General features: G+C 40.4%; 1 protein-coding gene across 1 annotated transcript; it reads left to right on the forward strand.

Moving 5' to 3' along the window:
- Positions 1-30,839: 30,839 nt before the first annotated feature.
- LOC124798177 (NPC intracellular cholesterol transporter 1-like) lies at positions 30,840-38,553 on the forward strand. Its single transcript, XM_047261463.1, has one exon. It carries the CDS (start codon positions 31,070-31,072, stop codon positions 35,015-35,017), a length of 3,948 nt encoding a protein of 1,315 aa, XP_047117419.1. The 5' UTR covers positions 30,840-31,069; the 3' UTR covers positions 35,018-38,553.
- Positions 38,554-72,089: the final 33,536 nt, after the last annotated feature.

Consider the following 72,089-nt stretch of genomic DNA (forward strand, 5'->3'; position numbering starts at 1 on the left):
TGGACCACCCAGTTTTTCTGCAGACTCCTTGTGAAACTATGTCAGATGGGTTCCACATCTGTGTCAGACACTAGGCGATGACCCAGCAATTTGCCTTTACAAAAAGAACCTGTTTGTCGGAATTGTTCATGCCATCATCTAATGCTCTGTGCTGTAGGAGGATCCACACCACAACTATAGTTCAATTCTTGTATCTTGGCGGCTCGCTCATGCCCGCCCAGACGCGGGAGATTGCTGTGTTGCCAGTTGCACGTGCCAAGAGAAGCAGTGCCATAGTATAGTATAGTTCGCAAACTTATGTTTAGGCTGGAGCGCGCAGTTTATGGAGTAAAGGCCACCACGACCGCATTAACCCTTTCGCTGCTTCAGAGACGTGCTCCCCGCATTCCACGCTGTGCACGATTTTGTCATCACTGCACTGCTTGCCTGTGCAGACACATGGTGTTCCAACTGCTTTGACACACTTATCATTCGATTTCACAAAAACTATTTGGCCAAAAATTTGATTTTTACACATCTTCTTGATTGATACCTTTCCACCCATAAATGACTTTATTTTGTTTTGATGTTCAACGCAGTTATTGTGCAGCATTAAATGTAGTAAACCATTGCACGAAATTTTGAAGAGTTTGCAGAGGTAAAAGTCCACAGCGTATACTTTCCGTATGGTCGATTTTAGTTGCCACTAGAAATTTCAAAAAATTACAGTCAAACGAATAAAATAAAATAAAATAAAATAAAAAAATAATAAGACACTTCGATATTGTTTTTAAATAAAGAAAGTATTAAGTATCGGACAAGATTTGAGCTCGGAATCTTTTGCTTAACAGCCAAACACCTTAACCATTACGCTAACGCAGCTCGTCGTTCAGCGGCATTCCTGGAGTACTTTAAACAATCAAGCAAAATACCGACAAACACTGCTGGTATGACTATGAATTACTCACGTTTCATCGAAGTACAATAGGAAATAAACAATTACCGCTGTTCTTTATAGCAAAAAAGCGGTTAGTGAGAATGAATTTCCTTGCTATCACCTGAATTAGGAGGCTTATTGCTTGTTTGGCTCAATTAATTAATAGAATATGAAACAGTTGGTATAAAGAATGCATTTTCCAAACTTTCTTTTATAGAAAGTCTGCTATCAAGACATTGCTTTTGTTCAATTACTTTATTTATGACTGAACTTTTCTAAAACTGAAGACACTCGTCTGTCCTCTGCACTGCAGTCGAGCTCTGGCAACGTCGTTCTCTGTTCATTGGCTGGCTGTGTTTTGTGACATCAGATGCTCAGAATGAACCTAAACTTGGCCGCCATCATAAATGATGTGCACTTTAGTACAAAAGTCACGCTAAACAGTTACTACTGAACAGCAGTGTGCAAAATGTAGAACACAAAATGCTTTCTGTTGTCCCAACACCATTTTTACTAGAACTGAAGTGGGTGCACACTGCTGCTACCTATTGGGAAGCATGTAAAACTCGAGAGTTTGCTCTTTCCAACAGTATGTTGTTCATGCACATATCTCAAATAACATAACAGTTATGATTTTTTAAATCAGATGATTCTTTTTGATACACCCTGTATTCTCCACTGTTCCACAGCCATATCGGTTATGGCTTGTTCCTGTGGGATCACTTTACAGACTGCAAGACAATACTGCTACTACAGAAAAAGCAATAAGTATCATAACATCAAGCTGAAAACTGAACCACTGAAAACCCATCTTTACATGTCAAAGTGAGATGACAATTTTCAGTCCATATGTCTTCACTTGTCTCATGTTGTTGTTGTTGTGGTCTTCAGTCCTGAGACTGGTTTGATGCAGCGCTCCATGCTACTCTATCCTGTGCAAGCTTCTTCATCTCCCAGTACCTACTGCAACCTACATCCTTCTGAATCTGCTTAGTGTATTGGTCTCTTGGTCTCCCTCTACGATTTTTACCCTCCACACTGCCCTCCAATGCTAAATTTGTGATCCCTTGATGCCTCAAAACATGTCCTACCAACCGATCCCTTCTTCTAGTCAAGTTGTGCCACAAACGTCTCTTCTCCCCAATCCTATTCAATACCTCCTCATTAGTTACGTGATCTACCCACCTTATCTTCAGCATTCTTCTGTAGCACCACATTTCGAAAGCTTCTATTCTCTTCTTGTCCAAACTAGTTATCGTCCATGTTTCACTTCCATACATGGCTACACTCCATACAAATACTTTCAGAAACGACTTCCTGAGACTTAAATCTATAGGCCTACTCAATTTTAACAAATTTCTCTTCTTCAGAAACGCTTTCCTTGCCATTGCCACTTGCTGTAGAGATAGGAAGATATTGGAACAGGAGGAGAAGAGTGCTGCCCTTCAGGTTGAACTAGATAAGGCAAATCAAGATCTGGAAAGATTGGGGGGGGGGGGGGGGGGGAGAGTTGGGAAGTGATAACAGGTTATAGAAGAAATAGGAATAGGACTTTCACTGACAGTGTTGTTGTTTATGTGGAAAATAGGTTTCATCTGTTGTCACAGATGGAAACTGAGGAGCCACAAGTAATTTTAGGAGTAGACAGGACACAACAAACTAAAAGTCGTTTGAAAGTAAGAAGTCAGAAAAAGTTGAGAAGGAAAAGAAAGTTTTATTGTTAGGTAATTCACATAGTAGAGGTGTTGGCCAATTGTTGCAGGATGAGCTAGTGTCAGGTATCAGGTCAGAATTTTTTTTAAAACCTAGTGCAAGTCTGGGTCAGGTGATAAAAGATGTAGGTTCACTTTTCAAAGACTTCACAAAGGAAGACACTATGGTAATAGAGGGCAGGGCAGGCAATAGCATAGACAGGGACTCTAATTATTCAATTGAGGGTGACCTGGTAAAGATAGCTGCAGCAACAAGACATCTTGATGTTGGGCTTGTATCTGTTTTGAGGCACCATGACTAGCCACAGTTAAACTCCTCTGTTAGGAGAGTTAATTTAGAGGTGGAATGGCAGGCTGGATAGCCATCGGGTCTCTTATTGATGTGGTTCCTGTTGACTCTATCAGTAGGTGGGACTATACTAGGCATGACCTTCATCTCAATAGGAAAGGGAATGGAAACCTGTCTGGGGTAATTGCAAATAATTTGGGGGGGGGGGGCACTATTAAAGTGGTAATGTACCAGTGGTTACAAGTGACTGAAAAGCAGATTTTTAGTCAGGAAGCTCTGTTGTTCCATCTCACAGTAAAAAAGAAGGAAATAGTGATTCCTGGTGATTTCAATGTGGATTTATTGAAAAACTCTGGCAGAAACACAAGATGTTCAGAGAAAGGTTGAAAATGACATTTACATTGATAAAGCAAATTGAGAAAGCAAATTTTAATGTACACAATTCATGAAAACAGTCCCTGATTGAAATTTGAGATATTCAAAAACTGACAGAAAAATATGATTCATCCAATTGTAATTCAACCATTGAACAAAATCAGCTATCATTATTGCATGAAAATACCTGAGTACTAGGGGGTAAGCTTAATGGGTTGCTTATTTGTGTTGAAGAAATAGAGCTGAGCAAACCAGTTGATATAATCTGCCTCTCTGAACATCATGCGACAATTGGTATAGATATGTTACATGTTACAGGATTCACGTTAGCTTCTTACCTCTGTAGAAGAAATATGGAGGAAGGAAGAGTTGCCACATTTGTCAGAAACTGTTTTGATTTCAAGAATACTGATATTAAAAAATTTTGCGAGGAGCAGAAATTTGAAGCTTGTACAACAGAAGTAGTATTTCATAAGTTCTTTATTATAGTAAGTATATACAGAGCACCTTCATGAAACTTTAACCTCTTCATAAAACGATCTGGAAGCTCTGTTGTTCAACCTCACAGTAAAATACAAGGAAATAGTGGTTCCTGGTGATTTTAATGTGGATTTATTGAAAACCTCTGTCAGTGAATTATCATTGCAATCAGTACATAACACTTTCATTCAGTTTAATTCCTATATGAATCTTGCAACTAGGACATGTAAATACTCTAAGGCTGCTACTGATAATATCTTTGTAGACAAATCTACGGGTAAAGGTCACCGCACAAAACCAATAGTAAATGGGCTATCTGATCACGACATACAGCAACTTGTGTTAAATGCTGAAACTTGTCAGGATAAAAAAAAAAAAAATCTGTAAAACCTGAGTACAGGAGGGTAATAACTCAGTCAAAAATTGAAAATTTTATGAGATAGCTCAAAGACATGTCCTGGATAGATGCTTACAGTACTTCTGACTCAAATAGAAAATACATAGCATTAATTAATAAAGATACTTTGTCTTTAGAAAATTGTTTCCCCTAAAGATAACTCAAATCTAACATGTCTAAAAATAAACCATGGAGTACACAAGGAATAAAGATATCTTGTGGGACAAGAAGGAGACTGTAATAATAAGTAGTGTAACAATAGGAGATTAATGTTGTTAAAATAGTAGAAACAATATCGTATTTGTTAAAGTAAATTCTTTTTATTAACGCATTTAAAAAGAAGTTTTGTGTTAAATTATTAATCAACATCATGTATGAGCATAATGTTTTGTTTATCTCTGTTTTTTATTTTGAGTCACAATGCTCACACTTTTACTCTTAGGTGTTTTAGAAGCTCCTTGGTCAAGTGACTTCTTGTCTAAACAGTGCCTCCAGATTCAGAAATAAATCTAAGTATTTTATAACCAAACTTAAGACTTTTTGTGAGCACCTGATCTTGACTGAGAATAAATAAGTTTTTTTTCCTCAACAAATGGGTCCCAGTTATGTGTGTAAAAACGTGTGCAAAAAGTGACAAAAAATGAGAGTGTGTTTTTGGTTTTAGAGTTGATATGGATCTGGTAAAACATGTCATCTGTTGAATAGTGAAACTGATTGGCAAATGTGGAAGAGAAAAATACAAGACCTAATTGACTATCTTGAAGGAGCTTTAGACGTAATTGATGACAAGCCAGTAAAACCTGAGCCACCAAAAGATCATGGACAGAGAAATGGCTCCTGAAGCATGGGTGGCATTGAAGCAGAATTTCAAAGCATCATCAAAGGAGAAGCTGTTCAAGATTTGTTCAGATTTCTTCACATTTAATTGGACACAGGGAGAAGACACCTCTATGCACATAGGAAGTTAACAAATGTGTGTAAAGAACTGAACAACGGGCTTAAAGCAAAGGGAGAAACTGTGCTACCTGATCTGATCTTAGTATATAAAGTTTTACATATTCTACCCGCAAGCTTTAATTCCTTTAAATCTAGTTGGAAGTTATTAATGAAAGGTGATAAGAAAACATTTGATGAATTAGAGGAACAATTGTGCATGTTTGAGAGAAATTTCACAAAGAGTAGTGACAAAATCGAACAAGAGGCATTAGTTGTAAAATCAGGTGTACAAAACAAAATAAAAACAAAAAAATTCAAAGTTAAAGGAAAATGTAAATATTGCAAAGAACCGGGCCACTGGATCAAATATTGTAAGAAGTGGATCGCTGATGGAAGACAAGCTAAAAATAGAACCGCACAGAAAAATATGGACAAAACTGTAGTAACGAATGTAGCATTCTTTACTATTTGTGATGAGGGTTGTTCATTAGAAGTGGATGTATACAATTGGTGGATTGACAATGGTGCAACAAAACAAATGACAAATAGTCCTGATTGCATTGTCAGCTTTGAAGCATTCAACAATTTATTTATTTTTATTTTATTTATTTATTTCATTTGTGTTCTGTAGACCCATTAGCGATAAACGCTTGGGTGTAGAACGTGTCATTTACATAGATTTGAGACATTTGTTTATAATAATAGGTTGTACAATGAATAATATATTACACAGAAAAAATGTTTACAAGAATTGTTTTTTGCAAAAAGTTACAAATTACATTGAACAGACTTACAATAGATCAAAATCAATTCACATATTCTCATATATAAATTCGTCCAGTGAGTAAATGGTTTTACTTATAAGATACTGTTTAAGTTGATCTTTAAAAGTAGTTGGATCAGTAACTGACATTTTTATTGCCTGAGGGAGAGCATTAAATATTTTTATGCAAGAGTAGTGTACTCCTTTTTGCACCATACTTAGATTCTTTTGCTAGATTAGATTAGATTAGATTAATACTTGTTCCATAGATCATGAATACGACACTTCGTAATGATGTGGAACGTGTCAGGTTAATAAAAGATGCCTCTACAAGATATTACATTACACAAAATATTGCATGACACTAATGATGTTTAAGCTGTTTTTTTTCCCATCTTTTTTTTATTTTTTTCCCTCCCTTAATTTATATCCAAAAATTTAGCCAATGAGTAGAAGGAGTTGTCATCTAGAAATTCTTTTAATTTATTTTTAAATGTTGGTTGGCTATCTGTCAGGCTTTTGAAGCTGTTTGGTAGGTGACCAAAGACTTCTGTGGCAGCATAATTTACCCCTTTCTGTGCCATAGTCAGATTTATCCCTGCATAGTGAAGATCATCCTTTCTCCTGGTGTTATAGCTATGCACACTGCTATTACTTTTGAACTGGGTTGGATTATTAACAACAAATTTCATAAGTGAATATATATACTGTGAGGATCCCTAGATCCTTAAACAGATGTCTGCAGGATGACTGTGGGTGGGCTCCAGCAATTATTCTGATTACACGTTTTTGAGCAATGAATACTTTTCTACTCAGTGATGAATTACCCCAGAATATGATGCCATACAAAAGCAGTGAATGAAAGTAGGCATAGTAAGCTAATTTACTGAGATTCTTATCACTAAAATTTGCAATAACCCTAATAGCATACGTAGCTGAACTCAGACGTTTCAGCAGACCATCAATGTGTTGCTTCCAGTTTAACCTCTCATCAATGAACACACCTAAAAACTCTGAAAATTCTACCTTAGCTACAGACTTCTGTTCAAAGTTTATATTTATTACTGGAGTTCTGCCATTTACTGTACGGAACTGTATATACTGTGTTCTATCAAAATTTAAAGAGAGTCCGTTTGCTGAAAACCACTTAATAATTTTCTGAAAAACATCATTTACAATTACATCACTTAGTTCTTGGTTTTTGGATGTTATTACTATACTTGTACCATCAGCAAAAAGAACTAACTTTGCATCTTCATCAATGTGGAATGGTAAGTCATTAATGCTTATCAAGAACAGTAAAGGACCTAAGATCGAACCCTGTGGGACCCCATACTTGATAGCCCCCCCAGTTTGAGGAATGAGCTGTTGTTTTAACATTACATGAACCACTTATTTCAACTTTCTGCATTCTTCCAGTTAAGTTTGAATTAAACCATTTGTGCACTGCCCCCCTCAAACCATAATGATTTAGCTTATTTAAAAGAATTCCATGATTTACACAGTCAAAGGCCTTTGAGAGATCACAAAAAATACCAATGGGTGGTGTCCGGTTATTCAGAGCATTTAATATTTGATCAGTGAAAGCGTATATAGCATTTTCTGTTGAGAAGCCTTTCTGAAAACCAAACTGACATTTTGTTAGTACTTTATTTTTACAAATATGGGAGGCTACTCTTGAATACATTACTTTCCCAAAAATTTTTGATAGAGCTGTCAGAAGAGAGATTGGGTGATAGTTGTTGACATCTGACGTATCCCCCTTTTTATGCAATGGTTTTACAATGGCATATTTCAATCTATTGGGGAAAACGCCCTGCTCCAAAGAGCTATTACATACATGGCTGAGAATCCTACTTATCTGTGGGGAACAAGCTTTAAGTACCTTGCTGGAAATGCCATCAATTCCGTAAGAGCTTTTACTTTTCAGTGAGTTTATTATTTTACTGATTTCAGAGGGAGAGGTTGGTGGAAATACAGTTGTTTCAAACTGCACAGGTATGGCCTCTTCTATTAGTAGCCTTGCCTCTTCTAGTGAAGATCTAGATCCTATTTTCTCCACAACATTTAAAAAATGATAATTGAAAATATTTTTAATTTCTAATTGTTTGTTAGTACACTTGTCATTCAGTTTTATGGCACTAAAGTCTTCCTGTTCTCTTGGTTGCCCTGTTTCCCTTTCAATAATATTCCAAATTGCTTTTATTTTATTATGAGAGTTACTGATCTCAGATATGATACACATGCTTCTGGATTTTCTAATAACTTTTCTTAGTACTGCGCAATAGTTTTTATAATAATGAACAATTTCGGGGTCAGTACTCCCTCTTGCTGTTAGATACAGTTCTCTTTTACGGTTGCAACATATTCTTATTCCTTAAGTTAGCCAAGGTTTATTATATGTTTTCTTGGAATTATGTTTGACTATTTTCTTTGGAAAACAATTTTCAAATACCCTTAAAAATGTATCGTGAAATGAGTTATATTTCAAGTTTGCATCCGGTTCCTTAAGCACTTCAACCCAGTCTAGCTGCTGTAGGCTTTCCCTAAGGTTTGCAATATTTATATTGTTAATTGAACGCACTGCTTTGAAATTCTGATTTGATATACTGCATGGAGCTATGTCATGTACTGTAACTAGCTGTGCACCATGATCTGAAAGACCATTCTCAACAGGATAAGCATTTATGTCCTTAAACTTATCTTGGTCTATAAAAAAGTTATTTATCAATGTCCTGCAGTTCTTTGTTATCCGAGTAGGAAAATCAATGATGGAGCTCAAACTGAAAGAACTGAGTAATATTACAAGCTCATTCTTCCTGTTATACTCTTTCAGGGAATCAACATTGAAATCCCCACAAATGATAATTTGCTTCCCCCTGTCTGACAGATAGCACAACAAAGCATCCAAGTTTTCTAGAAATAGCTGGAAATTCCCTGAGGGGTACCTATACACTGTTACAATTATGAAAGTGCCATCATTTAGTTTTAGTTCAGTGGCACATGCTTCCATATGTTGCTCTACACAAAATTTTTTAGTTTCTAAATTTTTTACACTGTGGAATCTTTTGACATATATGGCAACTCCTCCTCTCATCATATTATCTCTACTTACATGTGCAGCTAATTTGTACCCATTGACGCTAACCTTTTGCATATCAGTGACAATGTGATGCTCAGACAGGCATAGTACATCTATTGCATTCTCAGTTTCTGTATCTTCTAAACAAAGCAGAAGCTCATCAATTTTATTCTTCAATCCCCCAATATTTTGATGAAATATACTAACATAATTTTTCACTTTACTTTTGTGAGTATCTTGAACTTTTTTAACATCTTTAGTACTTGCCTGGCTGAGTTTCACACTGGACACTGATCTTACACTAAAAAAGAGTTTCCACCATGAGATGTAGTTCCTCCCCCCTTTAAATTTTCTGCTATCAGCCCAGCCAGTTTACCCTTCCCTCAAGATGTAGATCATTTTTACCCTAGTGTCATAGTTATGATATATGCTGTTCATTTCAAAAAGGGAATGGTTTTTACACAAGCAACACATGAGAGAGAAAAAGTAGAGATACTGTTGTGAGTATTCTCAGTTCTTGGAAGAGTTTCCTGAAGGAATGTCTGTAATTGACACCACACAGAATCCTAATGACTCTTTTCTGGGCTATGAAGATTTTGTTTGCCTGTGGCTGGTTTCCCCAGAATATTATTCCATAGGCCATCAAGGCATGAAAATAACCAAAATAGGCAGCTTTCAAAGTATTTAAGCCACTGAAGGAAGCAATCGCACGAATAGCGTAAATTGCTGAGCTTAGGAAACTTTGTTGACTCCACTCTTGCTTAATTCCCATAATTGTATTTAACATTAATCTCACCTTCAATATTTTAGCATGTAAGGAATTGAATCAATTGAGTATTTCAAAATTTAGTGATAATCCATTATAGGTAAACCAGTTAAAGGTCTCCTGAAAAATTGCATTTACAGTGATTTCAAGATTAGTATTTGTTGAATTGTCTACCAGAATCGTCGTATCATCAACAAACAAAGTAAATTTTATCTTAGCCCTTGTACACATTGGAAGGTCATTTATGAAAATAAGGAAAAGTAGAGAACCCATAATAGAGCCCTGTAGGACTCCACAGTTTATTGTGCCCCAAGAAGAGGACACTGGTTCCCCATTAGTGTCGTTTACCATGAATTTCTGTTTCTGGTCCTTTAAATAAGAGGCAAGCCACATCCCTGCTTCTCCAGTTAACCCATAAAATTCTGCCTTTCTCAGAAAAATCTCATGGTTCACGCAATCAAATGCCTTAGAAAGGTCACAAAAAATTACACTTGGAGATATTTTATTATTGATTGATTCAAGAAATGCATTGGTGAAAGAATATATTGCCTATTCTGTTGAGATGTTTTTCTGGAAACCAAATTGACTTTTATTGAGAATATTGTGTTTACTAAGATGTTCAAGAATCCTTCTGTGTACAAGTATCTCGAGAATCTTGGAGAAACAAGTTAAGAGTGAAATAGGATGATAATTGGTTACTTCGTTTCTGTCACCCTTCTTGTACAATGGTTTCACCACTGCATATTTAAGTCTATCAGGGACAATTCCTAGTCTCAGTGATTCATTAAAGATATGGCACAGGACTTCACAAATGAAAATGTGTGTGTGTTTCAACACTTTGATGGAAATACCATCAATACCAGTTGAGTTTTTGTTTTTCATGGTCCTTATTATCTTCTTAATTTCCTCAACAGTGACAGGAGGCATGCTAATCTGGGGTGTTGCACTAAGTCCACTTCTTTGTAAAAGATTCAGAGCTTCATTTATAGAACCATTACACCCTATTTTATCCGCTGCAGTCAAAAAATGCTTGTTGAAAATTTTTGCAACAGTTTCACCTTTATCAATGATATTCCTATTATGCCTGACTTCAATATTTTCTGCATCATTTGAGTAACTAGCAGTTTCTCTTTTAATAATACCCCAGATGGTTTTTATTTTGTTGTCAGAATTATCTATTTCTGATTCGATGGACATACTTTTTGCCTTTATCCGAACTTCATTTAAGATCTTGCAGTACCTTTTATAATGAGCTCTTATTTCAGAATGATTTGTATTTCTGAGAGAAACATAAAGCACTCTTTTAGTCCTACATGATGCTTTTATTCCTTTTGTGAGCCACTGTTTGCTGGTATGGCTCTGGTACTTGTTCTTTGCAGTTCTTAGAGGGAAGACAGCTTCAAAGTGGCACATAAATTCATTTATAAATAGGTTAAATTTGTCATTGACTTTCAGTGCTCTATAAATTGGACTCCAGTCACTGAGTTGAAGATAACTGGTGAAGATCATGAGATTTTCATTATTAATTACCCTAAATGACCTTTTACAGACTTTGTCCTTTTTGTGTGGGCATATACCATTAGCAATTGGCCATCATGGTCTGAAAGACCATTTAGGACTTGTTTTACTGTTGAATTGGTGTTTCTATTCTCATCAATGAAAATATTATCTATAAGACTTGAACAGTAGTTCGTAACCCTTGTGGGGAAGTTTGCTGTATAAAAGCCGCTGGACAGGAGTCTCTAGAAGCAACAGGAAGAAAATCAATTTGGATTCTATCAACAGTTGGCAGCGTATCTTAAGAGCTGACCCTGACTAATGTCTGATATGTACAAAAAAAAAAAAAAAAAAAAAAAAAAAAAAAAAAAAAAATTCCAAAAACCTTATTTCTGTTTTAGCTGCCCAAGATCATAACAAAAATAGTATATTTCAGTCAAGTACTACATATTGCTCTTTGACAATGGGTGGTGGAGTGAGACTGTGTGGAAATCGTAAAGGTGGTGGCACTTTATACAAAGCAGAAATTAAGCCCTTAGTGCCAGAGAAGGGTGCGATTGTGAATATTTCAGTGGAAGATACATTTAATGTTCTTCAACTGTATCACGAGAGATGGGGCCATCAAGACAAGCGTGATGTTAAAACAAAACTCAAAAAGGAATTTAATATTGACGTTAAGGAAGGGGCAGAGATTTGTGAACCATGCAAATTTGGGAAAGTGCATCGTCTACCATTTGGAAGTAGAGAAAGTTAACAAGGCCTGTTGAGTTGATATCAGCTGATTTGTATGGACCTTTTCATGAGTCATTCCAGAAGAAACATTATCTCGTTTTGCTCAAATACAATTTCACCAAGTTTTGCTATGGTTATTTTGCTGCAGAAAAATCAGAGTTGAGTAAATTCTCAAAGATTTCTCTCACGTAGAAAGGCATTTGGGTCCTCAGTTAAAGAGATGCTGAGTGACAATGACAAGGGGTTTGATAACAAAGAGGTTAGATCCATCTTAATTTCAAATGGTATAACACAGCGATTGACTGCTCCCTATCCTCCTGAGCAAAATGGTATTTGTGAGCAGGATAATAGGACAGTTGTTGAGATGGCCAGGAAACTTAAGTATTCAAATCCAGATGTCACTTATCCAAAACAGATATGGACTGAACTGGTTAACACAGCAATTTACATCTTGAATAGGACAGGAAGTCATCTGCAGAAGGTGTCAGTCCTTGCGATTTGTGGGAATGGAAAAAGGCTCGAACTAAAAATCTTAGGATTATTGGCTCAACATGTTATGCACACATTCCAAGTGAAAAACGAAGGAAAATGGACAAGATAGCTGTGAAAGGACATCTCACTGGTTATGATGGTGATGAATGCTTCAGGATTTGGATAAAAGAAAGGAATTCAATTGTGCTGTCCAGAGATGTGCACTCTGAAGAAAAACTGCGGTGCTGTGCTGAACAAGTTACACTACCATTTCAAGATGTTGAAAAGCCCATTGCAGGTCCAGATTATATTAAAAATCAATCAGAGAGTGAGGAAAATACACACTCAGAAGATAGTTTGGAGCATGAAACTAGTTCAGACACAGAATCTGATGATGACATTCAGTTCTGGAAACTTGCAAAGAGGAAATAGGAGTGAAGTTAAGAGATCGTTCATCATTAAAGAGACCAAAATACCTCAATGATTATGCAATGATAACAGACAATTTCTTTGTCACAACTGAGGTGCCTGAAACCTATGAGGATGCACTTAAGACATGAAGACAGCATCAAATGGACAGAGAATTCAAATCTCTGATCCAAAATGAAACCTGGGAGCTTGAAGACTTACCGAAGGGTGCCAAGGCAATACCATGTAAGTGTTTTGACTGAAAACAAATGAAGAGGGTCAGATTGAAAAATTTAAGGTTCAACTGGTTGCCAAGGGTTTCAGTCAATGAAAAGGTGTAATTTACAGCAAACTTTTAGTCCAGTTGCAAAAATGACAACGATTCAGTCTATTCTGAGTGTTGCTGCAACTAAAAGAATGTATCTTGGACAATTTGATGTGTCCGGCCTCCCTGTTTGCGAAAACCTGATGAAGATGGTACCAACAGGATTTGAGGTTGAAGAAAGGCCGGTATCGTTTAAAACAAGCACCAAGTCTAGATTTCAGAGTAAGCCAAGCAAATCCATGAATGTACATTCAAAATAAAAATAGCAAAGAAGTTCTTGGAATTTTGTATGTTGATGACAGGTTGGTAGCTGCCACTGATTCAAATTTATTTTTTTATTTTTCATTTATTTATTTAGCAGCTTATGATGTACATCTATGGAGTAAGTCCAAGTACATATTTGCTTTGAAATGATTTGAGCATTGCTTTGTCATGATTTGAGCATTTTCTTTCAACAACTGCAAAGGGAGTTCAAGATCAGGAATGACACCTGCAAACTATTATTTAAGTTTGCAAATTCAACATGGCAACGATGGCTGCATTAAGATACACCAGAAGGCTTATGCACAACGAATTTTAAAATGTTTCAACTTTTCAGAGTGTAAAGCAGTTTCTACCCCAAAGTTGAAAGTTACTGATGTTTCACAGTCAGGGAAAGATGACATGGTAGAACAGTCTTTTCCATATAGAGATGCAATTGGAGCATTAATGTATCCGATGGTTGGCAAAAGACCAGACCTAGCCTTCAGTGTAAGTGTTCTGTCAAGATCTCTCGAGAATCCCGCCAAAGAAGTCATATTAAGAATAAAAAGGGTTTTTGTTATGTATCAAGAACGACTGAATATGGAATCACATACAAATCAAGAAGGAAGAGCACAACTCTGTAATGCTACAGTGATGCAGATTTTGGAGACTGCTCAAAAACAGGCAGATCAACATCTGGAGTTGTCATCAACTACGCAGGAGGGGCGATATCATGGCTAAGTCAGCGACAAACCATGGTAGCAACATCTACAACTGAAGCTGAACTAGTTGCCGCAAATGAAGCTGTCAAAGAGATTATCTGGTTAACTCGTTTATTCGGAGAAACAACAAGACTATCTAAAATGCCAGTTCTCCAAATTGACAATTCAGCAGTAGTGAAGTTGGCAGAGAATCCAGAATTTCATCGCCGAACCAAACATATAGCCTTCAAGAATTTCTTTATTCATGAAAAAGTTTATGAAGGAAGAATTAGAGTTCATCAGATCTCATCTGAAGAGCGGGTAGCGGACATCATGACCAAAGCTCTGCAGCAGACACGTATGAAGATATTGTGTAATCAAATATGGCTGTTGTAAAACTCAGTTTTGTTTCGTTTTGTGGGTTTGCCTGTTTGTTGATTTCTATGTAACAAGGGAACATGTTAAAGTAAATTCTTTTTATTAACGTACCATATTTAAAAAGAAATTTTGTGTTCATTTATTAATCAACATCATCTATGAGCATAATGTTATGGTGATGACTGGGTGTTGTGTGATGTCCTTAGGTTAGTTAAGTTTAAGTATTTCTACATTCTAGGGGACTGATGACCATAGATGTTAAGTCCCATAGCGCTCAGAGCCATTTGAACCATTTTTGAACCATAATGTTTTGTTTACCTCTGTTTTTTATTTTGAGTCACAACACTCGTATTTTTACTCTTAGGTGTTTTAGAAGCTCCTTGGTCAAGTGAATTCTTATGTAAACAGTGCCTCCAGATTCAGAAATAAATCCAAGTATTTGAAAACCAAACTCACCACTTTTTGTCAGCACTTGACCTTTATTGAGAATAAATAAGTTTTTTTTCTCAACAAAATACAATAGTATTGAATGATGTCTAACATTATATGTACATTCTATGTACTGACAAAGTCTCATAGACAAATAAATAAATATCTACTATCTAGGGACAGCTCTGATGTTAGCATTGTAATGCACTACAAAGAATGCTGCAAAATATTGAAGCAAGTAATCCAGAGATCTAAGCAGCTTTATCATGGGGAAAAGCTAATTACATCAGGCAACAAAATAAAAACTTTATTGGATATATTGAAGACAGAGACAGGTGGGGCCAAAAAGGAAGAGTAAGAGATAGCTCTAAAAATAAATGGGACATTTATAACAAGTGCATGTAGAGTTACAAGTACTGCCTGGGTTTATCAGGCTCAGGAAACAGTGTACTGGAATATCTGAGACCAGGGATTACAAATAACATCAATAAAGTAGAAATGACACTCATATCTCCCAAAGAAGTAGCATCAATCATAAAATCCTTAAAATCTAAGTATCCTAGGGGCTATGATAATACATCATGTGAGTTGAGTTCTACCTTATGTTATTTGTGTAATCAGTCTCTTATCAGTGTAACTTTTTCACATTGGCTAAAATATGCTGAAGCTAAGCCTCTTTACAAGAAGAGGAATAAAGAGATGCCATCAAACTATCAACCAATTTCGCTTTGCTGGCTTTTTCAAAAGCATTTGCAACGATTGTATTCAAGTGCCTCCTTATGTATCTGATTAAAAGTAATATATTATCCAAGTCACAGTTTGGGTTCATTAAAGGTTCTGATATACAAAAAGTACAGTGGGAATGTGCTTAATTCATTAGGTAACAAATTGAAGGCTAGTGGCGTTTCCTGTGAACTATCAGAAGCCTTTGTGTAAATCACAGCATTCTCTTAAGTAAATTAGAATATTATGGTGTCATTGGCTGTGCTGCAAAATGGTTCAAGTCTTACCTAACCAACAGGAAACAAAGGATGTCATTGCAAAATAGATGTGGAGTAAGCCATCAGTCTTCATCTGGTTGGGAATTAATTACATGTGGTTTTCCTCAAGGTCCCATCTTGGGTCCATTGCTTTTTCTTGTGCACATTAATGATCTCTCGTCTGTTACATTTCCAGATGCTAAGTTTGTTTGCAGATGACACTAACATTGCAATAAGTAGCAAGTTAAGTACAGGTTTAGAAATGCCTGCTAATCAAATTTTCACTGACATTCATAAATGGTTTAAAGCTGATTCAATGTCATTAAACTTTGAAAAGACACACTATATGCAGTTCAAAACGTGAAAGAGATTTCCATCCAGCAAGTGTTTAACATATGAAGACATGCAGATCAAAGGGGTGACAGTGTTAAAAATTCTGCGACTTTACCTCGATAACAAATTCAGTTGGGTCGGGAATACCAAAAAATTGCTGAAGCACCTAAACAAGTCTATTTTCAGTGAGAATTATGTCAGATACAGGTGATATAAATATTTAAAAAAAACGTGTGTACTTTACTTACTTTCATTCAATTATGTTATATGGGATCAGATTCTGGGGTCTCGTCCAACTGAGCAAATGATTTTAGCATGCAAAAGCGTGTAATAAGACTCATTTTTGATGTTAATTCAAGAACATCATGTAGAAACCTATTCAAGGGACTTTGTATTCTAACCATCACTTCTCAGTATATTTATTCCTTAATGAAATTTGTTGCAAGTAATATATCTCTGTTCCAACCAATAGATCAATACATAGTGTCACTACTAGGAATAAGAACAATTTACATAAAGACATAAAATCACTTACCTTGGTCCAAAAAGGGGTCCAATACTCAGGAACACACATTTCCATAAGTTGTCAGCAACCATTAAAAACTTGGTTTCAGATAAAGCACCGTTTAAACAGAGTTTGAAAGACTTCTTGGTAGGTAACTCCTTCCACTCTATAGATGAATATCTTAACAGGGGCTGTTCGAACAGGATTATTAAAAATGTTTTCAGTGTTGATGGCACTTGGTCACAACAGTCAAGGTAAGGTATTTTGTGCATGATAAATTTATTAAAAGTGCATAACTACACTCCTGGAAATGGAAAAAAGAACACATTGACACCGGTGTGTCAGACCCACCATACTTGCTCCGGACACTGTGAGAGGGCTGTACAAGCAATGATCACACGCACGGCACAGCGGACACACCAGGCACCGCGGTGTTGGCCGTCGAATGGCGCTAGCTGCCCAGCATTTCTGCACCGCCGCCGTCAGTGTCAGCTAGTTTGCCGTGGCACACGGAGCTCCATCGCAGTCTTTAACACTGGTAGCATGCCGCGACAGCGTGGACGTGAACCGTATGTGCAGTTGACGGACTTTGAGCGAGGGCGTATAGTGGGCATGCGGGAGGCCGGGTGGACATACCGCCGAATTGCTCAACACGTGGGGCGTGAGGTCTCCACGGTACATCGATGTTGTCGCCAGTGGTCGGCGGAAGGTGCACATGCCCGTCGACCTGGGACCGGACCGCAGCGACGCACGGATGCACGCCAAGACCGTAGGATCCTACGCAGTGCCGTAGGGGACCGCACCGCCACTTCCCAGCAAATTAGGGACACTGTTGCTCCTGGGGCATCGGCGAGGACCATTCGCAACCGTCTCCATGAAGCTGGGCTACGGTCCCGCACACCGTTAGGCCGTCTTCCGCTCACGCCCCAACATCGTGCAGCCCACCTCCAGTGGTGTCGTGACAGGCGTGAATGGAGGGACGAATGGAGACGTGTCGTCTTCAGCGATGAGAGTCGCTTCTGCCTTGGTGCCAATGATGGTCGTATGCGTGTTTGGCGCCGTGCAGGTGAGCGCCACAATCAGGACTGCATACGACCGAGGCACACAGGGCCAACACCCGGCATCATGGTGTGGGGAGCGATCTCCTACATTGGCCGTACACCACTGGTGATCGTCGAGGGGACACTGAATAGTGCACGGTACATCCAAACCGTCATCGACCCATCGTTCTAGCATTCCTAGATCGGCAAGGGAACTTGCTGTTCCAACAGGACAATGCACATCCGCATGTATCCCGTGCCACCCAACGTGCTCTAGAAGGTGTAAGTCAACTACCCTGGCCAGCAAGATCTCCGGATCTGTCCCCCATTGAGCATGTTTGGGACTGGATGAAGCGTCGTCTCACGCGGTCTGCAGGTCCAGCACGAACGCTGGTCCAACTGAGGCGCCAGGTGGAAATGGCATGGCAAGCCGTTCCACAGGACTACATCCAGCATCTCTACGATCGTCTCCATGGGAGAATAGCAGCCTGCATTGCTGCGAAAGGAGGATATACACTGTACTAGTGCCGACATTGTGCATGCTCTGTTGCCTGTGTCTATGTGCCTGTGGTTCTGTCAGTGTGATCATGTGATGTATCTGACCCCAGGAATGTGTCAATAAAGTTTCCCCTTCCTGGGACAACGAATTCACGGTGTTCTTATTTCAATTTCCAGGAGTGTATGTTTCAATCTGACAGTGTATTAATTCTGTAAGTATTGGCACTTCCAGTCTACTGTAATGTATTCAACTATTTTGTCAATATTCTGACAAATGGTGAGGGTAGTGAGTATTATATTTAAGGGTTATATGTTTTTTATGCTATACTTTCTGAGTTGTTCCACACCCATGAAAAACATCTCATTATTGGGTCTATGGAGTGAAATCTGAATCAAATCTAATCTAACATAAAAGATGATTCTCCAACAAATATAAATGTCTATACAGTAATAGTGGGAGGAGCCAATGATTTTTGCAAAAATGAATTATCGAGTGCTGTCCAAAACTTGAAAATCATACTAAATTCTAATAATAGTAAAGCAATGATCATCATGGGAATTCTACTTACACATGACCGTGTATATGAACGCGCATAAACAAAGAAATAACGTAACCTACTAAACAGTTTGAAAACATATGCAAACTCTAACCAAATACTCAGTTTCTGTCTGTCGACTTCCTACAATGAGACAGCCTCTCAAGACGTGGGCTGCACCTTAACAGAAGGCCAAGAAACGTCTCTGCAGCAACATTACAGACATACTGTATGCAATTACCAAAAAAAGAAGTAACTCACCTAGAACAGTTCAACATTCAGTATGTCAGCAACCACCATCATATGCAGCAGCTCAACTTTCCAAAATTACTGCAACAACTCAACTCCCAACAGTGGACCCACTATTACTAGTATTAGCAAATTCACCACTATCAGCAGAGCCAACACGTGTGGCAGCAATACCAGGTTTGATTGCTGATACAACAGAGTCTTCACCAAGGGTAGCTAAACCTGAAGGAAAACCACTCTCATCAGAAGCAGCTGCAACAGTAGTACAAGCATCAACAACTGATGCTGCTGCAATGGCCATTGAAGAAATTACTTTAGTATCCAGAGTAGATCTACCAACAATTTCAAAAGAAGATCAGGGGATATCATCACTCCCACAAGCTGAAGAGGCTTCCCCAGCATCACCTCAGAAAGATATATTGGCATCTGGAATAGTTCCAGAGCCAAAAGAGGAAGCATCATTAGCACCCAGAGTATCAGTGGCAGCTATAGCAGAACAATCAGAGCAGCTAACAGTCAAGAATTCTTCACCCTCACAAGAAGAAGAGCCACCTACAGGAAGCAGGAGCCAGAGGCCCAAAAAATCCGCAGTAAGCAGAGAGAATTTTTTATATCGTCCCAAGGAAAGGAAAATTATGTCATAACTACATCTTCAAGTAAGCTTAATGTTAATACTTTAAGAGAGACTAAGCCAATCATCCACCTCAAATCTCCTGTCAGTGCTAGTAAATTCACTGTTTTCCATCAGAACATTCAAACCTTATTAAGTAAACTAGATGAGCTATCCATTAACGCTTTAGACAAGGACTTTATTAATAATGCTGATGTAATGTGTTTTAGTGAACACTTTATGAAACTAGGTTCTGACATGCTGCAACTGAATAACTATAACTTAGCAGCTCTTTATTGTAGACAGTCTTTAGATAAAGGTGGATAGGCAATTTATATTAAGAACAAAATAGCTTACAGATCTTTAGAGTTGAGTGAATACTGTATTGATCAACATTCTCTGGTCTACAGAGTTGTAATCTGTACTGATTTTTCTGAAATTACTGTCCTCTCATTTCATCAGGCTCCTATAGGCAAAATTTATATTTTCCTAAAACAGTTAGAATCATTGTTCACTCTTTTTTTTGCAAAAACAAAAGATACTATAATTTTAGGTTATTTTAATGTTGGCTTTCTTACTGATAACATGGGAAGAATGGACATATCATATTTAAAGAACTCTTTTAACTTAATAGCAATGGTGTATTTTCCCACTAGAGTCACAACTAATTCCATGCGTTGAACTGACATCTTCTTATACAGAAGCAGAAATCCAAACATAACTGTAAAATATATATTAAATGGCATCTCATGCTGTGATGGTCAGCTATTTTAAATTGAAGATGTTAGCCCTCTTAGTGAGAACAATTCTAGCAGTAAAGCTTTCACAGTAATGAACATACGATCTATCAATATGTTCTGTAATACTCTACAAGAAGCTTACTGGAACCAGTTTGAGGTCTTTGACAATGTTAATGACAAGCATAAAGCTTTTCTAAATGAATTTATATGCTTATGTATTCTAAAAAAAACTGGTTAACTTTGGGCATCAAAACCTCCTGCAGAAGGAAAAGGAATATGTCTACCTTACTCAAGCCCAGTTATAGTATAGAAAAGGAAAAACATTACAAACTATACTGCTCTATCCGTTAAAAAGTTCTAAGAAGGGCAAAGAGTGTTTCTATAAAAACAGAAATGATGTCTCTTATAATAAAATTGAAACCATATGGGACATAATAAAAATGGAAACAGGTAAAATCCCTACTGCAGAAAACACCATAGAGATTAAAACAAATCATAACACTCATGAAAATGGTGGAATAATTACTGACATGTTTAACAACCACTTTTTGGCATTAGCAGCCCAAACTGGAAAAACATGTTCTGTTAATGAACTCACATTATCCATTCAAGAAGCTGTTAATAAAAAAAAAAAAAACAAGCAGATTAAAATGTCTCCTGTCACCGTACATGAAATTGAGAATATCATTAGAGACAAAAAAAAAAGCAAGAATTCTGTTGGCATTGATGGTATCTCTTCAAGATTACTGAAGGAATGCTATAAGCCAATAAGCAAAATTCTGTGCCATATATTTACTGAATCCATCCGGCATGGGATTGTTCATGAAAGACTAAAGTATGCTATTGTCAAACCTCTATTTAAAAAAGGTGATAAAATTGAGATAACCAACTATCATCCTATCTCCCTTTTAACAACCTTATCTACAATTCTTGAGAAATTGTTTACAAAAGGCTTATTGACTACCTCCTTCATTATGAAATTTTAAACAGTAGCCAGTTTGGATTTCAACAGGGTCTATCAACAGAACAAGCTATTTTCTCCTTCACCCATCAAATCTCTGAGACTTTTAATAATAAATTATCTCCTGTTGTTATCTCCTGTGACCTTTCTAAGGCCTTTGATACTGCTGACCATGAAATCCTCTTAGCAAAGACTGAATATTATGGTATAAGTGAATCAGCTGGCTCATGGGTTAAATCCTATGTAACTGGAACAAAGATGAAGTTCATGTTGGCCCACTCTGAGGGGCACTCTGTGTCATCTAGCTGGGGCTGTATTGGCTGTTGTGTTTCTCAGGGCTCTGCACTTGGCCCCCATCTCTTCCTCATCTTCATCAATGACCTTCCCTTGTGTACTAGCTTTAAAACTCATTTTACTCTTTTTGCCGATGACACCTCCATCCTCTTCAACAAAACTTCCAACCACAATCTTGAGGAATTGGCCAATACTGTTTTTAATGAAGTACTTAATTAGTTTGAAAATACTGAGTTATCACTAAATATCAACAAGACCCAGCTTGTCCATTTCCAAGTAAGTAAAAATGTGGAGAATCACATAAGTATCAAATGTATTGGTAGTGAGTTACTACAAGTTGAGTCATCCAAGTTCCTGGGTGTACACATTGACAGCAGTCTTAAATGGACTGAACATATTTTACGACTTCTCAAAAAACTCGGCTCAGCAACCTATGCTATTCATATTATTTCCACTGTCTATGGCGAAGATGCCAAAAAACTACTTATTTCAGTTATTTCCATGCACTATTTTTGTATGGTATAGTTTTCTGTGGTAATCAGCCACTTTCCAAAAACATATTCATTGCCCAAAAGAGTTATTACAATAACGAGTGTAGTGCAGCTTAGACATGCTTGTAGAAACCTTTTTAGAAAATTCGGAATACAGACTACTGCATGTCAGTACATGTTATGTTTCATTGGTAAAAATGAGCAACTATACAAAACCAATGATTCATACCATACCCACAACACCAGGAGGAAGATGGACCTTCATTATGAATTTAAAAATCTGAGTATTGTACAAAGAAAGAGTACACTATATGAGGTGCAAGGTGTTCAGTGCTCTCCCGCCATCGATGAGATCACTTGTCCACGAGCTTCCCAAATTTAAACAACAGCTCAGACACTATCTAATAGATAATTCCTTTTATTTGGTTGAAGAATATTTCAATTGTGTTAATTCTAATTGATTTTTTCTTTCAATTAAATCTGATGTACTCTTATGCCTTACGATATTTGGACTCATTGACACCTTAACTATTTCTTTTATGTAGCTATTAAGGTCTACCTTTATTTTATCTTTTTTGAGTGTACATTTGTCTATATCTAATTAATGTGTATTTTGTCTTATACCTATATCTCCTCTTCCAAGAGGGTTTTTTATGTGTTCCTTTTGTATAATTTGTAGTAATCTGACATGTCCTACATCAATGTGAATGAGCTGCTGCATTGAGTTTATGGGATCTAAATAAATAAAAATAAATAATCATGACACTCAACAGTTTTCCAACAGTAGCTGTTAAAATGTTCAACCATCTAAATAATACAATGTAGGCCTTGGAACGAGTGAAATTTCGAGGGAAGAAGTCGCCAACACTGTGGCAAAAACCAATGTACATTAAATGAGTTTGTAGTGACTGCTACCAGCAGCTCTGTACATCGTACTGCGCGATTGTTTGAAGCTAGGTGTCGTGCTGTGAGTGTTCAAGCCCCCAGGGGCTGGGCATTCATTTGCTGAGTACGGGCTTGGCGAATCCAGGGTTCATGAGCTGGGGACTGGTATGCACCACCACCTCCCTGTCACCGTAAGCTCTGGGCATGCTTAAGCAACCAGCTCATGTCGGCACCAATGATGTGTGTCGCTATGGATCGGAGGAAATCCTCTCTGGCTTCCGGCGGCTATCTGATTTGGTGAAGACTGCCAGTCTCGCTAGCGGGATGAAAGCAGGGCTCACCATCTGCAGCATCGTCGACAGGACTGACTGCGGACCTTTGGTACAGAGCCGAGTGGAGGGTCTGAATCAGAGGCTGATATGGTTCTGCGACCGTGTGGGCTGCAGATTCCTCGACTTGCGCCATAGGGTGGTGGGGTTTCGGGTTCCGCTGGATAGGTCAGCAGTCCACTACACGCAACAAGTGGCTACACGGGTAGCAGGGGTTGTGTGGCGTGGGCTGGGCGGTTTTTTAGGTTAGATGGCCTTGGGCAAGTACAGAAAGGGCAACAGCCTCAACGGGTGCGGGGCAAAGTCAGGACATGCGGGGACCAAGCAGCAATCGGTATTGTAATTGTCAACTGTCGAAGCTGCGTTGGTAAAGTACCGGAACTTCAAGCGCTGATAGAAAGCACCGAAGCTGAAATCATTATAGGTACAGAAAGCTGGCTTAAGCCAGAGATAAATTCTGCCGAAATTTTTACAAAGGTACAGACGGTGTTTAGAAAGGATAGATTGCATGCAACCGGTGGTGGAGAGTTCGTCGCTGTTAGTAGTAGTTTATCCTGTAGTGAAGTAGAAGTGGATAGTTCCTGTGAATTATTATGGGTGGAGGTTACACTAAACAACCGAACTAGGTTAATTATTGGCTCCTTTTACCAACCTCCCGACTCAGCAGCATTAGTGGCAGAACAACTGAGAGAAAATTTGGAATACATTTCACATAAATTTTCTCAGCATGTTATAGTCTTAGGTGGAGATTTCAATTTACCAGATATAGACTGGGACACTCAGATGTTTAGGACGGGTGGTAGGGACAGAGCATCGAGTGACATTATACTGAGTGCACTATCCGAAAATTACCTCGAGCAATTAAACAGAGAACCGACTCGTGGAGATAACATCTTGGACCTACTGATAACAAACAGACCCGAACTTTTCGACTCTGTATGTACAGAACAGGGAATCAGTGATCATAAGGCCGTTGCAGCATCCCTGAATATGGAAGTTAATAGGAATATAAAAAAAGGGAGGAAGGTTCATCTGTTTAGCAAGAGTAATAGAAGGCAGATTTCAGACTACCTAACAGATCAAAACGAAAATTTCTGTTCCGACACTGACAATGTTGAGTGTTTATGGAAAAAGTTCAAGGCAATCGTAAAATGCGTTTTAGACAGGTACGTGCCGAGTAAAACTGTGAGGGACGGGAAAAACCCACCGTGGTACAACAACAAAGTTAGGAAACTACTGTGAAAGCAAAGAGAGTTCCACTCCAAGTTTAAACGCAGCCAAAACCTCTCAGACAAACAGAAGCTAAACGATGTCAAAGTTAGCGTAAGGAGGGCTATGCGTGAAGCATTCATTGAATTTGAAAGTAAAATTCTATGTACCGACTTGACAGAAAATCCTAGGAAGTTCTGGTCTTACGTTAAATCAGTAAGTGGCTCGAAACAGCATATCCAGACACTACGGGATGATGATGGCATTGAAACAGAGGATGTCACGCGTAAAGCTGAAATACTAAACACCTTTTTCCAAAGCTGTTTCACAGAGGAAGACCGCACTGCAGTTCCTTCTCTAAATCCTCGCACAAACGAAAAAATGGCTGACATCGAAATAAGTGTCCAAGGAATAGAAAAGCAACTGGAATCACTCAATAGAGGAAAGTCCACTGGACCTGACGGGATACCAATTCGATTCTACACAGAGTACGCGAAAGAACTTGCCCCCCTTCTAACAGCCGTGTACCGCAAGTCTCTAGAGGAACGGATGGTTCCAAATGATTGGAAAAGAGCACAGATAGTCCCAGTCTTCAATAAGGGTCGTCAAGCAGATGCGCAAAACTATAGACCTGTATCTCTGACGTCGATCTCTTGTAGAATTTTAGAACATGTTTTTTGCTCGCGTATCATGTCATTTCTGGAAACCCAGAATCTACTATGTAGGAATCAACATGGATTCTGGAAACAGCGATCGTGTGAGACCCAACTCGCTTTATTTGTTCATGAGACCCAGAAAATATTAGATACAGGCTCCCAGGTAGATGCTATTTTTCTTGACTTCCGGAAGGCGTTCGATACAGTTCTGCACTGTCGGCTGATAAACAAAGTAAGAGCCTACGGAATATCAGACCAGCTGTGTGGCTGGATTGAAGAGTTTTTAGCAAACAGAACACAGCATGTTGTTATCAATGGAGAGACGTCTACAGACGTTAAAGTAACCTCTGGCGTGCCACAGGGGAGTGTTATGGGACCATTGCTTTTCACAATATATATAAATGACCTAGTAGATAGTGTCGGAAGTTCCATGCGGCTTTTCGCGGATGATGCTGTAGTATACAGAGAAGTTGCAGCATTAGAAAATTGAGGCGAAATGCAGGAAGATCTGCAGCGGATAGGCACTTGGTGCAGGGAGTGGCAACTGACCCTTAACATAGACAAATGTAATGTATTGCGAATACATAGAAAGAAGGATCCTTTATTGTATGATTATATGATAGCGGAACAAACACTGGTAGCAGTTACTTCTGTAAAATATCTGGGAGTATGCGTGCAGAACGATTTGAAGTGGAATGATCATATAAAATTAATTGTTGGTAAGGCGGGTACCAGGTTGAGATTCATTGGGAGAGTGCTTAGAAAATGTAGTCCATCAACAAAGGAGGTGGCTTACAAAACACTCGTTCGACCTATACTTGAGTATTGCTCATCAGTGTGGGATCCGTACCAGATCGGTCTGACGGAGGAGATAGAGAAGATCCAAAGAAGAGCAGCGCGTTTCGTCACAGGGTTATTTGGTAACCGTGATAGCGTTACGGAGATGTTTAATAAACTCAAGTGGCAGACTCTGCAAGAGAGGCGCTCTGCATCGCGGTGTAGCTTGCTCGCCAGGTTTCGAGAGGGTACGTTTCTGGATGAAGTATCGAATATATTGCTTCCCCCTACTTATACCTCCTGAGGAGATCACGAATGTAAAATTAGAGAGATTAGAGCGCGCACGGAGGCTTTCAGACAGTCGTTCTTCCCGCGAACCATACGCGACTGGAACAGGAAAGGGAGGTAATGACAGTGGCACGTAAAGTGCCCTCCGCCACACACCGTTGGGTGGCTTGCGGAGTATCAGTGTAGATGTAGATGTAGATGTGGTGCGGCGGTGGAACGTTGTGTGTCTCAGGGAATGGGGATCATGGCTTAACCACCCGGATCGTGAGGATGGAATAAATCTCTATTAAAAAAAACCTCAATCTCATGGTATGCTGTGCGCTGATGACATGCATGGCTGTTGAGGTGGAACAATCGTTAGTGGGCAATGTCTGGGAAACCTGCCGCACCTCAGTTGTATAAGGCTTACCTAGGCATGCAGGGCTCTGTCTAGGTGGACTTCTAGTTTCCTAGCTGCTCGTGGGACCTAGATGGATCCTTCGAAATCTTCTTTGCCTCCTCTCAGTGGTGAGGGTGGGCCACTGGTAGGTACCAACACCCAATCCAACAAGAGGGCAATGGAGCCAGTCCTCCTGACTCAGGAGCGAAATCTCAGGGTATCATGACTAGTAACAGAACACATGCTGGCTGTCAGAATGTGTTTTTAATCATTAAAAGGAAAGAGGGCAGCTTCGACAAAGTTCCACCTTTCTATATTCAAAAAGGGCTTGAGGGCATTGTTGACAGTTTGAAATCTGTGAAGCGATTGGTAATGGGACGCTGTTGGTGGAAACTGCTAGTTCCCAACAAGCTAAGAATATACAGAACGTGCAATCCCTAGGGGTATATGCCATCGAAACTTAGTTGCACACTACATTGAATTACAGCAAAGGTGTTGTGATGCGTAGGGATATGGTGGACATTCCCAAAGAGGAATTGAAAGATTAGTGGGCTCCAGCAGGAATAATTGATGTGCAAAGTATAATGAAGAGGGTGGATGGGGTACTTGTTACGTCCGACTCCTTTATCCTGACGTTTAATGCGGCGAAACTCCCTGAGCATATTAAGGCAGGTTTCCTTCGCTTAAGTGTGTGGCCTTACGTACCCAACCTAATGCAGTGTTCCAAATGTCAGTGCTTTGGGCATACTACTCTTTGGAGTCATGGAGAAGCTACTTGTGGCAAGTGCGGTCAGATCGCCCATGACGGTGTCTGTTGTTTGTCTCCATTGAAGATTGTAAATTACTCTGGACCACACCCCATCTGGAGTCGAGACTGCAGAGTGCATCTCGAAGAATGGAAGATACAGGAGCATCCCCTACACTGAAGCAAAAAAACTATATGAAGCCATGCTGCCCCTATGTTTTGCCACCTCCTTCACTTCAGTTGTTAAACAGCCCACACAGAAAGCTGATACTGCTACACAAATGGAAGCTGCTAGTGTCGACACTAGTACCTGCGTGTGTCCCTGCACTTGTGCTGCTGCAGTTGTATCTAAGCCTGTCCCTCCCCTGAGAACTTCAGAAAAAGCTGTGGTTGCTGACATTGTGGAGCTCCCTGCCGCTCCAAAGGTTCCATCTGCTACGCTGTCAAATGCTGCCACACCCTCTACCGCAGTTGTGGCTGCAAAATCTACCCAGGGAAAAAAAGTCAAGGCAAAACGTCCAACACTGGTGGAATCAGGCAGAAAACAGGCTGATGACGTCGACATCGACCTCTCCGACATCTCAGTCGATTTTTCTTTAGAGGCTATGGAGCATGCTTTCAGATTGGGGCAACCATCTCGCTCCACCCATTGTGGGCTCCCCTCCCCATCAGAAAGTGAGGATGAAAAGACTACCCCCCTGATAGATGGCTCCCATAATACAGTGGAACATGAATGGATTCAGTATGTACATGGAGGACCTGAAACTACTAGTGCAGCAACGCCCTTTCCGCTTGTGTCTGCAGGAAACACATTTCATAGCATCTGATGCCCCTGCACTACAGGGCTATACCCTATATCGCAAGGATGACCTGACTCGGGAAAGGGCCAAAGGAGGGATTGCTGCATTTGTCAATAATGTGCACCACTCCTCTGCTCTTCCCCTGGATACCGACCTGCAAGCAGTTGCAGTTGAAATTTCTGTATGTCAACGGCTTACAGTTCGTTCTCTTTATTTACCTCCACTGGATGCAGTAGACTCTGAGGCTCTCACAGATCTTATCGTTCAACTACCCCAACTATTTCTCCTCCTTGGAGACTTCAATGCCCACCATGTCCTATGGGGCTCAACATCTACTTGCCATCGGGGTTGAGTTTTGGAGAGCCTCCTGACATCTCGAGAGCTATGCCTCCTAAATGCTGGTACTCCAACTCATTTTTGTGGTGCTACTGGGTCATTTTCAGCCATCAACCTATCTCTCTGCTCTCCAGTCCTCGCCGACTCTGTTCACTGGGAGGTCATTGACGCCCTTCATTCCAGCGACCACGTCCCGATCCGCCTTTGGTTACTTGATGGTGTGTTTCTGGAACAGAAGCCACCAACGTGGATGATTGGCATGGCTAACTGGACGCTGTTCAGCCAGTTGGCTGTGTTTGAACTCTGTGACAGTGTCTAGGAATGGATGGATCACATCACGCATATGTTCCATCACGCTGCTGATCTATCCATACCAACGTCTTTCAGCCCTCTTCAGAGGCGACCTGTACCTTGGTGGACAGAAGAGTGCCATTTCGCCATCCGGGACAAGCATGCGGCTCTTTGACGGTTTAAACACCGCCCAACAGCGGACAATCTCTCAACCTTTCGAAACGCGAGAGCCAAGACTCGCTGTGTCATTAAAGAGATCAAAAAGCGGTCATGGCATGAGTTCCTGAACTCCATCAATCGTTCCGTAGTTCCTCAAAAGTATGGGAAGCCATCTGGAGGATTTCCGGTAAACACAGCCGTTAACCGATAGGTGCAGTGTTGAACCAGGGGTGCCTCCAAACAACACCTAGAAACATTGCTCAGACGCTGGCTGAGCATTTTGCACAAACTACTGTCAATGCAAGCCAGGATCCAGCGTTTCGTCACTACTATGCGACTGTTGAGAGGGAAAAGTTGGACTTTATGCTGAACAGTTCTGAGGCCTACAACTCCCCTTTCTCGATGTGGGAGCTCGAATCGGCACTGACTGAGGCTTCTGACACTGCACCTGGTCACAAGCACATCCGGTACTGCATGCTTCAACATCTGCCAGCGGTGTCAAAGGAAATCCTCCTCGAATGTTTTTATCTAATATGGCAGACAGGTGTATTCCCCATCTCGTGGAGGGAGGCAATTCTAATCCTTCTCCTCAAACCAGGAAAGGACCACACATGTCCCAGTAGTTATCAGAGTATCGCCTTGACGAGCTGTGTAGGAAAGACCCTGGAACGGATGGTTAACCGTCGTCTGGTCTGGCTTTTAGCGACCAGGCAACTCCTTAGCTGCTCTCAGTGTGGATTCCGAAAGTTTTGGTCCACAGTCGACAACCTGGCCCTTCTAGAAGCGGCTATTCAGCAGGCTTTCCTCCGTCAGCATCACTGAATCGGCAGATTCTTTGATATCACTTAGGATACGATACTACTTGGAGACACATTCTCTCACAACTGCATCAATGGTGCTTTCGTGGGCACCTCCCCATTTTCATTCGGTCTTTCCTGTCTCAGCGGTTTTTTCGGACCTGAGAGGGCTCAAGTAGTAAATCTAAGTACTTGAGCCCCATCTTATTCTGTTACTCGCTCCTGTGGACGGGAATGCGTTATGCAGGTCTTGGAGTCACTCATATCCATCTAGAAAAGTTTTTACTGAGTTTAACAAAGGCGATGTTAGCATGATGTATTCGATGATGTCCTTTGGCTACACTGTCTAAAGGATCGGTCTAAGAAATACCAAATTAAGATGAGTCTGAAGATGCCTAAATAAGGCGAAACGCGTAGTTGAAAAATAAAATAATAACATTGCAACCAAGACTGTTTTAACCAATAAAAGTGCTTAACCACTGACACATTAAAAACTTTGTGCTAATAAGAGTGAATTTATTAAATATTGTTCTCCTAAATAAAAGTATCTGCTTCAATGTCGTGTGTGCATGTGTTACGGACTTAGTGGATATAACAGCTTGAGTGTTCGCACTTGCTCTTTAACTGTGCTACTTTGAGCGAGTGAAGTACCAAACATATATTAAATGATATTTACTATGAAAGACAAGACAACAGAAATTATTAAACGTGCACCAGTTTCTTATATTGTTTTTGTTTCCTTTCATTTTTTCCAGATTGAAATGTTTTTATTGAGACTGGCACTAGCATTTTCGCGTATTACTTAGCGGTTGTAAGTGTTTAGATTTCAGAGATGGCAATTAGAATCTAGACTCTGCTTATTCCTCCTTATCCAAGTTTCTGAAATATTATTACTCTTGCAAGCGGCTGCCGCGTAGTTGATTTGTGTATTTGGTCTGTTATTTCCATGCAAGGTCGAAAAAATCAGTATCTAGAAGGCGTTGATGTAGTCGCCAGCAAACGCTTTAGGTCACGTGAGTCTGCATCTGCCTGTCTGAGTGTCAGTCGTCAGAGTCTCAGTGATGAGTTAGGCGCTGAGGCGTTGTGTGGAAGGAGAACAGCAACAGAAACAAGTAAATGTCAAACATATGTTCAGTGCTCCAGTCAGCTGATTCATCTGAAGATTCTTTGACGTGACAGCACAGTGATAGACTCAAATGCGGTAGCGTTTGTGAAAGTGACGTTGTAGTGATCGTAGCGTGATTTTATAACTTTTTGATAGCGAGGCGCAAAAAGTGAACCATGAATTTTGTCAGTTGCGGCGTAGTGTTTTTGTATATCTGGACTTCGACTTTTGTATTTTCAAGTAATCACTGCGTGTGGTACGACCAGTGCCATGTCACCGAATTCGCACAGAATTGTCCTTACAATGGAACAGCCAAACCACTGAACGAAACAGGCACAAAATTGCTCCAAAAGTGGTGCCCTTCTTTTCTGCACAGGTTAAATTCCACATCGTATGCGACGTGCTGTAGTGTCAGTCAGTTGGAGAATTTAGATGCTAGTATCCAAATAGCTAGCAATCTCTTGAAGCGATGTCCTTCCTGCATGATGAACTTTGCAACTATTCTCTGTGAGTTTACTTGTGCCCCGAATCAAAATGAATTTGTGAAGATACTGCAGACAGAAAAAGATGGGAACGTGACTTACATCACTGCCATAGAAGTATTTGTAACGAACACGTACTTAAATGGAATTTTTAATTCCTGTTCTCATGTGTCAGTTCCTTCGACTGGTGAGCGCGCGCTTGATATCATGTGTGGTGAATATGGTGCATCACGTTGTGACGCCCAGAAATGGTTCCAGTACATGGGGGACCCAACTTTGAATCCAGTGGCTCCGTTCCTCATTAAGTATTCCACCAGCAACGAGTCTGGGTTTATTCCTTTGGATCCTGGATTCACACGATGTAATGAAAGTTTTGATGTGAATACTACTGCTTGCAGTTGTATTGATTGCACAGACAGTTGTCCTGCACCACCTCCCATACCACCTCCTGTACAACCTTTCACTATTTGTGGTCTCGATGGTGGTGTTTTTATAATGATCCTGTTGTTTTCTCTTGGAACACTAACATTTTTGTCTGTTGTGTCTTGCAAGCACTGCTGCTGCACAGATCAATCCACTGGTCACGAAAATGAGGTACCAAATGAACGCACTCCCCTTATGCAAAGCAAAAATCGTTCCACACAGTCGAGTAGCACACAGATAGCAAGCAGAGTTGGAGGTAAAGTGTATGGATTACTTGAACGTTTCTTTATGAAGTGGGGTGTCATTTGTGCATCGTACCCGTGGATGATTATATTTCTCAGTGTGTCATTTGTGATTGTTTTAGCAAGTGGTATACATTTCACGAAACTTACAACAGACCCAATTAAATTGTGGGTATCGCCCAGAAGTAGTGCAAGAGTAGAAAAGAACTATTTTGATGTCACCTTTGAACCGTTTTATCGTATGGAACAGATAATCCTTACAACAGTAGGACTTGACAAAATAATTCATCAAACATCTAATGGCCCTGTGGAATTTGGTCCAGTGTTTAACAGAACATTCCTGTTAGAGGTGTATAAACTTCAGAGACAGATAGAATTGCTGGGTCAATCTGATGGTGTCGGTCTTGAAAAAATTTGTTTTGCCCCTCTCACATCTCCTTTTACAGGTCCTGCACAGGTTTCAGACTGTGCAGTACAAAGTATATGGGGCTATTACCAAGATGACTTAGATACTTTTAATTCTACAAGTGAGGAATCTAATTATACTGTAAACTATTTAGATCACTTTAAAGCTTGTAGTCAAAATCCTTATAATATCAATTGTTTAGCTCGTTTTAGGGGAGCAGTAGATCCTGCACTTGCTGTTGGTGGGTTTCTTAGTGATGAAAATAGTTTGTCAGAGAATCCAAATTATGAGAATGCCACAGCTCTCATACTTACGTTCGTTGTCAGAAACTATGAAAATGAAACAGTGCTGCAACCAGCACTGAAGTGGGAGAAACTTTTTATTGAGTTTATGAGAAACTGGACGCAAACAAAACCTCCCTTTATGAATGTAGCTTTCAATGCAGAACGATCAATTCAGGATGAATTGGAGCGCAGCTCAACAGCAGATGTAAAGACAGTTTTCATTAGTTATCTGGCAATGTTTTTGTATGTTGCTATTTCTTTAGGTAAAGTAACAGGATCCAAAATGGCAAATAACCCTGAAAATGTGCTTGAAGACAGTACCCAAGCCGGAGGAAGGAATAGAGAGGATTCAAATTTGTGTAGTAAGATAATGAAAGATTTTGCGTTGTTGTTGATTAATGCAAAAATTTCACTTGGCCTGGGTGGTGTCCTTATTGTTCTTGCATCAGTAGCAGCGTCTGTAGGATTTTTTGGATACATACGTGTCCCAGTTACTATGATTATTATTGAAGTTATGCCTTTTCTTATTTTGGCTGTAGGTGTAGATAATGTGTTTATTATTGTGCAGTCATACCAGAGAAGCAAACGTTTTGAGAATGAGAGTCAAGCAGAGCACATTGGACGCATTATGTCACATGTAGGACCATCCATTTTACTTTCAACTTTAGCTGAATGCTTGTGCTTTTTTCTTGGAACAACATCAGGCATGCCAGCAGTTCGTGAATTTGCGATGTATTCAGGTTTTGCTCTTCTTGTTGATTTTGTCCTTCAGGTTTCTTGCTTTGTCAGTTTACTGGCATTGGATTCTCGCAGACAAGAAGACAACCGTTTTGATATCTGTTGTTGTGTGCAGAGCTCACAGTCAGACTCCATTTCGTCTGATGGTGTTCTGTATGAATTTTTTAGAACAAAATATGTTCCATTCTTAATGAATTCAGCTGTACGGGCTTTTGTGTTTGTTGCTTTCTTTGGATTTCTGTGTTTCAATATTGCTTTTATTCCCAATTTGGAAGTGGGTCTGGATCAAGAATTGTCTATGCCAAGGGATTCATATGTATCAAAATATTTTGAGTTTATGAAAAATTATTTGTCCATTGGACCTCCTGTGTATTTTGTTGTCCATGGGGACATTGATTACTCACAAGATTTTGTACAAAATTCCCTCTGTGGCAGTCAGTATTGTTACCATAACTCGCTTACAACTAAGATATTTAGTGCTTCAAGGCAGCCAAATATCACATACATAGCTCGACCAGCAACTTCGTGGATAGATGATTATTTTGATTGGTGTAGTATTGATAACTGTTGTAAATATTTTCCCAATAATGGCTCCTTCTGTCCAAATGACTATCCTAAATGCAGATATTGTGATATCAAGCTAGATAACCATTATCGTCCTGAAGCAGGAGATTTTAAAAAGTATTTACCTTATTTCCTGGAAGACAATCCCACAACAACATGTGCGAAAGCTGGTCATGGCTCATATTCTAGTGCTGTTAACTATAAGTTTGATAATGGCACTTTGTCAGAGTTTAGAGCCAGTTATTTTATGAGTTATCATACAGTTCTGAAAAGTTCGAGAGATTATTATGAGGCTTTTGGGGCTGCAGTTTCTCTGTCAGCAAATATATCAAATGCAATAAATGAGGTGTTAAGAAACAACAGCGTTGATTCAGAAGTAATTGTCTTTCCATACAGTGTCTTTTATGTTTTCTATGAACAGTACCTAACGATGTGGCATGATACACTTAAAATCTTAGGTGTTTCTGTTGCAGGTATTTTCATTGTGACATTTGTTTTAATGAGCTTTGATATAGCATCAGCTCTAATATTGATGTTAACAATAATTGCAATTGTTGTTGACATTGCTGGAATAATGTACTGGTGGCACATCTCACTGAATGCAGTTTCACTTATTAACTTGGTGTTGTCCCTTGGAATATCAGTTGAATTTTGCTCACATCTCCTACATTTTTATATCCATTCAGATGAGAGAAATAGAGTGTTGAGAGTCTCAGATTCACTGACTAATATTGGGAGCTCAGTATTTTCTGGAATTACACTAACGAAATTTGTTGGCATAACAGTTTTAGCATTTGCAAACTCTCAGATATTTCAGGTTTTTTACTTCAGAATGTATCTTCTCATTATTCTTTTTGGAGCTGGACATGGTTTAATTTTCTTACCTGTTTTACTAAGTTATATTGGTCCCTTGAGAACTAAAAGTGTACCCAGGAATGTGCGGATAAATTCAGAAATTGTAGGAGACAGCAGAGACAGCAGCTAGTTCACTGACATTTTATGATGTTTGGTTGTGGTTGATATATATTGCCATGAATTTATCCAGTGTACTAGAAGAGTTAGAAATATTCATAAATACTCTCTTACTATACTCATTGTTGTAGACTTACCATGAAGAACCACGGAAGAGTTAGTCCAGGTAGATTACTAAATGTACATCGAAGGAAGGAATGTGAAAAGAATTTTTTTTGTTATGGCTACACTGAGCTTTGATTCAGGAATCACAGTATTTTATAGCTCCAACTGTATGTGATTAGTGTATGTTTGTGTCACTGTTCCTAAATATTTTAAAACACAAGCAACTGTAGTCCAGTTATTATACAGCACCCAAGTATTTTTCAAAGTTTTCGGTACTGTATGCAGGCATATGTGTATGATTTTACAATGATAGTCATGAAAGTTCTGTTAAAATACAGACAGTAAAATGGAAACATCACTTTAAGATAAAAATAACTATGCCAGCTTGTCATTGGGTACTAGAAATTCTTGAGCATACTGCTTGTGGAGCTACAGAATGTCACTCATTTATTTTCATCTCAAGAGTGATGAACATATATTTGTGTATTCATTTTTATTGCAAGTAAAATGTTATGTTTTTAAGGTTTGAGATCAATTGCAGAAATTCACGACTATACAGTCATGTTTGGTGCGTTAAACGTGTTATGAAGTGCAGTCAGCATATGAAATTCATATTAGGTGTCATTCAGTTTTCCATCTCCAGCCCATATTGCATTGTCAGTTTATCTTGGAGAACATGAACAAAAAATGTTTCTAGAGAACATCAACAAAACAGGTTTCAGCAGTTTATTCACTTGTATATTATGCAAAAACTTGTATTCTTTACAATATCTTTCTACTTTGCTTTCTTGGACATTGGTAGATGATTTGCTCCATGTAATTTTTTTAATAAAGGTAAATGTGTTTCTGTGTATCATTTACAATGACATGAGAACAAACAACAGTGAAATTTCATAATGTAACATGAATTAAATAGCAGCTAGAGACTGGTATGGTTTCAGTTATGTATTTGTTCCATTTTTCAAGCCTTATGTGCCCAAACAGTATCATAGTAACAGGGGTAGAATGAGAAAACACAGCTTTTTCCCTTAGAACCTGTACTTTAGTACCATATTATTTTCTACTGTGATATCAGCGATATTGTTCTGTACCTTTTTTGTTTAACATACCAGCACCATATACACACACCAATTAGCTTATGTGAGCAAACCCATATTACATCTAAGGACTATTATGTCAGACTCACTGCAACTGTTGTGGAAAAGTTTACTTACAACATAGCAACTATTTTTGTATTGTTTTAATGAGAGATACTCATGTTGTTGTAATTTTTTATGTTAATTTTTGCATGTTCTTTATATTATAAGTCTCTGTTGTAATATTCAGTGTGTAACTTAATATTTACAGGCAGCTGCTTATGCTTGTCATAGCTAGTGGTATTGCATTACAATTTTCTTTAACTATTTTCCACAATATCACCTACAGTGATAAAATACTAAGAATGATATCATGGAAATATTTAACCTGAAGTCCTTAGTTTCTTTAATGTAGTAATGGAGGTGCCCTTTTTTCATTTGGTGAAAAATATAAAATGTGCACGGATATAAATGGCGGAAGAGTGAATTCTCATAAGATAAACATGTTAATAAGAATATGGCCCAAAGTTTCATTTTTCATGTGTCTTTGCAATGATTTTAAAAGCTACTTGACAAAACTTGCATTCTATAAATCGTTTGCTGAGAGTACACTTCATAAAATATGTGAATACATTTTTTGATTCACATGTGTAGTAATGCATTTGACAGTTCAGTGAGAATTAATGGTTAAGAGATGAGTGGTGGAGATAGGAATATTGAAAAGCTTCTTATTTACCTCCTCACCACCGAAAGTGCTGTCAATGATTATACAGGCTGGGCACTCAATTGGGATAGAATTTTCATTCCATGTGAATGGGATCGTGATTCTTAAAGAGGCAAGTTGTTATATCCAAACTGAACTTTTCACTCTGCAGCAGATTGCACACTGATATGAAACTTCCTGATTAAAACTGTGTGCAGGACTGAGACTCGAGTGTGGGACCTTTGCCTTCTGTGGGCAAGTATTTTACCAACTGAGCTACCCAACCACCTGAGCTTGAGCCTGGGTAGCTCAGTTGCTAGAGCACATGCCTGAAAAAGACAAAGGTCACGAGTTTGAAACTTTTATTTTGTCTTCCACATTCATAGCAACATATATGATCTTCCTACAGTATAACAGTTAGTAAATTCATTAAACCTAATAGTAAAAAGTAATGATCAAGCAAACTAATTAAACGAAACTGGCATTAGTTCTTTTATTTGTTGCTCTGAGGTAAACTATGTCATTAGGTAGTTTTTTGCCATGTAAAAGTTGTTCTTCACGCACTAGCTAATTGATTGGCACCAGAATTTCAAACCATGGCTTCAGTTTCTTTTTCCTTTCATTTCTGTTCCATTGGCTCCATGTTTTCAATTACTTTGTGAATCTCTTATTTGTGATTGTTTGTTGTTCTAATTGTCTTAGATATTGTGTACAAAAATTATGGTTTGTGCCAAATATATTGAGGTTGGAATAAAGCAACCTGCGTATACTGCTTAGGATGTAATGAGTGTACAAAGATAAATTATAAATCTCACAGATAATGGTATGCGAGTTAGATATGTATTAGATATAAACACTGGTTGTGTTCCAGAAGACTGGATTGTCTTGTTTGATGTACAGCCACAATCATGAGATGTTGTACTGAATTTGTCTTACCTAACCACAAATCTTCTCTTTGTGAATGAAGAGGCAGCAAATATAGGAGTTAAGTTGTGAAACACTGATCATAATCCTTTTTCCATATAGCTGAATGGCAGGGTCAGCCCTGCGGCAAAAGTAAAATAGTATTAAGAGCAGTTACTTCTTGTTTCGTGTGCCGTTGATTTTACTTAGTATGTTACCTATGTTCTAACAACGATTATAAAAAAATGGAGTAATGTATGTATCAGTTGCGTAAATATATTGTGTTTAGTTGTAGTTCATTGTATTTGAACAGTAGTTTGTATGATCACTTTAAATTATATCTGAATGGTAGGAACTGTTATTTTTAATAGTTGCTCATATTTCTAAAACTGCTTCAGCTGTTAAGAGTAAACCGTCCCTTGGCAAATCAGTAGTGATTATTATAACAACAAAAGTTAAGGTGTCTTGTTTTAGAGTCAGTCAAAGATTTGTCTCATGGGATGATTTTCGTGCTTGTGATGACTAGGAGTCAAAGAGTTTTGGAAATAACAATGCTAGCTAAAATTAACATAAAGGTGGCATTAAAAAAAATGAATATAGACCTAACTGAAAGCTCATGTCTCAGGTATTTTAATAAGTCAAGGCTGTGACAGTGATTCTTTTGTAGAAGTGTTAGCTGCTTTTGTAAAGCTGCCATGTAAATTATTTAGCAGACTGAATTTTGATAATTTGTAATGTGCTGTATTTTATATTGATTACATACCAAAGAAAGAATCTCTATTAAATATTTTTTTAAAAAAATCTATACTCTGCAGTCATATCATTTGCACAGGAAGTATCTCTCCGTTACCACATATATCACTAGTTTGCATTTCTTTTGTGGGACTCTAACTCAAAACTCATTAAAAGTGAACTGTGCACGTGGCTTTCCTGAATCACTTTAAATGAAAGTTAAAATGGTTTTTCAATAATTCAATGGATCATTGCTCTATTTCGATCCACCCTGCTATCAAAAGTGTGATAAAATTAATCATCCTTATGTTCTTGGTGATATTTACATTGCATATTAGACAAGTTATATGTCCTAATTTTTAAAACCAGTTAAATTAACATAAAGTGAACGTCATTTTCATATTAGTAAACACTGCAGAGCGAGGTTAGTGGAGGAGCTGAACGTCCATCAGCAGCATGTTTTACATGACTATGACAATAAATCAGCATTTTAAAAAAATGCTGGACTATAACAAACATTAAGTATTACATGAAGAACTGACGTGTTTGTAGCGGCAGTTCCCAATTACAATTGCAATTCTTTCTCAAAAGATCGTTTCAGTGTGCATAATCATGTGTGATACACATTTTTGCTGCCCCAACTGCTAGCATCCAGAAAGACCCATTACATTCAATGTCTGGCTCTTAGATGCTGCATTTTTGTCTTAAAGAAAAATTACCCCCTTCTATATCAGTCTTTCGCTGAAAGACTTAAATTTCCACAAGAGCTGCTTGATGACGTAGAGGTAGTACAATGTTGTTATAGAAAGGCAAATCTGCAGCTTGCTAAATGTTGAGTTACCATTTTATCCATGACAGTTTGGGAACACTGCAGCTGAAGACACTGGCCGTAACACTGATCAAGCACTCTTCAGTCACCTGCATCTGTAACAGATTACAGCTATTATTACTATAAAAATGAGCTCCATTGTCACTGATAGTAAAACAGCAGAGCTGTGTATTTACCTTGTTTCCACTTCCCCAAGTCCTATAGTACTGCATTCAGGGGCATCTCTTTGTGTTCTCCAAGAACATTAACACCCCAGAAAAGAGACATCAAAATGATCTGCAGTGTCACTTTTTGGGATTATGTGCAGGCTGGTGTTCAAAATGTACATGAATTTTTAACTTTGCCTTCCCTATACATTTTGATGCTGTCAAAACTAAATGTAAAGTTATTTACAGTTACGTTGGTTTCATTTTCAATGGGCTTCCAACAAAGCTGAAAAATTTCTGTGCTAAACTATCGAATTTCAGAGATAAGTGGTAAAGCTTTTGTGGGACACAGTACTTTTCTTGCTGTACTGCAATTTCTAACTGTAATTTCCAGCCTTTAACAATATTTTGTTATTTGTATATACTGCCACAAATCTGAGATTTTTAATTTTTTAACTGTATATATAGTGACTCATTCTGTGATATAATAATTTTGACTCTTGTTGTCCTATGGAGAAAAAAAAAAGCCCTACACTGGCTCCCAAAGTTGAAGGAAAGCAAATATAAACCAGGAAGCTGACCCTCCCTCCTCAGATGTCATCAAAAAAATCAATGTAGTAATCCGTGTGGCCTCCGAAATTCACCAACCAGCCCCAAACAGTTGTTTCAGATCCCTCCAGCCTCCGTTGCTTGTTGTATGTGTCCGAAATTGTTAACCTATCACTTACAGTTAAATGCCTTGTGCAACTTGGATGATTTTATGTGTACCACGATTCAGATAGATATTAAAGTGACACATGCTGCTGATGGATGTTTCTTGTGGTAAAAATTGAAATTGTTTTATAAGTAATGCATATTAACAGTGGATATAAATACCAGTTACCAAAAATACCTCAAACAGTTATGGTACTACAGCTGCTGTTGCTACTAACCTACAGGATTGTTTTATCACATTGGTTATTATGTCCCAGAGGTGACAAGAAATCAAAATCTGAGTATTTAGTATGTTTTATGTATCACTTAAGTCATAAAAGAGAGAAGAAGTAGCAATGACAATTGTACAGTTTATAGTACCTGACAAGACTGCAGGAGAAACAATCCAGTCTGTAGCTAATTGTCCATATATTTTCTGAAGTAATTTAATCGAATTCGTGGTATTATTGATGTTGAATATGAAGTTGAGACACTTCATATTGTGTTGTGTGGTATATCTCAAAACGAAACTACACTGAAATTCTCACCCAGTGGAAATAGGAAGGTTTTAGGGTTTACTGGTTAAAGCTTCTGTACTAAAGTAGACTAAATGACAATCGATTTGAACCTGTGAATGATAACACAATGAAAAATGAATAGTGATTACAACTACAACACAAACTACTACTAATGTGTTAAAAATGAGAAAAAAGAAACATTCCATAATTCTATATGAAAACATCTTGGGCTTTCATACGAGTGGCTGCGTTCGAATTCTGTGACATATGAATGAGCGTCATTCGCATCATCTTTGCCCAGATAGAATCCCAAGATGATTTCATTAGGAGTACTAACAGGGAAAGCTTTCCTCCATGTATATTCTAGAATTGGGTTGAAAATCTGCTAGAACACATCAAGATACTGTCAAATGAGGAAAAGAATTATTTTGAAGATGATGTCATCATCTAGTTATATACTTTATCTATTAGAATACAACAGGAAATCAGCACACGTAAGTAAAGAAGTGCACAAAATTAAGGAAAGAGATTGGTATGATATAATTAGCACTACCTAACTTGATATCCAGTACTTTAAACCCATTGTAAAGCATACAAAGCTGCGAAGCATCTAAATAAACCGTGGCATAACTATCTGATTAAAACACACCAACTAGTGGGCATTAATATGGGGTGTGTTCACTCTTTGCTGTTATGGCAGTTAGAACTCTGCTGGGGATCAGTTTCATTGTGATGTCTGTGGATGAATGGCAGTCCATTCCTCCTCAAGAGCCGAAACGAGAGAAGGCAGTTATGCTGGAGATTGGAGTCTGAGGCACTCAGAATTCTAACTCACCCCAAAGGTCTTTCTTTGTGTTCAGATTGGGACTTGGGGCAGATGGTCAATTTTAAGAATGTTGTTGTTTCTTGCTAAAGCAAGATCAGAGAGATTTAATTTATTTTTGACAGTGGAATGTAACTGGATAGATAAGAAAAATCTACTCACCAAGTGGCAGCAGGAGAACATACGTATAAAAAAGGCTTTCCTGATAAAGCTTTTGGAGCCAGTGTCTCCTCACAGAGGGCTTGAAAGGGAAGGAAAAGGGGTGAAGGGAAGGGAATTAGAGATGTTTAAGAAAAGGGCTAGAGTTTGGAAAAGTCACTCAGAACCGTGGGTCAGGGGGGACTTAGGGGATGGGATGAGAAGGAAATACTGATTGTTGAGGACCACACTGGATGAGATTTGAAAATCTGAGAGCTTATAGGTGGAAGACAAGGTAATATGCAAGACATTGTGCATGAGTCAATAAGAGTCAAAAGTGGAGTGAATTGTACGTAACAGAGGTGGGAGCAGGGCAGTGGAAAGTAGACATGTCAGCAAATGAAACATGTAGAAAACTAAAATGGAGTGAAGAAAGGACTAGTTACTGTGAAGAAATGCTGGTATGGAAGAAGTTAATGTAAATTAAGCCTAGGAGGATTGTGTGAGAACCAAGGACATGTTGGCTAGTTTCGACCTGCAGAGTTTGGAGAAACTGGTGTCCGGGAGAAGAATCCAGATGGCAAGTATGGTGAACAGGCACTGAGGTTGCAACTGTCATGTTGTAGAGCATGCTTTGGAACAGGATATTGTGTGTTGCCAGTATACACCCTCAGCCTCGGCCCATTCATACTAATTAATAACTTGGTGGTATTCATCCAGTGTAAAAGACTGAACAGAGTTTACATAACAGCTGGTATATGACATGTAAACATTGTTTGGCCTTTTACATTTGCATGGTTACAACTGAGTTATCAGTTAGGATGAATGGGCATAGGCTGAGGGTTGTTTTGTTTCCCAACACAAATTGTCAGAAGGTTTTCATCCACATCAAACCCTACAGTTTACTGAGAGACATGGTTTTCATGAGTGGTGAGTAAGGCAATGCCACTTCAGTTGGTGGTATTACTAGCACTATTTGATGCATGTATCTAGTTTTATTTGTATTATTTGCTCTGGGTGTGAGAGTTAATTGTGAAAGCTAGGGTATGTGATGTTTAGACTTACTTTTGTGAAGCCACAGAGACCTGTCGTCTCATCTTTGTTTAGAGAGGTAATGGTGGACATGATAATTTAGAGCCAGTGAGGTGTCCATTTTGTAATTTGTCTGGACACAATTTGCTATATACCAGAGCTGTAGCAGCTACTTGTTCTAAGTGCTGGCAAATTGGGTGATCTGGCTGGCAGTTGTACGGAGTGTAGATGATGTGGAAGTTGGTGTCTCTCTCTCTCTCTCTCTCTCTCTCTCTCTCTCTCTCTCTCTCTCTCTCTCTCTCTAGCAGCTGAATTAAGATAGAAGTAGAGTATGCAAAATTTTGGAAACCTGTGCTACTACTACTACTACTACTACTACTACTACTACCATGGATGCAGTTGCTGCTTTAGCTCAGCAAGTGTAAATGTTAACACAGGAATTGCAGCATGAGAGCCAGTGTATACCATCTACACACAATACCCTGTTGCAGAGCATGCTCTACAACATGACAGTTGTGACCTCGGTGCCTGTTTCACCACATATGCTATCTGGATTCTTCCCACAGACATGAGTTTCTCAGAACTCCACAGGTGGGAACTAGCACTACAACATGTCCTTGGTTCTCGCCACCCAACTGGCATTAATTTATGTTAATTTCTTCCATCTCAGCATTTCTTCACAGTAACTACTCTTGTCTTCATTCTGTTTTAACTTTCTACATCTTTCATTTGCTGACCTGTCTATTTTTTGCTGTCCCACTCCCAACACTGTTACAAACAATGCACCTAGCTTTCCACTCTTCACTCATGCGCGATGTTTGAGCAGTAATCTCTGATGTGCACATTACCCTGTCTTCCACCTTTAAGCTCTCAGGTTTTCAAATCTCATCCGGTGCCGTCTCGAACAGTCTGTCTTTCTTTCTCATTCCATCCGGTAAGTCTTCCCTGACCCAGAGCTCTGGGTGGCTTTTTCGAGCTCAACCCCTTTTCCTTTTCCCCTTATCCTAAACCTCTGTAGTTCTTCCCCCCCCCCCCCCCCCCCCACTCCTTCCTCTTCGTGCCTTCTGCTGGAAGGAGGTGCCACTGGCTCCGAAAGCTTGCATAAATAAACCACATTTTTTTATATGTGTGTTCTCCTGCTGCTATTTGGTGAGTAGGTCTTTTATCTATCCATTTCCATTACAGAATTAATTTATTAAAAAAATATATTTTGATATTACATATAACTTTCATGTGCGTTTTGCGGGGTGGGGGGGGGGGGGGGGTGCAAATGACATCCCACAACCTGTAGAGATTTACTGGATGAGTCAAGTACTAAGCAGAAGCCATTGTCTGAGAGATGCTGCTTTATGACAGGCTTCATTGTCATGATACTATTAACAACTCCAAAGTGTTTCTCTGCTGTAAAATAAGTTCATATCCTTCCACATTTAGCATTTACATACCTTATCACTACCTTCTCCACACTTCACTGTAGGCACCAAACATGGCAGCAGGTAACATTCTCTGGGATTTTGCTGAACTCAAACCCTTCTATCAGATGACCACAGAGTGTAGTGTGTTTCATCACTGTAAATCATTAATTTCCAATCATCTGCTGTCCAGTGTCATATCTCTTTACACCACATCAAGTGTTGCTTAGTACTGACCACAGAAATGTTTCACTTATGAGGAGCTCAACCATTCTACCCCATTCTGTTTTACTCCTTACACACAATTGCTGTGCTAACTGGACTCCTGTAACACTGATTTCATGAGCGATTACTTCTGCTATTTTCATATGATTTCTTACGACCACACTCCACTTGGTTGACGGTCCCTGTCTCTCGGTAGATGTTGTCTACCTGGTCTTGGCTTAGCTGTGGTTGTTTCTTCACACTTCCACTTCGGTCTCATCACAAACAGTTGACTTGAGAATTTTAGAACAGTTGAAAAGTCCCTGATGGATTTATTATTCAGGTGATGTCCAATGACTAGTCCACATTTGAAGCCCCTATGCCCTCCTGACTAATACTTTCTGCTGTTACTGCTTCTCTACTGACAGCAAAATCTTCTCTGCCTCCTTTTATACTGGATGATTTTCCTCTTGTGATATCTAGTAGTCAAAATCATTTTAAAAACACCACTGAAGTTTTTATGGGGGAAGCAGTGAAAAATACACTGAAGTGTATTTGAAGGGATACCTCCTAATATTTTGCCTTGTGTGTTGTAGCAGCTTGACATGGCATGGACTCAGCAAGTTGTTGGAAATCCCCTGCAGAAATATTGGGCCATGCTGCCCCTATAGCCGTCCGCAATTGTGCAGGATTTTGTGCGTGAACTGACTTCTCGATTATGTTCCATTAATGTTTGATGGGATTCATTTTGGGCAATCTGGGTGGCTAAATCATTTGCTTGAATTGCCCAGAATGTTCTTCAAACCAGTTGTGAACAATTTTGGATTGTGACATAGTGCATTGTCATCCATAAAAATTCCATCATTGTTTAGGAACATGAAGTCCACGAATGGCTGCAAATGGTCTCCAAATAGCCAAACATAAACATTACCAGCCAATGGTTGATTAAGATGGACCAGACACAGCCCACATCATTGTGGATCCACTATTAGCTTGCACAGTGCCTTGTTGACAATGTGTGTTTCCATGGCTTCGTGGGGTCAGCGCCACGTTCAAAATGCACCATCAGGTCTTACCAACTGAGATCAGAACTTGGTCATGATGTCAGGAGAGGTGCTGCAGGTGATGTCTTGCTGTTAGCAAAGGCATTGATGTTGGTGGTCTGGTGCCAAACTTCACCACGCTGTGCTAACAGATATGTTTGTCATTCATCCCACATTGATTATTGCAGTTATTACATTCAGTGTTGCTTTTCTGTTAGCACAGATAACTCTATACAAATACCGCTGGTCTTGTCCACAGTGAGAGGTAATGCTTGAAATCCGATATTCTCCGCACACTCTTAACGCTGTGGATCTCAGAATACTGAATTCTCTAATGATTTCTGAAACGAGATGTCCCATGCATCTAGCTCCAATTACCAGTACACATTCAAAATTTGTTAACTCCCATCATGTGGCCATAATCACATCATAAACTTTTCACGTAAATCTCCTGAGTACAAATAACAGCTTCGCCAATGCCCTGACCTTTTACCTTGTGTATGCAATACTATCACCATCTGTATGTATGCATATCATTATCCCATGACTATTGCCACCACAGTGTATTGGAGTTCAAGTGCAGCAATTAAATCCCTGCACATAAAATGAAAATGCATACTTTTTAGAAATTGAAGTGTCTGTCTAAACACTACCCAAGGAATTAGACAAGTATGTGCACTTTTTTATATTTCTATTGCCAGGATAAAAACATCTACATCTACATGACTACTCTGCAATTCACATTTAAGTGCTTGGCAGAGGGTTCATCGAACCACAATCATACTATCTCTCTACCATTCCAGTCCCGAACAGCGCGCGGGAAAAACGAACACCTAAACCTTTCTGTTCGAGCTCTGATTTCTCTTATTTTATTTTGATGATCATTCCTACCTATGTAGGTTGGGCTCAACAAAATATTTTCGCATTCGCAAGAGAAAGTCGGTGACTGAAATTTCGTAAATAGATCTCGCCGCGACGAAAAACGTCTTTGCTTTAATGACTTCCATCCCAACTCGCGTATCATATCTGCCACACTCTCTCACCTTTTACGTGATAATACAAAACGAGCTGCCCTTTTTTTGCACCCTTTCGATGTCCTCCGTCAATCCCACCTGGTAAGGATCCCATACCGCGCAGCAATATTCTAACAGAGGACGAACGAGTGTAATGTAAGCTGTCTCTTTAGTGGACTTGTTGCATCTTCTAAGTGTCCCACCAATGAAACGCAACCTTTGCCTCGCCTTCCCCACAATATTATCTATGTGGTCTTTCCAACTGAAGTTGTTCGCAATTTTAACACCCAGGTACTTAGTTGAATTGACAGCCTTGAGAATTGTACTATTTATCAAGTAATCGAATTCCAACGGATTTCTTTTGGAACTCATGTGGATCACCTCACACTTTCCGTTATTTAGCGTCAACTGCCACCTGACACACCATACAGCAATCTTTTCTAAATCGCTTTGCAACTGATACTGGTCTTCGGATGACCTTACTAGACAGTAAATTACAGCATCATCTGCGAACAACCTAAGAGAACTGCTCAGATTGTCACCCAGGTCATTTATATAGATCAGGAACAGCAGAGGTCCCAGGACGCTTCCCTGGGGAACACCTGATATCACTTCTGTTTTACTCGATGATTTGCCGTCTATTACTACGAACTGCGACCTTCCTGACAGAAAATCACGAATCCAGTCGCACAACTGAGACGATACCCCATAGGCCCACAGCTTGATTAGAAGTCGCTTGTGAGGAACGGTGTCAAAAGCTTTCCGGAAATCTAGAAATACGGAATCAACTTGAGATCCCCTGTCGATAGCGGCCATTACTTCGTGCGAATAAAGAGCTAGCTGCGTTGCACAAGAACGATGTTTTCTGAAACCATTCTGATTACGTATCAATAGATCGTTCCCTTCGAGGTGATTCATAATGTTTGAATACAGTATATGCTCCAAAACCCTACTGCAAACAGACGTCAATGATATAGGTCTGTAGTTCGATGGATTACTCCTGCTACCCTTCTTAAACACTGGTACGACCTGCGCAATTTTCCAAACTATAGGTACAGATCTATCGGTGAGCGAGCGGTTGTATATGATTGCTAAGTAGGGAGCTATTGTATCAGCGTAATCTGAAAGGAACCTAATCAGCATACAATCTGGACCTGAAGACTTGCCCGTATCAAGCGATTTGAGTTGCTTCGCAACCCCTAAGGTATCTACTTCTAAGAAACTCATGCTAGCAGCTGTTCGTGTTTCAAATTCTGGAATATTCCATTCGTCTTCCCTGTTGAAGGAATTTCGGAAAACCGTGCTTTAGCGGCACAGTCGTCGGTAACAGTACCATCGGCACTGCGCAGCGAAGGTATTGACTGCGTCTTGCCGCTTGTGTACTTTACATATGACCAGAATTTCTTCGGATTTTCTACCAAATTTCGAGACAATGTTTCGTTGTGGAACCTATTAAAGGCACCTCGCATTGAAGTCAGTGCCAAATTTCGCGCGTCTGTAAATTTTAGCCAATTTCGGGATTTCGCGTTCTTCTGAACTTCGCATGCTTTTTCCGTTGCCTCTGCAGCAGCGTTTGGACCTGATTTGTGTACCATGGGGGATCAGTTCCATCTCTTACCAATTTATGAGGTATGAATCTCTCAATTGCTGTTGCTACTATATCTTTGAATTTGAGCCACATCTCCTCTACATTTGCATAGTCAGTTCGGAAGGAATGGAGATTGTCTCTTAGGAAGGCTTCTAGTGACTCTTTATCCGTTTTTTTAAATTAATTATTTTGCGTTAGTTTCTGGTGGATTTGGAAGAAACAGTATTGAGCCTAGCTACAACGACCTTGTGATCACCAATCCCTGTATCAGTCATGATGCTCTGTATCAGCTCTGGATTGGTTTTGGCTAAGAGGTCAAGTGTGTTTTCGCAACCATTTACAATTCGCGTGGGTTCGTGGACTAACTGCTCGAAATAATTTTCGTAGAAAGCATTTAGGACAATCTCGGAAGATGTTTTCTGCCTACCACCGGGTTTGAACAAGTATTTTTGCCAACATATCGAGGGAAGGTTGAAGTCCCCACCAACTATAACCGTATGAGTGGGGTATTTATTTGTTACGAGACTCAAATTTTTTCTGAACTGTTCAGCAACTATATCATCGGAGTCTGGGGGTCGGTAGAAGGAGCCAATTATTAACTTAGTTCGGCTGTTAAGTATAACCTCCACCCATACCAATTAGCACGGAGTATCTACTTCGACTTCACTACAGGTTAAACCACTACTGACAGACACAAACACTCTACCACCAATTCTGCCTAATCTATCTTTCCTGAACACCATCTGAGACTTCGTAAAAATTTCTGCAGAACTTATTTCAGGCTTTAGCCAGCTTTCTGTACGTATAACAATTTCAGCTTCTGTGCTTTCTATTAGCGCTTGAAGCTCAGGGACTTTCCCAGCACAACTACAACAATTTACAACCACAATTCCGACTGTTCCTTGATCCAAGCACGTCCTGTATTTGCCATGCACCCTTTGAGATTGCAGCCCACCCCGTACTTTCCCGAGGCCTTCTAACCTAAAAAACCGCCCAGTCCACGCCACGCAGCCTCTGCTACCCGTGTAGCTGCCAGCTGAGTGTAGTGAACTCCTGACCTATTCAGCGGAACCCGAAACCCCACCACCCTATGGCGCAAGTCAAGGAATCTGCAGCCAACACGGTCGCAAAACCGTCTGAGCCTCTGATTCAGACCCTCCACCCGGCTCTGCACCAAAGGTCCGCAGTCGGTTCTGTCAACGATTCTGCAGATGGCGAGCTCTGCCTTCATCTCGTAAGCAAGACCGGCAGCCTTCACCAAATCAGATAGCCGCTGGAATCCAGAGACCATTTCCTCAGATCCAAAGCGACACACGTCATTAGTGCCGAAATGTGCCACCAACAGCAGCTGGCTGCACCCTGTGCTCTTCATGGCATCCGGAAGGACCCTTTCCAAATCAGGAATGACTCCACCCGGAATGGACACGGAGTGCACACTGGATTTCTTCCCCTCCTTAGCCGCCATATCCCTAAGGGGCCCCATTACGCGCCTAACATTGGAGCTCCCAACTACCAACAAGCCCGCCCTCTGCGATTGCCCGGACCTTGAAGGCTGAGAATCATCCTCTGAAACAGGGCAGGCAGCTGCATCTGGCTCAGCCAGAGACAGTGCCTGAAACCAGGAATACTTTTCCCATTAACGATGTAAATCTTACAGCTTCATTATTTGCTGATTATCTGGTCATGATGTGCTGTATTGAAATGAAGGCCAAGCAATGGGATATCATTTAATACAGATTCCTGATAAATATGGAATAATACTTTTGGCAAGTAAAGCTAAAATGATGGAATTCATAAAACACGTAAGAGCTAAATTAATTATAAATAGCCAAAGTATGGAAAAAACAATAAATTTTAAGTAACTGGGATGTCATTTTAAGCATGCAAAGTTTCTTGATGCTGGCGTGGAACTCCATACATTTTAGTATTTCTGTGGAACAATAGTACAAACATTGAACAATGTGTAATGGAATCTTCTATTTATGTTATAAAAGGCCCCAATCAAAAATTGTTTCAGATTGATGTATTTTATACAGTAAGCAAACAAGCATATTAAATTATTTTTCTGTTTAAACTGAAGCATTCAAACAACAACCTTTGAAGCTTTCTGACTGCTAGAATCTGTCTACCATAATGGAACATGATTCTGGTTCCTTGTTTCACAGATACCACTTTTACTAACTGTTTATTATATTTCATTGCAGTTTAATTTTTGTTGCAGTTCAATATTATTGCTATCCTTTGGCTGGCCCTCCTATGCACATAAAAGTACAGCACTATGTTTGTATCCAAATGCCAGTGGCAGCTGGTAGTATGCACAGCTGACTGCTCAACAAAGTCATGGTGCCTGTTTGTTACTGATAGATCTGGTCAGAAATATTTAATAGATACTGACTCAGATTTGTGGATGCTACCAAGAACTTCAGCCCACTGCTGATTGCTCTCTGTTTATCTGCTACGAACAACTCATTCATCTCTACATATGGAACACAGTGGATAGTGTTAAACTTGGGACTGCACCATCCGTGTATGTGGAACTATACCATTACTGACGTTATGGAGCTGATAAGAGGAGCTGATCTTCAGGCACATTACCATGTTTTGCCAGATGTAGCCAATGCCAATCTGGTCAACAGCGTTACCAGACTGATGGCAACAAGTTTTTGCAATGGCACATCGATGTGTGGTGCCAGGCTAGAACAGGCATGTGACAAGGAGTATGCTGCACTGTTGGGGCAATATCCAACCTTGACCAAGCCACCATGTGTTAGACATGGCACACAACATGGTATACCACATAAAAACCAGAGATGGCCCACTAGTGACTTGTAGCCCCAGGAGGCTGGTACCTGAACATTTGGCCATTGCTAAAGTGGAATTCCAAGCGATGCTTAAGGAGGATATAATCCAGTCATCAAGTAGCCCTAGCTCGTCTGCACTGTACCTTGTCCTGAAGAAAGGGAGAGCTTACTGCTCATGCGGTGACTATTGAGCAATCAATACAAGAACCATGCCTGATTGATATCCCACGACTTTGTTGAGTGACTATAATTACGTCCTGCACTGCACACCAATATTCAGTTTTTTTGACTACACCGAAAGCATATACCTTTGCCAGAAAAGGACAATTCCAAGACAGCAACAATCATTCCATTTGGACAATTTGAGCGAATTCAAGACTATAGTGTATGTAAGACTGCAAAACCTGACAGAGGTTTAGTGACTCTGTTCTACGAGGACTGTCATTTGCTTTGCGTACCTGGATGATATATACTCGTAGTTTCTGCCACTAGGGAGTAATGTCACCAACACCTATAAGAAGTATTTAAACGTGTAGAACAATTTTGCATGGTGCTGAATATGGCCAATTATGTATTTGGACAGCCTGATGTGCCATTCCTAGGCCACCGCATTTCATCTGAAGGCTCCCTATCTTTAACTGAAAAGCTTGAAACAATCTTGCAGATACCATGACTGACAACAGTGAAGGAGTTATGCTGGTTTTTAGGGATACTAGTCTTCTTACTGCCAACACTTACCCTGCAGCAGAACTGCAAGAGCCATTGAATGCAGCACTTTCCGGCCCCAAGCCTTGAGGCACCACTCTAGTGCAGTGGACTGAAACGATGTGCTCTACTTTTGAAGTAGTTAAAAACAGCATAGCAGACGCATCAGTGGTCGCTCACCCTAATTTGGATACACCTTTGGCAGTAGTGGTAGACACAAGTTAAATGGCTGTCGGTGCAGTACTGCAATAATTGTCAGAAGACTCTTGGTAACCACACTCACATATTTCTCACACAAACTGTCGCTGTCTCGGCATAAATGGAGTGCATACGTCTGGAAACTCCTGGCTGTGTACGGGGCAGTTAAATACTCCCGTTCTCACACAGATGCGAAAACATTCACGATATACACGGATCACAAACCACTCACCTACAGATTCAAAAGGAATAGCATCAACTGCTCCCCCTGCCAGTTCAGCCATCTGGAATTTATAAGCCAATTTAGTATGAACTTACGGCACATTTCCAGCATCAATAAAGCGGTGGTGTACCGTCTCTAGCACATCAACAGCCTAGTGAGCCCTATTAACCTTTCAGAAGTGGCATGTGCACAACAGGACAACCAAGAATTCCAGATGTTCGTCGACGATGCCACATCAGCATTTCAGTTGCAACTTGTCGATGTTCTGGGGGAGATGCCAGACTATATAGCGACGTCTCCCGAGGAAGATCTTGCCCTTTTCTTCTGTCAGCCTTCAAACGACAAACTTTCGACAGTGTCCACAGTCAAAATCATTCTTTAGTCCATCCCACCTGCTGTTTTGTGTAACAATGCTTCATTTGGCCGGGTATGGAGAGGAATTGCTGCTGAGGGTAGCGCGAACATACCTTCAATGCCAGCGTTGCAAATTGTCCCATCATGTGCACACGCCAGTGGATAACTTTCCACATGTAACCTCTCTTTTTTGCTCATGTACAACTTGATCTTGTGTGACTGCTCTCCCTGTTGAATGGCCAGCGGTATCTCCTTACATTTCTTGACCAACTTAGGCACTGGCCAGGAGCAACATCTATAGACATCACCGCCATGGAAACCTCATCCTCTGCCTTCACATCAGCCTGGCTAGTTAGGTTTGGCTGCCCGCTCTACATAACCGCCGCTCAAGATAGGCAATTTCAGTCGGAATTTTTCACCCAGCTGGCTAAATTCTGCGGGCATGTGCATCACAAAACCACTAGCAACAACCACACTAGTACCGCCATGGTCGAGAGATACCTTCATTCCCTGAAGGCAGCACTCGTGTGCCGTGGTACATTCTGGACTTCTGTCTTTCTGATAGCTCACCTGGGCCTGAGAATGACGTATAAGCAAGATTTGGACTACTCAGCTGTGGAATTAGTCATTGGTGAACCACTGCTTCCTCCCAGGGAACTTGTGGAAGACAGCTCACAACAGTTACCGGCTCAAAATCAGTAGGAATTCCTTCAACAATTAAAACACATCATCACATACGTATTATCTCCTACAGCCTCCAGACAGGGTACCGTAACCACTTACGTGCCATGCAACACGGAAAGTTGCATGTATCTGATGCTTCGAATGGACAATGTTAGGCCACAGCTGTACACTGGCTCGTACCGTGCCCTACAATGAAGCACACAGACCTTAGAAATTATGGTAAACAGCAAGCCAATGACTGTCGCCATTAACCACGTCAAATTTGTATATTTATTTATTTATTCATTCGTGTTCCGTCGATCCGGTATACAAAAGAATTGCATGGATATGGAATGAGTCACAATATAAATTACCGTAACACAGTAGCCTACTTGTGTATCCTAACAAATGTAAACTGCAATTGGTGTATAAGAAACGAAGTATGTTAATAGTTACAGGATTAAGCATTTTCTATGGTAAAACAGAGGTATAAAACAATAAATTACAATTTTCCATATTAAAAACTAAACATTAGCAGGAATTTGATAGTGCCATTTGCCTGAAGACGAATTCCCATACTGGTGTAAGATGTATAAAGTTACAAAGTGGCAATAGCAAATATTACAAGTAAAGTATTACGTCTAAGTTACAATGTTACATTAAAGAATTAAGAGAGTAAAACCCTTTTTCCAGAAGATATTCCTTCAATTTACTCTTAAATTTTGGCATTTCACTGTTAAGAGTTTTTGTCAGATGGGAGTGCATTAAACACCTTTATGCTTGAGTAGTATACTCCCTTTTGTATCAGACTCAAGTTTTTTTCTGTCAACATGAAAGTCATGTTTTGTTCTTGTGTCATAGTCATAAGAGGTATTGGTTTTGTACATGTGTAGGTTCTTAGCTGAAAAGCACATATACGTGTTCAAAGACGAGCCGCCACCCGTAGCAGTGAAACTATGGCAGCCTTCAGTACCGACGCCACAATAGCTAACGCAGGAGTAATGTCGAGCCAACCTCGACCGACTAAAAGTGTACATGACTCGTTCCAACTGCTGCGCACACTTCCCTGCACGGTTCCGTAATGACGCTCTGCTTATGCCGTCTGGGCTGATGTGATGTATGATGCGATGTTCGTGCCAACCGGCGATGTTACTGTGTTCAGCTGTGCAGTGTTGTATGTGGCCTGTGATAACAAATGAGTTGCAGCTGTCAAACAGCTTCCGCGCCGAAATCAAACGTCGGTTGGCCCGCGCGCGTGTTTCTTTTCCTTTCTGAAGAAACTTTGGCCGAAAGCCCGGTGTGTAAGTAACTAATTTCGCTGTGTCTGTCTGCAGCTCATTGTTTTATCTTTATGGTGAGTGGCAATCTATTATTTTAATGATATTGTTGATATTCCACCCTGAACTTTCCATCGTCTGAAAATCAGTCCTTGGACATGCGCCTTGGTGTGAGTGTAATGCTAGCACAACATTTTATTTGTGGAGTTCGTCACCATCAGCAGGTACCAGTGAGATTCCAACTCAGGTTCTATCTTCAAGGTATGGTGCCACACACTTCTTTCATGTAATCATTTAAACGGATAACATCAGGAGACGTCATACCTAACATGAAGTTGTTGATAATTTTCAATCAGTTAAGTGTAATTATTCAGCTTGACCGTCTCAGACTTTTTCAGAGGGACCACTATAAGGAATCTGAATTACTTCAGCAAATTGTTTAAATTAACTTTCTGCTAACTCGGAAGTAGGGAGAGACAAAAATTCAAACATTGGCGAACCATCAGTTTCATAAGTTTTGTGGCTTCTCAAAAGTTGGCATTTAGGATATTACCAGTGCTCTTGCCTTTAATTATCGATAACTCATCACTTCGAACTTCCGTAATTCCAGTATTCTCAACAAAACTCAGTCATGAAGAAAAATAAATCTTTTTATTATAAAATCAGATTCAAAAGCAAATAACTTATTTCCACATAAATGTTCACTTCAGTTTTCTTGACATAAATAAATCACTTTTCATATTCAATGCTGTTGTCTTGTCCTAAGAAAGAGTAAGAAAGTGAGACGTGTTATGGGGATCTTACTTCGGTCGATGAATTCGATGACGTTAACTGGTGGTGGGCGTGCTGTGTTCCGATTGCGGCTGAAATGCAAGCTTTGAGTGGTGCAGAGTACGGAACTCGGTAGGACTACTTAGGAAACAGGATGGAATTTTCTAAGTACAGATGTGAGTACATTTCATGGTAGTACCCCTGGCATTCTTCCCTGTTTACAAGTTCCCTTCTATAACCGACAGACTCGTCATTCTCCAAGTCTGCTATGCGCCCCACATTGACCAAGGCTAATGAAATATCCTAAGTCTGGTTCCTGCTGACGCGTGTTGTGGAGACGGCATCATATGCTCGTTGCTGGTACTGCACTGCCTTATTTATACAGCTTCTTTTGCTCACTGCTCTTCTGAAAGGTGCGATGATGAAGCGTTGTGCATGGCTGATCTCGTAGTTGATGTGTGATACCAACCATATTTGTCTCTTCTGGAATATGTCCTCATTGCTACCCTGTAAGTTACGGGAAGCTACATTAATCATGTATGGGCGCTGATGACCACGCTGTTTAGCGCCCGAAAACCTCAAACCACACACACACACACACACACACACACACACACACAGTAATCATGTAGGTTGCTAATGCGTGTCACAAGAGCTGCAGAGCCAGCGTGCATTATCGATTCCAGATGTTGGTTTGCCGCTTCCGGTGTTGAAACGTGCAGCCTACTACCTCTGGCCAAGAGTTATTTTCTACGCTGTATTAATGAACTGGTCGCAATATTTTGACATTCGTGACACATCCCTTCTTCTTGGAAAAATTCTGCAAACTGGGGCCTCCGACATTCTAAAATTTTCGTGGAATAGTCGCGCATTGCTGTGGACTTTTCCTTAGTTTTAATTCCAGAACATTTTTGCATATGACAAAGTTCTTCAAAAAAGATTCATCACTCTACCTGGAACGCAGTTTCAGCATAATAAAATCTCTTCACTTTATACCAACACACATGAATGGGATCATTGCTACAATTACGCTATAATATAGCAACACACATTATTGTGGATACCAGTCTATGTTGCATTGTCACCTAATACAAAACTCGTATTAACGTAGTACCTGCTAAAAATACGTCTACATCTGTTATACGAAATGACTGATACCCTTGACGCCTCGTGATTTCATAGGGAATTTATCTTTCAACGCCTCCCTAATTAGCTTAAGATACTTAACAACTTGTACATGATTTATCAAGTATAGCTTCAGTAAATCCTTCTGCTCATACACAATGGCAGAAATCAAGAAATCGTATTCGCGTTCCAGTTCATTTAACACGATCGTAAGTTGTTCTAGTTGCTGTTCATGGTTATTAGAATCATGGCATGTTGCACATCCTTGCTCGTACTGATTTCGTATTCTTCCACAGGAGCACTCTGCTTTCTAGTCACTTCTGCAATAATCAACTCATTCACGTCACCGCATTTAGCACTTGACTGACTCGCGTTAGTGACACTCTTGCTGTAGTTAATTGCCCTTTAGCCAGTCGCAAAAATTCTCTTTGTTGCTCTTCTAACACATCTATTTTTGCCTCGGAGCAAGATGCATCGCCTTAGTCTGGTGTACTAAAAATATCTTGCTAGTCTCGCCAATTAATTCTTTTGCTTCCGTAATTTTCCCTACGCGCGATTTTATAGACTGCTGCGGGTCTTCGCACTCGCCTAAGCTTACCTTGACCTGATGCAACTTGGTAAGGCAATGCGTCACTGCTCTGTTGGCCATTTGTTGCGTTTGCTCAACCTTCTCGTGTAGGTCTCTTACGCTGAAAAAGCTAACATTCTTCAAGTTATACGTATATGCTGATTAAACTGTGGTCGTTGTAAAATATTCTCGGTGCAGACTGGAACTGTTGTATTCATACGTCTTACAACGGTGTTCCTCGTTCTGTGAGGCGGGACATCAACAAACTTCCAATAAGGCTGGTAACCCATTGTGCCTGCCTCGCTGGCACCTGTATAGAAAAAGACTCTCAGCTTACAGTTTGTACCCTTATTAATTCTTGCTGGGTAAATTTCGTTCACTATAGTACACAGCACTTCGTTTCACTTACACTAATCTAATATGAAATATCTTCCTGTTATTTCTCCTATTGGTCCCCATACTTCAGAAAAACCCTCTTAATATATTTGTATGTACCTTCATACATTTCTTTCCCTGTAATCGAATAATCACATTTGGTTCCTTCACATCGACAACAGTATATGGTCCTCGCCATTGACTACCCAATTTCTGAGTGCATCCTCTTTGTACACTTCCATTACACATCAAAATGTGATCACGTTTTATGAAAACTGTGGGTTTCTGAGTGGTAGCATAACAATTTAATAGACACGTCAGAAAAAAGTTTTGCTTCACCCCTGTTCCCAGAACTCCTGAAGGTAGACGATGACTGTGGATGTTGTATCACAGACACAGTCCCTTTGACTCTTCAGAGATGTCACTAAACCATACGTAAGTTGTAAACAACCATGCAAGGGCAGCGCCTATTAGACGGAGGGGGTCCGACAGCCGATCACTTCCAGTCATTCTACTAGGAAAGAAGTACACGGCTCGTGTTGTCTGTAGTTCAACCATGCCTAGACGGTCAATACTGCGGTTCGATCGCGTCCGCATCGTTACTTTGTGCCAGGAAGGGCTCTCAACAAGGGAAGTGTCCAGGCGTCTCGGAGTGAAGCAAAGCGATGTTGTTCCGACATGGAGGAGATATAGAAAGACAGGAGCTATCGATGATATGCCTCACTCAGGCCGACCGAGGGCTACTACTGCAGTGGATGATCACTACCTACGGATTATGGATTCGAGGAACCCTGACAGCAATGCTACCATGTTGAATAACGCTTTTCGTGCAGTCACAGGACGTCGTGTTACGATTCAAACTTTGTACAATAGGCTGCATGATGCGCAACTGCACTCCTGACGTCCATGGCGAGGTCCATCTTTGCAACCACGATACTATGCATCGCGGTACAGATGAGCCTAACAACATGCCGAATCGACCGCTCAGGATTGGCATCATGTTCTCTTCACCGATGAGTGTCGCATATGCTTTCAGTCAGGCAATCGTCAGAGATGTGTTTGGAGGCAACCTGGTCAGGCTGAACGTCTTCGACACACTGTCCAGCGAGTGCAGCAAGGTGGAGGTTCCCTGATGTCTTGGGGCGGCATTATGTGAGGCCGACGTACGCCGCTGGTGGTCATGGAAGGCGCCGTAACGCCTGTAAGATACGTGAATGCCATCCTCCAACCGATTTTGCAACCATATCGGCAGCATATTGGCGAGGCATTCGTCTTCATGGACGACAATTCGCGCCTCCATCGTGCACATCTTGTGAATGACTTCCTTCAGGATAACGACATTGCCCGACTAGAGTGGCCAGCATGTTCTCCAGACATGAACCCTATCAAACATGCCTGGGATAGGTTGAAAATGGCTGTTTACGGACGACGTGACCTACCAACCACTCTGAGGGACCTGCGCCGAATCGCCGTTGAGGAGTGGGACAATCTGGACCAACAGTGCCTTCATGAACTTGTGGATGGTATGCCACGACGAATACAGGCATGCATTAGAAAGAGGACGTGCTACTGGGTATTAGAGGTACGTGTGTGTACAGAAATCTGAGCCACCACCTCTGCAGGTCTCTCTGAATGGTGGTAGAACACGCAATGTGTGGTTTTTCAAGAGCAATAAAAAGGGTGGAAATGATGTTTATGTTGATCTCTATTCTAATTTTCTGTACAGGTTCTGGAACTCTCGGAACCGAGGTGATGCAAAGCTTTTTTTATGTGTGTACTTTCCTTGTTCTCTAGTGTTGCCGCGTGGACGTCCTGATGCAGCATCTGCATCCTTTGCCGGATTCTGGTCACGTAACTGTCGTAGTTATAAACTACATTCATCGGCTTTTTCTGGAGCAACCGGGTAGGCTACATTTCCTACTGAATAATAACTGAAATGAGATGTACCTTGGGATATTGTGAGGTGCTGTGTTGTATACAAAAGTGGCGTATAGCATCCAGTGGTCCCAGTCGGTTTGATCTCTGCTAATATAGTGCCGCAACATCGCTGTTAAGGTGCGATGTGTGCGCTCCAGTGCACTGTTGGTTAGTGGATGGTTAGATGGTAGCACATGCTGTGAACCCTTTCTGTTCTTAATAGTTTACATACCCACTTCTTGCTATAGGTTATAAAGTTGCTACCCCTGTCACTCAGTTGTGATGTAGGGACCACAAATTTCAGAATTACGTTCTCGATTAGATTTCTCGCGACAATGTCAGTGTCTTGTGGGTCAACTGGCTCAGCTAAAACAAATTTCGTTAATGAGATCTGAAATGTCAGAATGTAGCGACTTCCGACACGTGTTTGCAGTAACGGCACCACGATGTCAATATCGCATCTTTTGAACACACATTCTGGGGTAGGGGTGAATTTCCACGGCTACTTTGTCTTTGCCTGTGTTATCTTGTTTTCTGACAACTCTCACAAGTCTTAATAAATTTTTATATATCGGCCTTCATTCTGGGCCAAGCACAAGTTTCACTTTCTCGTAAGTTCGTCCCATCCCCTGACTGCTCCTGTAGGAGATTCGTGCATCTGAGTCAACGCAGCGAATTGGTTCGCTGAACTTATTACGTTCTCCTCAATTAGCGGAGGTGTGTAAGTCTTCACATATCAGGCTGACGGTTCTGTTGTCAGATTTCCGCCATCTCCGCGCCACCTGTCTCGGTGTGTGCGGCCAAGACCACGGCTTCGGCTGTTTTATCAATACAACCCCCTGCTTACTGGGCAGGGTCTTCCGTGCGTTGCTCTGGCTCGGCTTCGGCAACACTTACACTTTTAATACGTGAGGACGAGTCGGCCACTCAATTTTGTTTACCTTCTTTATAGAGAATTTAATAGTCTTACTCCCCTAATTTTAAATGGAGCTTCCTCAACCTCAGAGAGGGATCAGAAATGCTGCCTAACCTCATCAGTGGTTTGTGATTCATGATTATCTTAAATTTTCGACCGAATGCATATGGGCGGACATATTTAACAGCCCACTCTATTACTGATAGTTCGTGTTCTACTATATGTTGCAGGATCGGTTTGTAATCCCGAAGCAGTTAGTACATGTTCCATGAACGTAACTTCTTTTCGTGAAAACCAACATGTATCTACTTGGAGCTTTAAATTCCCCCACTGCAACCGTTCCAGTACTGCTTCTAGGGGTGCATTGTGCTCATCTAATGAGGCACACACTTCAACGATATCATCCAGATATACAGAGTTGTCCATCGATAGTGACCGGGCCAAATATCTCATGAAATAAGCATCAAACGAAAAAACTACAAAGAACGAAACTCGTCTAGCTTGAAGGGGGAAACCAGATGGCGCTATGGTTGGCCCGCTAGATGGCGCTGCCATGGGTCAAACGGATATCAACTGCGTTTTTTAAAATAAGAACCTTCATTTTTTATTACATATTCGTGTAGTACGTAAAGGAACATGAATGTTTTAGTTGGACCACTTTTTTCGCTTTGTGATAGATGGCGCTGTAATAGTCACAAACGTATAAGTACGTGGTATCACGTAACATCCAGCCAGTGCGGACGGTATTGCTTCGTGATACATTACCCGTGTTAAAATGGACCGTTTACCAATTGCGGAAAAGGTCGATATCGTGTTGATGTACGGCTATTGTGATCAAAATGCCCAACGGCCGTGTGCTATGTATTCTGCTCGGTATCCTGGACATCATCCAAGTTCCCGGACCGTTCGGCGGATAGTTACGTTATTTACGGAAACAGGAAGTGTTCAGCCACATGTGAAACGCCAACCACGACCTGCAACAAATGATGATGCCCAAGTAGGTATTTTGGCTGCTGTCACGGCTAATCCGCACATCAGTAGCAGAGAAATTGTGCCAGAATCGGGAATCTCAAAAACGTTGGTGTTGAGAATGCTACATCAACATCGATTGCACCCGTACCATATTTCTATGCACCAGGAATTGCATGACGACGACTTTGAACGTCGTGTACAGTTCTGCCACTGGGCACAAGAGAAAGTACGGGACGATGACAGATTTTTTGCACTCGTTCTATTTAGCGACGAAGCGTCATTCACGTAAACCGGCATAATATGCACTATCGGGCAACGGAAAATCCACGATGGCTGCGATAAGTGGAACATCAGCGACCTTGGCGGGTTAATGTATGGTGCGGCATTGTGGGAGGAAGGATAATTGGCCCCGTTTTATCGATGGCAATCGAAATGGTGCATGTTTGCTGATTTCCTACGTAACGTTCTATCGATATCACTACAAGGTGTTTCACTACATGATAGAATGGCGACGTACTTCCGAAATAATGGATGACCGGCACATAGCTCGCGTGCGGTTGAAGCGGTATTGAATAGCATATTACACGACAGGGGGATTGGTCGTCGAAGCACCATACCATGGCCCGCACGTTCACCGGATCTGACGTCCCCGGATTTCTTCCTGTGGGGATAGTTGAAGGATATTTGCTATCGTGATCCACCGACAACGCCTTACAACATGCGTCAGCGCGTTGTCAATGCATGTGGGAACATTACGGAAGGCGAGCTACTCGCTGTTGAGAGGAAAGTCGTTACAAGTATTGCCAAATGCATTGAGGTTGACGGACATCAGTTTGAGCATTTATTGCATTAATGTGGTATTTACAGGTAATCACGCTGTAACAGCATGCGTTCTCAGAAATAGTAAGTTCACAAAGGTACATGTATCACATTGGAACAACAGAAATTAAATGTTCAAACGTACCTACGTTCTGTATTTTAATTTAAAAAGAACCTACCTGTTACCAACTGTCCGCAGCTCGTGGTCGTGCGGTAGCGTTCTCGCTTCCCACGCCCGGGTTCGATTCCCGGCGGGGTCAGGGATTTTCTCTGCCTCGTGATGATGACTGGGTGTTGTGTGCTGTCCTTAGGTTAGTTAGGTTTAAGTAGTTCTAAGTTCTAGGGGACTGATGACCATAGATGTTAAGTCCCATAGTGCTCAGAGCCATTTGAACCATTTTGTTACCAACTGTTCGTCTAAAATTGTGAGCCATATATTTGTGACTATTACAGCGCCATCTATCACAAAGCGAAAAAAGTGGTCCAACTAAAACATTCATATTTCTTTAACTACTACACGAATATGTAATAAAAATGGGGGTTCCTATTTAAGAAAACGCAGTTGATATCCGTTTGACCTATGGCAGCCCCATCTAGCGGGCCAACCATAGCGCCATCTGGTTTCCTCCTTCAAGCTAGACTAGTTTCGTTCTTTGTAGTTTTTTCGTTTGACGCTTATTTCGTGAGATATTTGGCCCGGCCACGATCAATGGACCGCCCTGTATAAAGACTTTGTCCCACTGTACCCCGGTCAGCAGAGTTTGCATTAAATGCTGAAAAACGGAAGGAGCAGCTTTCAGGCGTATAACGATACTGTAATATTCATAATGGGCCACTGGTCTGTTCAAGGCCGTCTTTTCTCAGTGCTTCTCATTTATCAGTACCTGATTTATCCTTTAGCAAGATCCAGTGTGGACAAGTACTTTTCTTTTCCCAAAACGTGTAAGATCTCATCGATCTGGGACAAAGGGTATACCATACTTAAAGATATTTCTTTCAGTTTTCGGTAGTCTGCTGCTACTCACAATTTTTGCCTCCCGCTGGCATCTAATTTCTTTGGAATCATTATTTGTGGGAAATTCCAGGGGCTGGTACTTGGTGAAATTATGCCATTGGCTAACATCCCCTCTACGTCGGTTTGTAACGCTTCTTGCCGCGTCTGTGGGATTCGTTATGGTCTCTGGTTTATTATTTCGCCTTCGGCTTCTGGTATCAGTGGAACTGGATGCTTCAGCAATGTTGTATGAGTGAGCACATCTGATAAACGGAACATATCGTTGTATGCAGAGCAGAACTCCCCAAGTGCTGCTTTTTCCTCGTGATTCAAATGAACTGTTCGCTTATTTCCTCTCACTAAGCTCTGTCGATATTTTATCATCCCTTTCTTCTTAGTCAGGGCATGTCGGATTGTGTAACTAATAGGAGGTGGGATCGCTCTACTTAAGGGGTAGGGAGCCTAACGTCCTGGTCTGTAGCATTCAGTACGTTGATGATAAATGTTCCGGTTCGAATGATCACGAAAACGTCCTGTTTGGGAATCAACACTTCTGTTCCTAGCATGTATGTCACGGATACCTTTAAAGATCGTTCTTCCCATGAGCCGGTCATTATTTCCGCATTGCAACCGCTAATAGGTGCTTGCATGGGACGCGACCTCCATTCCACCGGTTTGTCAGCCCTCCAACTGTTCTGAGTTTTATCGGTTTCCTGTTCTTTGCTCATTTGCGGCGGCCAGCGACAGCGGATGAGGCGTCTGGCCGGCTATTTGAACAGAGTACTTACTCTTACATAAGACTCGTGGCAAGCTGTTAGTGTCGAGCACCGGGTCTGCTATTTCCTCTGAGCCTCTTTGTTCTTTGAGTGGCACAACGGCTCGAGGCCATTGTATACCGTACACTGCCATACTTTGTCACAAACGCGTAGCTAACTCGTTCGGCCTCCCATTTTCTACTTCTTGTGACTGTAAGTTGGGCTATGTGCGCGTCTTCCTATGCTTCTTACAATTCAACCCTCACCTTATTCTCACACCCCTCTGCATGCGTAATCCAAAACGACCTTATTATTCTCGAGAAGTTCTCTGCCTAACAACCCATCAAATGGCAAGTCACTATGGGCATCTATGGCTTGGAATTTAGTAACTCATTTGGTACCTGCTCTCGTTTCCAGCTGTACTAGCACCCACCTTTCCATCCGTATTTCTTCATTAACAGCGCTTTTGATCATCATTGCCTTATAATCTCTGACGTGGCATAATGGGACTGCATCATTACACTCGTCAATTGTTTCCCAGCGCGGTTTTGTTGCACATGTTGACCCATCTGCTTTTCTGACAATCTTGGGTGTAATGGCTGGGCCAGCGACACGTGAAGCAAGTTACGTATTTTTCTTTAGTGCATGGAGAAGTGTTACCGGCCAAATTAAATTGTGTGCACCTTACCGGGGGAGAACACAGGTACCGTGAACCATTCCCCTTGAATTCTTGAACATTGATGTCCTTGACAGGTAGCCGGGCACACTCGGGTTTCGGAGGAATTTCCCAAGTTGTACCCATTTTGTGGACGGTATATTTCCACCTACACATCTGCCTTAGATGCCCTTCTCTACCACAACTAAAACATTTGGTTACCGCTTTTTGTCCTTGCCAGGGCACAATCGCCGCTGATATTTTTCTTTATCAGACATATTGCACATTCTTCGGTTGCGGCGAAATCAGTTGCTTCTTGCAGTGTTAATTTTTCACCCTGATCTCATACCACGTCTTGATTCGTTCTTTGTATAAACTGTGTGGAAACGCAGCCCTTCCTAGTCTGTCAGTTAATGCGTTACTACTAGAAATCCCCTCGTCTTCCATTACTTTTCTCATGGTTTCCCTCAACCCAGATTGTACAGGTTAATTGGTGGTGGGTTGCCTGCCGATTCCCCGATCGCGACTGAAAAGCAAGCTTCGAGTGGTGCAGAGTACGGAGTTCGGTAGGACTACGTAGCAAAGAGGATGGAATTGTCTAAATACAGATGTGAATGCATTTCATGGAGGTTCCCCTGACACTCTTCCCTATTTCCAACTTCCCGTCTATAACCGACTGACTCTTCATTCTCTGAGTCTGCTGTGTGTCCCACACTGAATCTATTAAAGATCCTACGTCCGGTTCCTGCCGACACATGTTGCGGAGACGACGCTATCAGCTTGTTGCTGGTACTTCACTCTCCACACTAAGATAGGACGGCTCTGTTTTACGGCTTCTTAAGCACACTACCATTATGGAAGGTTCGGTGATGTGCTGTGCATGACTGATAACGCGGTTAGTGCGCGATGCCATCCGTACTTGGCTCTTGTGGAATAACCCCCCACTGCAATGGGGAGCCAGTCACGAAGGCCGCTGTAGCGTGTCACAGGAACGGCAGAGTCAGCATCCGTTATCGAGTCCAAATATTTATTGGTTCGCCGCTTCCGGCGCTGAAACAAGCAGCCCACTCACTGACTCTGGCCAAGAATTACTTTCTAAACTTACCAATGAACTGATCAGAATATTTTGATATTCGTGACTGTTTCGTTAGAACATAGTCTGCACAATAACATCAATGTTAATTTTAAGTGATTAAAACAAGAACAGTAACAGAACTAAAGGCGCGTTTTACACATTCGAGGTTCCTTATGTAAGATTTTGTATGCATTAAAACTTATCCATCTGCTGAGGTACACACACATACGTATGCAAGTGTAGTGAAACTTCAGTATGGCGATAAATGAGTTGGTTCGTGTTGGTGATAGTGTTGTAGCACATATTGCTATACACAAACTGTCAAAATGTTTGAGTAAACATAGAAAAAGAAAACGTAGCTGTTCGGGGCAGAAACGTATAGTATGGAAAAGTGAGTTAGGTACACCTAACATGATAATCATGGAATTACAATTCCAGGATGAAGAATCGTTAGAAAACAATTTTAGGTTGAAGAAATACAATTTTGAATATTTACTGCCTCTTGTAGAGCGTCATATTCAGATTGCAGACAGCCGCATGAGGTATGAAATCCCTGCACGTGTAAAACTGCATTTGACTTTAAAAATACCCCGCGTCAGGAGATTCGCTTTCTTCTCTACAGTACGATAGCGCATCCAGAAAACTACAATTTCAAAGTTTTTGGATGAGGTGCTGGATCCCTGTACCTACCATTAAGACTATGTGAAGGTAATTTACCTTCAGTAATAATTAATGAACTTTTCAAGGTCTGCCGTAAGTTTAACAGTAAAGATATTTACCCACAGTCAACAGAACATTAAAACTGTAAGCCCTTAAAAATCATCCTATCAGAGACTATATCGCTGAAATAACTTTGAACGTAAATATGGGTTGCAGTTCTGATTGCTACATCACCTTTGGACAACAATAAACCCAGTTCCTTGTCCAAAGAACAAGAACCATGGTATCTAAAAAAATATTTTAGCTTTAAACAGAGATTCGTAATTAATAAAAAAACAACCTACCTCACAAAACTGATAATATCGGCTTACTTTCATGATTAAGTAAAACCTAAGATCAATCTTGCTGTTTTAGTTCTCTTTTTTTGTACCAGAATTGTTGGTAGGCATCAATTGTAACATATCAATTTATGTAAGCTAATAAACGTTGCACCAGAAATTCACATATAATTGTACACAGATTTCTGCACTCGTACTGCTACAGATTTCATTTTGTTGTCTGCTTTCTAGCACAGACACCATGCTTGTAAGATTTACTCAGTTACCTCATGGAAATTTACTAGCTTAATAAAAAGTGGGTCAGCTATTGAAAATATACACGGAGGTAACATGAATAGCACTAGCTCTAAATGTGGAAAAATGTAAGTTAACACTTTCGCTGCGGCAACGGCGCAGGCGCGCAAATCTCCAGTGCGAGTGCGGGCCGGTAACACTCTGAAACGGCGGGTACCGCTCGGAGCCGACGCTCCTAAGCACACCTGAGCTACAGGCTGACATCAAGACCTTGTTAAGATCTGTAGAATCTTGTTCTATACTGACTTAATGATGGCACCGTAGATGCCTTACTTCAAATAAGCTTTGACTGTATTGTGGCCATGTTTTAAAATCCGTTTGCTGTCTGACACCTATAGGGGTTACAGGCGTCATTCAAATGTTCGTGATTTGCTGATAATTTAACAAAAAACACACTTCAAACAAGCAACAAATCCACTGCATTCAGGAAAAATTTGGATTCCAAAACGCAAATTCTTAAGAAGGAAAAAAAGGAAACTGGATTCATTTGAAATTATATTTACTTCAAACGCGCATTTTTAAGATTGACTCTGATAGAGGTCGTCAATTTAGTTGCATGTTTGCTCCTGGTATGAGAGAATTAGCCGTCTACATTTATCATAGACGCCCTGGGGACGCCCGGATGTGTAGAAATTCGTAAGCGAAACAAACCCTACGTGGAGGTTTCTCTCGTGTCCCCCATCACTTCAGTTGCGGTGCTATTAAAACAAATTTAGCACAGCAAATTCTCTCGCAAATACTGAAGTGAACGCTTTACAACGCAATAAGAAATAAGTCGACTTAACACAAAAGGAAACCTCATTTTCTGAGTCCTCATGAAAAAAGTTCTAACGTTTCACGTCATAAAAAGAAACTATGCAATGTCAAAAGAAATAAAAGAAGTTGTCTCTGATAATCGGAATTCCCCCGATATTATAGCATAGCGTTTTTGCTACTTATAGGAAATTATACAGCGATGCAAGCAGTATCCAGGTTTGTCTGGGCAGGTTGTACACTCGTATGGTGTATCAGTGCGCTTGTCTCGTTCCGAGCACTTCTTAACACCGCTTCCTCATAACTTGCTTTTTCCCTGCAGTAGCTTCCCGCTTTTGCACAATGTGTGTTTGTTTGTGATGTTTCTTGCTCACATTTCGTGGAACGTCCATTGGTGGAAGGAAGCCCTTTTTAATGTTCATTCTGTAATCGTACAACGTCATTTTATTTCCTGAGTATTTGTTGTACAGATATAGAGAATTGAAAACTAGCATGTCAATGTCGTGAAAGAATAGTTTTTTTGGCCACTGGATAGTCTTTCGTTCACATAAATAACACGATAACATCTGTTCTTGTTTATCAGTCCCAGACATGCACGCATTGTACCTAATAATAGGCAAAGGTTTCGTGACTATTTGCTGGCGCGCATTCGTCACTTGCTCCATAACATTTATATGTTCTGTGGAAATGTAGGAAACCTCTCGTCGATCCTTCCATTTTTCAGTCATAACTCCATTAGAATACCGCGCAATTGTCTCTCCTCTCCCAAGTTTTGCCGATACGTCTTCTGGGGTATATTCCCTATTTAATTTCAGAGTACCTGTGGAAAGTGTTTTTAGATTCAACAGAGTTGTAGCTAAATGAAAACTGCTATAATAGTTGTCCAAGTAAATGTGATGACCAACATGCTGCTTTTCTGCCATCAAATGCAAAACGACGTTTTCAGCGTGACCTTTTCCCCACATATCTCCACTACTTCCCGTGTACACAGCGCACTTATTTATGAAACCGTCTGGATTGTTGAGCATGTACATCTTAATGCCATATTTATTACGTTTGCTTTTTATGTATTGTCTAAATGACAATCTTCCCCTCGAAATAATCATTGATTCATCTATTGATAAATCTCTTCCCGGGTAATACACTTGAGACATTCTCGTCTTAAAATAATCCAATATAGGTCGTATCTTATATAAACGATAGTCTGGTTTCGGTTTTCCTGGAAGTGGATTTTTTGCAAAATGCATAGAGCGTAATATGATCAAATACCGGTCTCTGCTTATACTCGTCGCTATTCGTCTATTCTCAAACGGCGGTTCTTTCTTCCAGCAGTCTTGTAATCGCGGGTATTTAACGTTACCCATATATAACGAAACACCCAGGAAAACTAGTAATTCGCCTATAGTTAGAGTTTTCCATTTACGGATCCTAGATCCCTCTTTTGTATTTTCGCTCAGCAATATGTTGATGGCGTTATCGTTCGTTTCGTCAACTACAAGTTGCGAAAATTCGTCTGTTACCAATAATCTGAAGAAATCCATAGGAGAATTGCCAGCAAGAGGAATTTGCAAATCTTCTTCGTTCGTAAATGGGTGATACTGCATATTATGTTGTTCTTTATGCCAGGACTCACCTGGATTATCTCTGTCTGACAGGTCGGGCTCTTTTTCGTCGTCGATTTTCACACAATCGTCGTGATCCGTATCGTCAGATTCGGAACTGTCACGGTAGTGATTCGAAAGCTGTGCTTCCAGCGATCATCACACTGCAGTTTTCCTGCAGCCTCTAAATGACAATCTCTGTGGTATGCCTCGTCCTCACTACACAGAAAAATCACTGTCGTCTAACACACTAAGTAACTGTTCCTCTGTCAATTTTAACACTTTTCCTGCTCCTATTCACACTGGAAAGTCCAGGTGTCGGTTCATTAGCCGCCATTACGAACAATATACGTTCGATAACTGACCACACAAAACAAAAGCTTACACTCTTTGATGCTAGCTTAGACGCTGCAACTATACTGAGTAATCCGCCAGTGAGCGCGGACGCTTATAAGTGTCAGCCGCACTGGCTCGAGGCTTGTTTTGACGCTTATAAGCGTCTGCCGCAGCGAAAGTGTTAATGCGGATGGGTAGGAAGAACAAATCTGTAATGTTCAGGTACAGTATTGTTAGTGTCCCGCTCAACATAGTGAAGTCGCCTAAATATATGGGCGTAGCATTGCAAAGCGATATGAAATGGAACGAATGGCCGAGAACTGTGGTAGGAAAAGTGAATGGTCGACTTCGGTTTATTGGGAGAACTTTAGAAAAGTGTGGTTAACATGTAAAGGAGACCGCATATAGGACGCTGATGCGAGTACTGCTCGAGATTTTGGGATCCATGCCAGGTCGGATTGAAGGAATATATCGAAGCAATTCAGAGGCAGGCTGCTAGATTTGTTACCGGTAGGTTCGAGCAACATGTAAGTTCTACGGAGATGCCTGGAACTGAAATGGGAGTCCATGGAGGGAAGGCGATGTTCTTTTCGAGGAACACTGCTGAGAAAATTTAGAGAACCGCCATTTGAAGCTGACTGCTGAATGATTGTACTGTCGCCAACATACATTGCGAGTAAGGACAGCGGAGAAGATACAAGACATTAGGGCTCATTCAGAGGCATTTTTCCCCTCGCTCTGTTTGCGAGTGGAACAGGGGAGGGAATAACTAGTAGTAGTACATGGTACCCTCCGCCACGCACCGTAAAATGGCTTTCGGAGTCTCGATGTAGATGTAGAATGGAATAAATGCGATGAGAATGGAGTCATCATTGTCATCATATGCAGGCCCTGGAATCTGAGCGGCGACCCCAAGGAAAAAAAAGAGGTAAACGTGTCCCAGTAACGCAATTACGAAGTTACAGATTACTAGCATGTGATTTGTACGAGATATCGACTGGAACGACTGAGGAGCTGTTGTCGAATTTAGACGAGAGGTTGTAGAGGACGGTACATCTGATATACTGGAACTAATAGACCTAATCAGACCACACAATACACCTATAATTTTGACGACGACGACGACATCATGTGGAAGCTGTCGAATCGAAGTGCCCGGACAGCAATAAAGACAACAAAGTGTAAGACATCAGGCAAGTTTAATGAGAGCAGGTAAACAAACCGACAAGAAACGAAGGTCACAGATAAAGATAACAAAGCGCACACGTGTTTCCGGTCGTTGTGTCAGAAATACGCGCCGGCATAAGGCACTTGGCGGTATTCTAAACCGGTTACGTAAAGAACAGCGCAGCAGGAATCGTCAGATTTTGTGCAGTGTGTGGCACGTATTACTACCACTAGTCACCTCCATAACAGAATACCCTCCACCAACAGAGAGCAGTCTTTAGAATTAAGGTGTATGTTATTTAGTCTTTTTTTACATACAGTTTGCTGTTACTGCGAGTGGTGTACAATAACATTGTAAATTGTAATTCCAAGTACACTGCTCAGTTTGATTGCCATTGTTTTTACAACACGCCTATTTTGACTGAATTGCCATCATCACCTTATCTGTAAATAAATGATAATTCTGATGTATTATTTCTAATTTTATTGGTGCTTATTAAATGGATTTCATCATTATAATTTTATGTATGTCTGATCCTTTTGACATCCAAGCATATCGATGGTTCTGTCACTGTCTATTTGCTTGTTAATTACGTTCCTTTGTTGTTATTGGAGTAATAACCGTTGGTTATCGACTTACATCGCTTACTAACTATACAGACGTGATGACAAATCGTCAAAAGCAATAAAACTGTTAACCACCACAGAAGGGCCTCCTTCAACTATTGTTGCTAAATCTGAGCCATGAACGGCAATATCTTCAACGTATTAGCTTTTGAAGCAAAAGTAATTACATTTACAAAAATATTCATGTACAGAAAATCGGGTGAAGTGTAACAAAAGGTGAGTCATTAGACTCCATAAATTTTTTTGTGTGTCATGGAGAGTGCCTATGAAAATAGCAACAGAAATATGTATGTATGAAATATGTGTTTACATTCTCTTGCTTTCAGCGGAGTTAGCTGCGATACTAGTATTCGAAAGAATTTCTTCATGAATAAATTATAGCTTATGTTGTTGAATCAGTGTGGTTAGGCTGTTTTCACGTGTATTTAATGATGCTTCATGTCTCTTGATAACAGTGGAATGCAAAAATACAGAACCATTTCGTTAATTAAATGGAAAGTAACTAAAAACAAATATTATTCTTGCGACGCTTGTGAATGTCCGCTTTCTCACCGCTTGGAGCGCTAGTGTCGCTCCAGCTGTCAAACGGTAAACAATTTCGTACCAGTGTGTGTCGTGACTACGTATCTGACTGTGTTATGTCTATATATTTTCTTCCTTTCTTTTAATTGTACATATTTTTGTCTTTTCGTATTATTGCTAATTTTGGTTGTCCAGTTTTCGTATTTCTTACTTATTTTAGTTATTACTTGCATGGATGTCATAACCATCAGACGTATATAAAAATGTGTAACAGTGAAATCTGTTTAATAATTACCTACAAAATCAGAAACACTGTACCACAATTATGTAGCACTTATTCACAGATAACCTGATGATGACAACTCAGCCGAAACAGGCCTACCGTAAAAATAAAGGAAATCAAACTTAGCAGCGTACTTGGAATTATAATTGTACAATATCTTTAAAAGACACTTACTACGCAGCTCGCCAGAAGAATATAAATGGTTGATTCTTACCATTGGTAGTTGCTCGACACGTTACTACTTTGCCAGTAGATACCAGGTCGGTACAAAATGGAGCGTGCGAGCAGTTCCAACTAGGGGAAACGAAGGTAAATAAAATATTATATCTTCAGTTTGAAAGCGGCTTCTAGTTACTACATTTTGTTCACGTATCCCACCCATG

Source organism: Schistocerca piceifrons, chromosome 5 (genome assembly GCF_021461385.2).
Source record: "Schistocerca piceifrons isolate TAMUIC-IGC-003096 chromosome 5, iqSchPice1.1, whole genome shotgun sequence".
Classification (NCBI taxonomy): Eukaryota; Metazoa; Arthropoda; class Insecta; order Orthoptera; family Acrididae; genus Schistocerca; species Schistocerca piceifrons.

Bases quoted from the DNA above. Each gene is read 5' to 3' on its own strand.
- LOC124798177 (XM_047261463.1), top strand. From the start codon at position 31,070: ATGAATTTTGTCAGTTGCGGCGTAGTGTTTTTGTATATCTGGACTTCG.